The following is a 71,266-nucleotide window of genomic DNA, read 5'->3' as shown; positions in this document are numbered from 1 at the left end:
AACGGCACCCATTTGCCATGAAATATAACCTCAATCAACATTCGCTCATTACCCAGCCAAGCAGCGAGCAAGCGAGCGAGCAACGGGCGTCAGAGGAGTCCAGATGACATTTTATTTATGAATACCAAATTGTAAATTATTAACATGTTTCACGCAAGTTATGGCCGGGCCGAGTGCGAGCTCTGACAGCGAATGTCCATGTCCCACGTTCACGTCCAAGTCCAATTGCAACGAATACTGCAGTCAGACAGAGACAAAAACAGAGACAGGGATAGAGACAGGGACAGAGGGAAGATAGAGAGAAGCAACTGGCGATGGATCGGTCGCTGACTGGTCGGCGAGTCCATTGGACAATCTCCATCTGGTCGACGGAGCTGCCTGCATTTGCTCAATGCAAAAATTTTCGCGTGCCAAATGAAAAGTTAATGGCCCGCTTGGACATACAAATGAGGTTATTAGCGCTTGATTATGGCGGCCATTTAGAAATGCCATACCATTGGGCATGTACATACTAGTCCCAGGAAACGACATCAATCGAGTCGAGCTACCAAAATGAAAAATGCAAACGACACCACCGAAAGGGGCAAAATTAAATGTTAGCTTGTTAGTGCCAGAAACTGATAGTTATAGCTATCAAACGGGACTATTCAACTAATAATTAATTATAAGTAAAATTGCGGAACCGCAAAGTGTATTACTGAATTACTGATGGCCATGTCAAAGTTGGCCGCAAAGACATTTATTTCTAAACAATTTGGATATTTAATATGTCTTTATTCAAAAGTGAACTTGCCGTGTTCCAAATCCAAATCCATGACGCAGTTGAAGTGCCCAAATCCACTTAAATACATACATACATTGATATAATTTATACTTGTTTTCTCTGAAACTGATTAACTGTACAATATTTTTACATAATTACAATGCCACTTTCTTTTCCTTTTTCTTTTAAATCACAAAACTTGTTCTTTTTTGTCTCTTTCGTCTATATACGTAAGTTTTGTATATGCTAATAAATTAACACTAAACTAAGATTCAAAAGATCAAAATCTTCAACACTTGAATACGTATGCGAATACGTACGAGAATCGTATGTGTAAGTAGACAAACATATATATCATTGCTTGAAACACACAAATCAAAGCGCTGTGAAATCTCGGACACTTCCTGATGCAACAGATCCAACAGAGCGAGAGGCTCTGTGGCACATGGCTCGTGGCTCATGGTTCGTGTGTCCGGGCTTTTGGCGACTGGGCAGCATCGCTGCGTCGTTAGGGACGTTTCAATAATTTACCTGAAAAATTACATGCAGCCAGGTGACGAATGAAAGCAGCCACCGCTGCGGACAGCAGTAAAAGTTGCCAAGTGAAAATTTGCAACTGATTGCGATTTGGTCAAATGGACAAACGGATAACTGGACGGATTGGACGGACTGGACGGGTCAGACAGGCTGCGAGGAGGCGACTTGACTGTGACCATCGTCAATTTATCTTTCTCATATTTGTGCAGATAAACACGAAAAATAGACGGACTGCAAACAAATCATGCGACCGACTGCATAAATCACACAACACATTTGACACTTTTGGGATGCCACTGCGGCCACCAGCACCACCACAACTTGCCCCCTACGTCTACCCTTGCCTTGTGTCAACGCCATTCACATTGCCATCTCAAATCGAGACGAGCAACGCTGGACGAACATTATATTTTTCAGTTAAGCAAATGCAGTTCTCGTCGTGGACAAGTATTGAAATGAACGACAGACTCCGTCTAAAGTTGTGTTTGTGTCTTGTGTGTTGTTTGTTGACCGAGGTCAACGCTGATTGTCTGTGAAATTGTCGCCAGTTCCTTTGTTAAAATGCTTTGACCTTAGAATGGTTTGGCAGCAATTGTTATTTAGCAGATTTATGTATTTCGATATACAACATTTGATAAGCCCATAAGTATTTACAAAAATATTACTCTCATGTTCATTTTTTTCACGAGAATTCAAAAGTCTCTTTGTGATTTGTTTGATAATAATGTTTTATATTTGGCTTTTATTTAACTTTCTGGACTATCATTAACATCGGATAAGAAATACCCAAGTAATAGTCGAGCTTATTTATATAAATCTATCTTCTTGTTATTGTTAAATTTATACAATTAATGATTCATTATAATTTCACCATACTGTAATAATCCGATGTCTTGCTAATCTAGTGCAGAGAATGTCAGTTAAGACATGCCAGCGATAACTTTTTTGTGGATTCTGTTGTGTTTTCAATTTTTTGTAGCTTAATGAGGCTAAGGAGTTAGGGATTGTCCCGTGGCGCAGCAGAGAATTGGGGAGAGACGGGCAAAACGCTTCCACATGCCACCCATAAAGTCGAGTCTTGGTCGCAGTGCCCAGTTCCCACTGGCTGGCTGCTACCAGCCTGTGGCCTGGCTGCCTGTGCTGCCCCAGCAACTCTACCGCTCGACACGAAGTTGATTACACTGATGGCGTTGCCGTGTAGCTGTCAGCATCGTTGCCTGTTGATGACGATGATGAGCTCGAGGACGCGGACGCGGACGCTGCTTCCTCTGCTTCGGTGCAGTTGCTCAGCGCCTCAGTTGCTGGCGGTGGTGGCGACGGCGTCGGCTGCTCACTGTAGTTGCCGTATCTGTTTGTTGTCAAAGCCCCAGCATCTGCCCCTGCGTCCTACCCCGTGGCTTGGAGGTCCAGAGGTTGGTTGCCCGCTAGAGAGCCGTCGCCCGTCTCAACCGACTCTCGCTGGCTGTGTAATAAATCTGTCAGTAGGTGATTTTTATGGCCCCGCTCGACACTCACCGCTGCTCGCTGTTTGCTGCTGCTGCTGCTGCTCGCTGCTGCTGTTTATAATCAAATAATAAATGCCCTCCAAGCTCTACCAACTCGTCCAGCCATCCAGATCCCCGTCTAAAACCAGGTCTGACCCGGTCTGCGTTGGCGTTAGCGTTGGCCAGCACTGCCATGTCAGCTCATGGATTTATTGTCGTTATCCGAGTCGGGGCGAATTGTTTATCATAATGTAGACACATATTTTAGTGAGTATTTAAGTAAACAATAAACATTCACTTGATTGAGCAAAGCAGCAAGAACTGTGCTGTGCAAATGATTACGATGTAGGCCCAGTGTCGAAAAGACTTAGCATAAATGCTTTTTTGTGTTTACATATTTACATCCCAAAGCCATAAGCGGCTTAACTCTCGAACTAATGTTTAAATTATTTACTACTTATTCGTCTGCTTATTACTTAAACAAATCAAACACAATACTCAAACTATAGAAGGATTAAGGGAAAGAGTCAGTCATCCTTTCTGCCTCGTCCGAAACTGCCACGGAACTCCATATTGGCACTGCCTGCTCCCACATTGCCTGTCTTATCGAGCTCCCTGCCGGTTGGTGGGTTAGAGCGACGGTAGGTGGAGCGATCATCGCGCTCCTTGCCATCACGTGGACCATCCCGGAAGCGAGGATCGTCGGAGGTGCGCGGCATGCGAACTGGCACAGTGCGTCGCTGCAGAGTGATGGGCATCGCCTCTGCCGGCTGGTGGAGGTACGCCCGGAGAAACTCGATGCCCTCGTTGTTCAAACACCAGTAATGGTGGCGCCAGGCCGTCTGCTCCGTGACGTAACCACTCGACTTGAGTGATTTCATCGTCTTGGTTACCTGCAAGTTGGTCAGGTGCTTCAGCTCCTTGTCCGTGTGCATCATCTGAGGTGAGCGCTCTGCAAACATTACTCCCGAATGGAAGAGCACTTGGTAAATTGCAATGCGATCAGCTTTCTTCATAAACATGATGAAAATTCGAAATTTGTATTAAATTTCATAGAGCTTTGTTGGAATTTGGCTCAAGTTAGAGCTTTCTCAACTCGATGAATAAAGTTCTCGTTTGACTTTTGTCTAGTGATGCAATTGCCTCGTGGAGAAGTGTTGGAAACGTTTTAACTTGAAGAAACGATTAATTTAAATAGGCGATACCTGCTTGTATCGATAACAAATGTTTCTTAAGCCACAACTACAAAATATATCAAAATTGCATAGCTAAGTAACTATTTGTTGATTAATTTTAAATAAAGACTGACATGTGGCACAATGTAGAGACATATACATTGGCAAGAAAATATGAATGAATATGTAAGTGTGTCTCGAAAATCCACATGTGTGTTCCCCGCATAAGAAACTCTGCAATCGTCCGTGTCCAAATTGGCCAAAAACATGTCAAAGCAACAACTTTGTTAAGTGCAAGTGCCGAATGAGCCCCCCATAAGCAGGTGCATACATACACACACATATATATACATACACATATACATGCGTATCTTTGCCATCATCCGATGTTGTCACTTGCAACGCGCTGCTGCAAATTGTCACCGTGTCTGTCACAACAAGCCCAGCCAAAGAGCACCGACGGACAGCATCGAAGGAATGTCTCATATCTTTCGGCAGAGTGCCGCCGGCTACTACAAACTGCCAGTGTTGTCATTGTTATTGTTGCCGCTGCTGTTGTTGTTGCTATCGCTTTAGTCTCGTCGCTGCTTTGATTGAGTGACGGACGGTGCGATGTTTGCCAAGTCGACAGCCAACATATCAGACATTAGATCACCTATGCACACGATGAGCCCGTAACGCTCCACATGCCAATTGGGCTCTCGCCGAGTGCAGGCAGGTTCAGGCATTAAATAGCTTCCTCATTCCGAATTGCGAACAACACAAGAAAGTGACAAGTGTGAATTAAAGTGCAACTATGTATAAAATTAATGCATTGCTGCAAACATTATTATATTTTTGTAACTATATCTTCAGTATATATATATACAAAACAGAAGTACTGCCAACATTTTGTAACATAAAAAAAACGCCAATTTTCACATAATGCTTTTGACATAGTTAGAAGATAAAGATATCTAATCAGGCTCTGATTAATGTTCCCAATACTTTAATTATATTATATCATTTTTTATTTACGAAACGAACGTAAGAGATTTCGATACGATGTATAGTTGTTTTCTTATTTTCAAATGAATAATTTTGAAAAATTTGGTTATAATGTGAAAATCACATAGGACGTAAATACAATATCAGAAGATGCAAATACAGATGTATATATTTTACATATGCAATGCGTCATCGTCCAAAGCCTAAAATAAAACATAATTTCATAAATGCGCTCAACATTTAGCGCACTGAGGGCCAAAACAATATTTATGGCCGACACAAACACAACAGCCACAAACTAACTGACTAAGTGACCGAATGACTGACTGACGAACTGGCTTTTGATTTCAGGCAAAACAACAACGAAATAAATTATCAGCTGAAGCGTTTCGTCTACCTCGTCAGTCTGGCGTGTGAATGAATGTCATATTCTTGGATGGAAATGACGAACTGCTGACAGGTGGCAACGTCTAATTGGGCTTCTTAATTTTTTGACACGCGGATTGCCAGCGTATAAAGTGATTTACAGGCGCCGCGACACACTCCTGCCCCGTCTCGCCCTGTCTCGCCCATCCTCGCATTTGGTGAATGCTGACCAAAAAGACACAGACAATTGCCTGGCTGCAGAAGAAATTCCGCAGAATTGCCACATTTCTTCAACTTGGTCTTCATCGTCGTCGTCGTCGTCGTTGCTGCCTTGCTGTCATGTTGACAATCCGCGATTGCCGCTGGCAGCGGGACAGCCGGTTGCAATGTATGGTGTCAGGGGAGGGAGGTGGACAGGGCATCTTTGCAATTGGCAGAGGCGGCCAAGCAATCGGACAACCACACGTTCATCATCATAATCATCATAATTCCCTGCCAAAGCAAAAAGTAAAAATGAGAAAATTCTGTCACCATGAGGCATGCCACTTTTGCATAGACACAGTGGAATGCAATCAAATTTGCATGCTGATTGATCGGTCATTGAGATAGTACAAAACGACTGAGCAAGTCTGATTAGGTGCAATCACAGCATGTTTGATTTTCAATTTTAATGTATTTGGTATGCAGGATGTAAATGCATTGAGATTATGCAAAGAGCGCTTCAGTCGATAAGAATATCAGCTAATCCACATCAATAATTATAATAATACTAATATTAATAATAACAATATTCTGTAACACGAGGCAAAATTTTAATTTTTACTTATCTCTTTAAAAAAGCTAATCTGATTTTTAAGACGATATGAGGAATAAATCCTTTGCACTCTTTAAATGAAGTATATTTTTGATTAAAAGAAATAAATAAAAATGTATTTTAGTCAGCTCAATTGTAAAGATTTCCGTATTGGAAGCCAAACAGAGTATTGTTTGGTAATAATAATAAAAATGTCAACAAAAAACATGATAATCTTGATATGGATATGCATAACGAATAATATTTATTTTATCGACTGCAAACCAAATTGAGACATGAAAACACTTTTCATTGAGTACCACTGTGCACACTACGCCCAACGCTTTACTTTTGACAGCCGTGCGGCTGATTGAGAGAGGCAGAGACAGAGAAGAGAGAAAGAGAGAGAGAGAGAGAGAGAGGAGAACCCGCAGCATCATCTCATTCAAAACATAGCAAAAGACAGCGAAGACGACGTTGAGGCTGATGTTGATGTTGATGCTGATGCTGACGCCGACGCTGAAGCTTGTCACTTGTCAGTTGTTTGTCATCTGACATACATGTGAGTGATATATAAACACACACAGTCGGTTGGCTATGCGACTCGACTTGACTTGGCCATGTCGACGTCCACATTCATATCCACATTCACAGCAGCACTGGGGGTATTATCCATCCACATTCATGTTCACATGCAGGCACTTAGGCTAAATTCTCGCGTACTTAGCGGCATGTACTTTCTGCACCAAATACGAGATGATACACACACACAACCACACACACATACAATATGCATTTCGGCATGCTGCTTGTTTTTGTCAGCAAAATTTATTGCTTCATTTGTTTCGCAAAATCCACATTCACATCCAAAACTCGCACGAATCGCCGCCTCGGCCACAGCAGTCATACAACATGAGCGAAGGCCTTTTTTTTCTTCATTTCTTTTTTTTTTTTTTGCGGAACGAGAAACAGTTAAAAGGCCAAATTGTGTGGGGGGGAGGGAAGCGGCCACAGTGCTTACAGTTTAGTTTTTCAAATTTTTCAGATGTCAGTGATATATCATCGGGCAAATGGCTACAGCAGCGCGTACAGCAGCGCCACAGTGCTGCGTATGAAAATAAAATTGGATAACTAGCCATCAGCTCGGATCAAGAGGCATTTCCGCTCAACTTCCTTTCAAGTGCGACTAACATCTATCAATCAGCTTGTCATATGTGCTTAATTTATGCCTGAAACATTCTTTTTCTTTTTATTTCTCATCAATTTTATTACAGCTCAATATAATTGTGTGTCTTTTCATCATAACGTAGAATGAGATATCTTCTATTTGGCTAGCAAGAAAATAATATTATTATAGATAAATTGAAATAAAGTAATAGTTAAGATTTTGAGTGGAAGAATTCTCATTTCGTAAAATTCCTTATAGATTTCTACAACAACAAGAATTGTTAGCTTACAAATTTTGGCAAAAATATATGAATCTCAAGTATAAATTGGTATAAATTATAAATAGACCTTAGAGACAAGGTCTATCTACTGGATATACGCTCAGATCGATGCATTTTGGCTTTCGGCTAACACACATTGTTGGGACTAAATTATAAGCCCAAAGTTGGCTCGAAGCACGTGTCTGAGCCATCTGTTTCGTGGTTTACGCCGTATACACATATGTATTTCTATATGTATCTATGTATGTGTGTATTCATGTCAAAATGTATGTTTGACATCGCTTATTACGTCCATTGAGTGACGGTCGAATGCACAACGTCACGTAATTTTTGATTGACGAAACAAGCGCACAAAGCAAAGTCGAAACGCAAAGTTCGTTCTGACGAGACGCCTGAGCGACAAAACGTCTACGAAACGTGGCTAAAACAAAGCGTCGAAAACTTTTGCCAAATGCATTTGCACCGAACTGGAGCCTTTCGTTTGTACATGCGTGGCGGTTGTCCTCCATGTTGCGTTTGTAAATATGTTTGTTTGTGTGTGTGTGTGTGTGTATCTAATATATATAAAGCCATACAAGTTATTTAATCTCATCTGTCTATCAATCTGTCCGTCAATTTGCCAGTCAGTCACTCAGTCAGCCAGCCAACCACCCAGTCAATCAGCTAGTGCAGTTTCGTTTTGTTCGTGTGCTTCAGAAACACCTAAAGTTGTAACAGTGTATGTCCATCTACAACACACACACACACACACATACTTAACACAATGTGCTGAAGGAGTGTTCACTACTACTATACTGCGATGGCTGTCCATCATTTTGTCTGCTCTATAAATTTTCTATTTTAAATTGACAGCGCCTCGTCCAAAACTGAAACTAAACGGAACCGAGGCACTCAAGCTCAGGTCCTTGCTGCTTGCAAAATGGAACTTTGAATTGAATGGATTGAGTGACTGTCTAAGTGACTGACTGACGTACAGACGTTCAGACGGGCAGATGGACGGACGGACGGACGGACAAACTGGCATCCTGTCTGGGCAAATGAGCGAACGGGTCGAAGCAGTTGACAGATTGACGTCTACTCCCTCTCCCCCAGCAAACCCCAACCCCAAAATTCTATTTAGCGTTGAACTTGAGTTGCAAACGGATTTTCAATTGGCATGTTGCATTAAATTATACTCAAGGACGAGCTCAGCTTACATGGCGTATTGAATTTAGTTATGGCTTGATTGTTATACTTAGTTTTAGTTGAGCTCTTGGTTTAGAAGAAGGCAAAGGAATGAATATCCTGTGATTGATTTCTCTTAAACTGTCCTATATTATAAAGATATTTAGTTTTAGTAGCACACTGCTTATATATTTTATGAAATAAAATTAATGGCTTGATTGTTGTCCTCAATTTAAGTTTAGACTTTGTTTTATGAGAAGCCGATGGAGAAATATATAGGAAACTGTCTTAAATTATTATGGTATTTAGATTTAGTATCTTCCTTTTTATATGGTTTGTGGAATGAAATCGATCATTAAATTGAACCACCTTTGAGTTACGACAAGTAAAAATAATTAAACCGTTTTCACTGTGCAGCAACCAATGCTGAACTGGGGCCTTCAACTTACCTTCAAATTGGCGAACAACTTGTGACTGTGTTTGTTTGAAAACATGGTCAACTGACACTTGTCCTGCAATAAGTGTGCCCCGTACTTTTATAAGAGCTGTAATTATTTGGTCAACTTGATGCTGGTAACCCCTAAAGCACACACACACACACAGAACACAAGACAGTTTATTGCCCATCAGTTTTGCAAAGGCGAGTCCTACTCAAAATTTATGCAAGACAACAACAACAGCAAAGAAAGAGCTGAAATTGCCTATTTACTTTAAAAATTATTTTCACTTGACTGAAAAATCATTATCCACAAGGTAACACAGACCGTTTGTTCAACAACAACGCTCCGATGGTGGCCACAGGGAAGGCAGTAAAGTCCAGGCCCCCTCGTCCCACGTCCCTTGCCCGATGCACGATGTCCGATGTCCGATGTCCGTCAACTGATGGCATGACTGGACATGCGTTCGTTCAGCTTATCCTATCCTCTTGCCCCACTTTCCCACTCTTCCTCCTACTCCTCAACAACTTTCGCCCTGTGTTGATTGTATGGACGCTGGGCACTTTTGTAAGGATGGGTGGGCTGGGCACATTATGTGTGTATGAAAGGATAGAAACCTGTCTCTGACAAGTCATCGTCAGCTGTCAACTTATTCTTTTGAAGTGTATTTAGTTGTGTTGTTGTCGTTGCTGTTGTTGTGGTTGTTGTTGTTGTTGTTGTTGCTGAACTGGGTGGTTGGGCGTCCATTCGTTTGGTCATTCATTTCAGACCCACCCAAATGACTGAAAGATTGAATGAAGCGTACGTCGCTAAGTTCGTCAGTTTGTCAACTTAGGTTCATTTTCTCTTCTTTGACTCTGTGCGTCAGTAGTTGGACTGATGCTGTTGACACTGGCATATATAATATAAAGTAACGGTACAGTTAGTGTCCAGCACTGGACAAAATGTCAACCGTGTCCAATAAGCGCAGACAAAGCCACACACACCCACATACGCAATCAGTATGTGTAGGATGACATCTCTCCATTGTTGAAATAAAAATATATATCAAAATATTTTAAAGTATTTCGAAATAGTTTAAGAAATCCCATTCAATAAAAATAAAGATTTGTGATGCGTTTTAAGCATACACATGGAGTACAGTTCGTTCCTTAAACATGTTTAAAGGCAAAAGAATTGGGCGGGTAAATCATTAACCTATATACATATAGGGTACATATAGGGTGAATATTGAAGAATGGAAGTTTTCAATTGATATTGGTGTACATGAGGTTAATGGCTTTTCAGGCGCTTTTGCAATTCGTTAGCCTCGCAACTAAAATCAACATTTCAATTAACAGGAATTTGATGCAATTTTTAGTGGAAAACTCAGCAGCAATATCAGCACCAAAAGCAAGTCAAATTTCTATTTAATTTGCGGCAGGCGAGGCCAACGAATAGGACGAAGTTCGTCAAACCAAAACTCAAAAGTGACGAACTCTGTCCGGGCAGCGGCGACCCCTCTCATCAGACAAGAACAACAAGAATTATTTGAAAACAGAGTGGAGAAGGGACACACAAGCCAAGAGGCCAAAAAGGAGGCGGCTGCCGGTTGGGGACGAACTAAAAGTAGAAGCAGAAGATGGACAAATGAAAAGCATAAGGAAAAAAGACAATATTGGACAAGTTTTCACACACATGCCACAGAAATTGAGAAAGAGGTAGAGCAAGAGATGGGACTGGAGAGCGAGCAGCGGGTTGAAGGAGGTGCAGGGCATAAGCCGTGGGCAACGGCCAGAGTAAAGAAACATCCTGACGAGATGTAAAGCGACAGCAGAGCAGCAAAGGCAACAGCCGTTTCGTTTGACTTGAGATTGAGTTGATGACGAAAAAGATGACAAGTTGAAAATTTTTCTAATGAAGGACCTTTTGTCGCACAAGGGACACCCACAGAAACGGACAGAAAAACACACACACACACAGACAGGGAGACATGCAAACCGATGGGCAGACATGCGCTTACACTTGTATAATAAATATATATATATATATATATAAGGCAGGAGCAATATGAAAGAACTCAACCTACTAACCGAAGCTGAACTACTCTTAGCATGGCCATCTAATAAGAAGTAAAGCCGAGTGGAAAACTTTAAATTGATTAATTTATGGAATCAGATGTTGAAGGTTATCAAGAAATTGATTCAGTCTTACGTACTTCCTTTCGAATTAATTAAACAATATCTTTACCCGTTTGCTGATTTGTTCAAGTCTAAAGATAATCTGACAGGGTCCTGGTTTTTCAGATTTTTTTTCATTCAAAGCTTGCATCAAAACTTATCTGAAGAGTAAAGGAAAAAATGAAGTGTTCTTGCTGTTGTTGGCGTCGGTGTCTCGACTTTGAAGCATGAGAAATTACAAAGTTACTCGCCTCCAGTTGTCAATCCGTTGAAGGATCTTTGTTATCTGCTCCAATGCACATGCGGGTGGCTGTCGAACGGGGGGAGCGGACTGGGGTATTATGACCAAGACGTTTGCCCCGGCGAAGATGTTGTGGAAGATGATGTCCCTGAGTGGATAGATAAAGGATTTGTGATAAATGAAAAGCAAGTGGCGTATAAAAGCAAAAACGTAGAGAAAAGAAAAATATGTGTGTCGCTCGTCCGAATGACGAGACTGACAGACTAATGGACTGACTGACAGACCAACAGGTCGTTCTGCCATATTGGCGGCCCAACATTGTTATCCTGTCGTCATCTCGGCTGACATCTTCGTCAACGGCAGATGTACACGTAGTTCCTGCTCCTCCTGCTACCATTTTTGTAGTTCACTTCTAGGCGAGTGCATCAGCATCAGCACAGCTGGGGGTTAGTTTGACCAGCGATTATGTTGAATATGATATATATTTTACACATAGGTAGGTAAGTTGAGCAAAGCATATCTCTTAGATATAACCTATTCGGAAAGAATAACCAAATTGTATTTTTTTTCGTAGACTTACAGTCGATTCTTTGCTATTTCTACAGAATGTGGGAGATGAGTTCAAATAAATTGCAAAAATAAATTGAAAATATGAAATATCGAAGGTTGGCATCGTATTGCCTTTGCCCATAAAATGTTAACGAATGATTTATCCTTCCGCTTGTATATCTGTGTGTCTGTGTGTGTGTGATTGGCGATTTGTACGTTGCTTGTCAGCGTTGTCCATTGTCAATTCGTTTGTTGTCACATGCGTGTCCTGCGGGGTTGTTTCATCATCTTCTTCGTCTCCAGTAGCAGCATCAGCATCAGCATCAGATACAGCACTGCCATCAACATCTGAGCAAAGAAAAATGAGCTGCACAGCTTTCTGGTTTGATTGAAGGTTGTGATATTTGACAGATTCGATTGAAAATCCTTTGGGCAAGCAAGCAAGCAGGCAGGCAAGCACAAGGCGAACTCGTTACTCGACTCGATTCGATTGAGTGACAGACTGACCGGCCAACTGACAGCCAATCCGACCGTACACCAAACTCGGACAGCCCCAGACTGGACCGTTGCGGACCCATCAACTCGATGGGTGTTGCAGATTGTGACAGCGGCAAAAGGGTAAATATAGCTGAAGTGGGTGGGCAGATACTCTCTGGAAATAAATTGAAAGTGCTGTGAACGAAAATTGACGAGCTGCCATTGTAGGCGATGGCGAGGAGTGAAGAGTTGAGTGAAGAGTTGAAGGTTTATATACTATTGAGGGATCCTTCCGTTACAGTTTGTCTGATTGACTGAAAGGTGATTGAACTTATTTGCATAAAATAGCCAAACGTAGACCGGTACCCCTCTAGTTTTTCATTGTCAGTTTGGACTTTAATTTTTGGCAATGCAATCGAAAATCGACAAGAGATGGAGTTGAGTCTATGTTATTGGAATGAGTCTGGGATCTGGTGAGTGCCAGACAATTGCGTCTTGCGGTTTGACAAAAATACAGAAAAAGACATTTCGCAAAAGACAAATGCAATGTTCGATTGGTGGAGGGGTGGAGAGGTGGAGCGGTGTAGGGGTGGGGCATAACACATCTGTTTCGTACAAATTCATTCATTCAATTGTTCCCAGCCAGACAGGAAGACATGAAAGAGGCGCCGCTGGTTTGGGAGCGACACTCAATTCCGTCAACAGAAAAGTTCAATCAGAAATTAAGAAAACAGCCGCAGCGAAAAATTGTCGATAGGCAAGACGCGAAAAACTTTGCACCCTGCAATGCCAATGGCAAATGGTAAATGAAAAGAAAATGGCATTAGACAATGAAAGAACTCAAGGAAAAGCAAACTCCTGAGCTGGATGGCTGGGGGGGGGGCCCGGAACATTTCATCGCGTGTCGAAGACGCATTTGAAGGCTCGACGACACTTCAGACACTTCCGCAGCCTACGACAACGTCGCATGATTGCCTGAAGTTGGGGTAAATCAGTATTGGCGAAGACATGAAAATACAGTTTTCAATGATGCAGATTAAAATCTTTAAATTGTTCAAATAATGAATTAGCTTAGCTTTCGCGTGTAATTTTCATATTGCGAGGTAAAAAGTATGTGTATAAGATAGAACTTTAATCGCTTTGTACTCCACTTAAATAAAGATCTTTGTGTGAATTTCTAGCTCATTTGTATAACTCGCTTTTTGCACTAATTATTTTGTAACTGTTCTCAAAGTTTTCAAGTCCGGTTTGAAGGCTTAGTCTTTTTTGGATCCTATGAAATATTATGCAATTCATTCTGCAGCTGAACAGACTCGTGTGTTGATTGAAAAAATAAACGATGTGCGCATAAATTTTGCGACTGGCAAATGCCACAAATTCAATTTACGATTAACAATCCATTTTGTATCGAACGATCGCAGGTTGACTCTTGGCCCCATTCGTTAGGCTCTGGGACTGTGGGGCCCAGCCCAGTTCAGCCCCAGTGGAACCCACTAAGCAACACACAACACCCGCCACACACACACACACACACACACACACACACTTTGCAATAGCATTTGAGCGGATTCACTTACATATTTCATTTAGTTTATTTGCATTCCGCCACATGACTTTGTCAGGTTTCAACTTTAACTCTAGCGTTACTACAGAGTTTTGATTCCCAAACTTCCTTGGTTTTCGCTGGGGAAATTGTAGTGAAGGCGGATCGATCGCAGGCACTGATCAAAGTCAACGGCTCACAAAACTTACTCAGCCTACAGATAAAAGATACAGATACTTTGCTTTGAGCTAGTTGCGTATCTTTTGCTCACTCTCGCTCTCCATCTCTTGTGGCATGCCGCTGCCATTGCCAGAGGCATATTGTGGCCGCAGTGCAATTTTTATTGTTGGCATTATTATCGTCAGATGTCGCTCACTAATTGATTTTTCTTGTCGCCTGCCTCGTCGCAAGTTCGCTTGTTGGTTCGTTGCCTCTTTCTTTGGCTCTTTCGACTCGATCGACTCTCGGATCGTTGCCCGATCTGAATGATTGGCTGTGTGGCTGTTGTTGTTGCTGTTGTTGTTGTTAATTTGGTTGCGGTTGTCGCAGTTGCTTGCAAATTTTGTGCGCACATGACACTTGCCGGGGACAGCCAACATCAGCGCTGCCAGTGCTGCCAAATGTGTCAAGTTGTCGCTTACATTAATAAATTTTGCGTGCATCACACTCGCACTCTTTATCTCCCACTCTTCTCTCTCTCTCCCCCCTAACTCTATTTTTCTCTCTCTCTCTCCTTCTCTCTCGCTGAGCTTCAACTTACTTCTTGAGCTTGTGATATTTGATCTTACATTATGCATTTTTATCTAAACATGTCAATGACAAAAGGAATTAACTTAAATTTTACTACTTTTTCAATAAAACTACTGAAATATTCTTGAATATTTATAATACGAATAAGAAATAATTTGAATATTAGTGGACTTATATTATAATAATTTAACTTTTGAATTGTACAAAATTCTCTACAAAGAGTATCTAGGAAACTGGGATTCTTTGATTTGGGTGCCCTGTTTGGCAACTAAACCAGGGAGAATCGATGATCGAGGCTGCGATTTGGTTGTTTTGCTGTTTGGTGTTGTGTGTGTGTTGTTGTGTTTGCCTGCTTGTTTGCATTGACATTTTGTCACTTAATTTGTTGTTGCCGTTTGCTGCAGGTTGCTTGGTTAGTTGGTTAGCCTGGTCAGCTAACTGGTTTGGCTTTTGCTATGGCTATGGCTTTTGGCTGTGGCAGCTGGTCGGCTGCTGGTCGGCAATTGCCTCAGCTGCAATGGGTCTGCAATTTGTTGGCCGATCGTAGATAGGGCAATTTTAATTGGACTTAACGGAAACTAGCAAAGAAATGCATGCAAAGCATCCAAAAAGGAGAAAGGAAAAACAGAGCAGGGATGGTGGTCGAGAGGGATGCAGCATGTCAAAGTCTTGGTAAAGAGCTGGTAAATGTGCTGGGTCTGGCTGTGAATTGAGCTATCTAAGAGTGATCATAGCAGCAGTGATTGCACGTTGATTGTGGCAGTGGGATTTCAGCGAGTGAGATCAGCCATTGACAGGAGCACACAGATCGTGAGAAATTCTTTTTCTATGTCAATTCCCAACTGATTTTCACAGCAAGTTAAAATTCCAGTCAAGTGAATAATATCAAAACCTCGTCTCAATTTATTCACGCGTTCCTAGAGCAACATAGACACTTTGTACTTACCCTTCAACAACTCTAATCAAAGATCTAAAGTCTTCTGATATCTAAATGAAGCAAAAGATAGTAAATGTCAGATGTTATTGGTAAAACTAAAAATGTTTGTTTTTAAATATTAAAAAAAACGAATACATTTTCTAAAATTGTTTAGACAGTACAAGCGAATTTGCGATTTTTACATATAAGCCAGCTGTTTCCAGAACTTTCAATGCTTGCCTGCTATGATTGATTTGACTGAGCAACGTAATCTAAACTCTTTCTTCATCAGCGTCATGGAGGGGAAGTACTGGGAATGGCTCTAACTGGCACTGGGTGCCGACGTCTTGTGGAACACCTGCGCCATTATTTTACGTTATTGTCGCACATAGCGGCGCCAATATATCATTGATAGCCGATGACGACGACGATGCCACTGTTGCTGCTGCTGTTGCTGCTTCTGGTTCTGCTGTTGCTGCTGCTGTTGCTGGCGACGACGAAAACGACTCATATGCCACACTGCAGGCGTATGTATATATATGTATATGTGTGTGTGTGTGAGTGAGTGTTCCACGTCGTGGATGTTGCACATTTCTCAGACGTCACAAAGACTCCTGGCCCCGCTCGATGACCGAAAGGGGGAATTGGGCTGTGAATGGGCCAGGCTGGGCTGTGGTCGGGTCTGTTCTCTTCGGTTCGGTTCTGTTCTGTTCTGGTTGGGTTGGGTTGGTTAGATGACTTATGTTAGGTGCCGCTGCAGCCGGCACATCCATCATCTATCAAAGACGAATTCATCTCCGTCAAGTCGCTGGGCGTGCGCTTTGAATGTGGGCTACAAACATTTATGAATAAATTGCACGTACGACGACAACGACGACACCTCATCTCATGGCAACAAATACAACGAGTGCAGCAGCAGCAGCATCGTCATCGTCATCGTCATCCTCATTCACATCGTCATCGTCATTTTCGTCTTCGTCGTCATGTCAACCCACTTGGTCGGCCTAGCCGCGTTGCAGTGCCAAATGAGGGCAGCAATCGCTGCCAGCGTTGCCATTGGACCCGTGTAGACCAAAACTGGCTAAGGGGGATGAGAGGGTGCGGAGTATGAGTGGGGAGCCAAAAGTGGGGTTAGGGGAAGTTTACGTCGTGGACACACGGATACGAAGAAGAAGACGATCATCATTTGCTGCCGCCAGAGGAAATTTCAAATTTATTATCGCATTTGCCATTATTTATGATTTGTGCAAAATCTTGTCGTATATCAAAGTCAATGGTGTGACATAAACTATCGATGGCTATCGATAATTTACGTCAACTCTTTCCAACTAATAACAACAACTGTAGCAGCAGCAACAACAAAAAATAATGATGATGATGCGAATGACGCTGCTGACAGTCTGCTGTTTTGGAATTCACTGTTAGTAGGAAATACATTTGCCGACTCGCATCCGGTTCAGCGGCACCTCCTCTCAATGCGGACGTGCTTAGCTCGCTTCAAATGGATGATCCACTTGGATGCATTAATCATTAAAATACTATGTTTGTGAGTTCATAATGGTTGATCATGCCACAAGCTTCCCACGCTCAAAGTCAACAAACAATTTTGCTTGGCTTTTACACGGGACTACAAAAAGATTTGTGTGGGAATATTGAAAATTATACGTGAAAATGAAATACTTATTATTAATACTTTCCGTTTGTTTTTTGTAAATATTAGTTTCAGGTTTTACACACTTTATAATTCAGTGTGTAATGCATTAATATATTTTTTTCGTAAAGCATTATTATTTGGAATATCGCAGCTTGGTTGGTTATTAAGGTGATGTAACTTTGAAACTCATGCAGTAACTAATTCCATTAGGGCCTAAACTTTGGCAAATAACTTCATTCAAATCGCCAATTATTGGGAAGTCACCGAAGTCAGAACAAACATCAAAGTGACTTCAATTGCTGTGCTGAAACGACTTGAGCGCTAAGAATTTACAGTTGCATTATACGGAGGACTTACAATCGCACACACTTATATATAAACACATACTCGGGCACTCGGGCACCCAGAGAGGGCTGGCAAGTTGTGCCGGAAAAATCTCTCACATAATCATAAAATGACTTGGAAAAAGGAAATTCTAGCGACAGATTTATGCACTCGAGAAAGCTTTTGCGCCGTTGCATTTCAGTACGACTTCTCTCATGGATTGGAATCCCAGGAAAAAGACCAGAGGCCATGGAGGACTGCACTCAGCAACAACAGCAGCAGCAGCCATTCCTCCGCTAAAATGTGATGGCGGCGCAATTGCTTGAATTTAGTTGCAATTATTTTTAATGTTGTTTACTTACACTTCAATTGATGATGCCAATAACTGTTTCAAAACTTTTCCCTCAAATCGATATACAAACTTAGTACAAAGTATATATGTATTTTTCCACAAAATATTGTAAAGAAGGAACTACTCCTTAATGGGTTAGCTATAGGACTCCAAAGAAACAGAAATATATTTGATATTCCATACAGATGTGAACGATTCTGGGGCAGAATTCAGAGTAAACTTAAAGAGGTTGCCTTGGCTGGCTGTATAGGATTCGTCAGACTTAATGCCATATTTGATAGACTGAAAACGCATTCTTTACAGTAGAGTGGGTAATGTAAGCGATCTGAAAAGTATTTCATAAATAATCCCATGAAATTACCGCACGCAGTAATCATTTGAGCAGCTTCTGCTTTCATGCGTATTTGAGGCATTGTCAATTACCATTTCAGATGACGACACGCTGTCCTTGTGGACAAGGACACGCCAATAGACACGAGTCGATCTAGAAAAACTAATCAAATGCCGCTGCCGAAAAACAAAAGAAAAAAAAGCAGATGAGTCCTCACTCGGCACGTGAACAGCTCGGGAGTATGAAACATTCATTTGACGCATGCGACATGACACATCTAAAGAAGACGGAGTCGGAGTTGGAGTTGGAGCTGGAGCTCGAGCACAGGCTGGAAGTGATGCGCGAATTTGATATTATTGTATATGGGTGTGCGTGACGTTGCATCACGGATGAAATGGATGGGAATCGTGATGGAAGCGCGTCGAGCATAACAAGAGCTACCAACTGACGCCTGATGCTGCATTGCCATCGGGAGTCGGTGCCGGTGTCGGAATCAGAATCACATCGCATCAATGAAAGTGGTGCCAAGAAGCAGCAGCAGCAGCAGCAGCGGCAGCAACCCCGAGGCAACATTTGGATAGCGCCATTCACACGTACCGCTCATACATATCGCAGACAGAGGGAATCAAGTTTAACCTTATACAAGCAGCAAAGGACGAAGGACGCGTTGTGGGAGACAACACTTAAGGACACACTCACATTAGGCTAACAACTGTTAGAGGCGCTTAAAACAATGTTTGAATTGGCAACATTGCCAAGATGCTGAAACATATTAACTGATCCTGCTGCCATACAACAGAGCTAGTAAGCAATTCTGTGTACACATTTTTTATGTAATTTAAGAAATATTTAACAAAAATGCTTGTCGGCGGCTAGACTTCAAGAGTCTGATTTTGTTTTTTCAGCAGAGATGATTATAACATTTTTTTTTAAATATTATTAATTGCTTTTGTTTTTCGCAGTTTTTATATTTGTTGCATATAATAAATTCTACCTTCAAATGCATAATGAGATGCATTTATAGGTACCCCAATATTGTCTATATACTATACTGAAACGACGGGGAAGTTGTTCAATTAAGGAAAGAGCTGACAATGAATCACAAGGAGAAATCAGGGAGTTCTAAGTAACTAACGACGCAAAAGTCATATGGAAGGCATTCGACATATATTGCCCAGACTATAATATTTAGTTCTATTACCGTCAACTTCGAAAAACACATAAATTGATATGATATGATATATATGTAGGTAGGTTGTGGGAAGGTATTGGATCTGGTAAATACCCAGAGCTGTACATTTGTGTCCTTTGTTAACCGCTGGTAACAGCTAATGTTATTTCGCAATTTTCAGAAGCCATGTCACAACCCTCTAAGCGAGCACATTCCAAGAGACCGCAGTTTTGCGGCAAAGCTAAACCAAAATTATGGTTCAACGCTGCATCCCAGGCACTTCAAAAACTGAGAGTGGTGGCAGTGTGGGGTGTGTTTGTTGCATGACTGTAGTCTCATCGGTCGCATCACATCCCACAGACATAAACAAGGCAAAGTTATGGACGCAGCTTATGTCCTGCCAAGCTGCTCCACATCTCAGCAATGCCGCAGCAGCGAGACAAACTTTCCTGCAATTCGGAAATGATTTGTGCAGTTCGTGCTGCCTGGCCTGCTCTGGCTTTGGAATGCGACCGAGCAGTAGTGTCGGGAGTGCTGATAAACGTCGTCCTGGCACTTGTACTTGTTTCGCACCTGTCTCCGTTTGAGAGAGAGGGAGACAGAGAGAGAAAGTGAGAAAGAGGAAGAACGGAGCAATCATCCCGCCCTGCCATAAATAGAAAGCGAATCCTGCAGACCCTGCGGCATCATTGCCACTGCAAAATATGGCAACGCGTTGTCGGTAATTTGCGAAAATTATGTGCCGCCGCCGCAGCCAACGCAGCCGACTCTGCAGAGTTGCCATCGGTCCAATCTTTGGAATGTGTGCACGTGCTAATGGCCGCTGGAGTCATCCCCAAATGAAAATCGCCCAACATCAGCACAGCGCGCCTTTCCCAAATGCAAACAGCTCCAGCTGAAATCTCGGCCTGCCAGTTGGCGGTTGCGGACCATTAGCACTGGGTTGGAATTTACGCTCTACACACGTGTCAGGCACCACTGGATATTGACACGATTCCGTCATCATCAACTGGCAGCTGTGTGTGAGTCGAGAGTCGATTGCCTCGCTTTTTATCAGCAGCTTATTTGCCAAATGTTGCGCCCGAAATCAAATTGTAATTTTGTAAATCGCTTGCTAACCCCAGCCACCCCTGCGCCTCAAGGTTTTGCTTGTTTCGCTTGTGAATTGTGAGATGCAAAGAAAAGTTGGCAAGCAGAGGATTAACTGTTAACATATGCTGATATTTGCTTAAAATCTCAAAATATGTATTGAGAGCAAAAGAATATTAGCTGCGTCTTTTACCTTAGAGTTGATTCATTGATACACCTGAATACTGCTCTTCCCAGACCAGATATATTAAGCATAGCTGTTAGTCTAACCCCACAAGGATAATTCAAGTGGAACCCGACAAACAACTAAATCAACTCAGTCCGAAAAGCGTTGGATAGTTGTTGGATTGGAAGGGGATTGAATCGGGGAATGGTTAAGTAAGGGGGAGACTAAGTTTATGACCACATGGGGCGCTATTTATGACACGCTTCCGTCAAAATATTCGCGATTTGTGAGCGACGCCGTTATGCAATCCAAAAAAAAACCCGAGCTCGCACCCAGGGCGACATTGACTCTCCGTCTTTCCACCTCCCTTAAGTGCAATCACTTGTGAAAATCAACACACACACACGAACACATGTAAAGATAGCTAGACAATTGTGTCGGTTGCACCCTGGACCCTTAACTGAGTTAAACAGCCTGCGATTGTTGCTGTATGTATATTCCTGTGGCATGAGCCGCAAGTCGTATACGTTGAGCACTTGAAACTTCAAAGGAAATGCCTATCGTTGTCAAGGACATAAATTGCGCTGACAGCGAAAAATGTAATGCCACATTTGTGCATTTCAGTGCTGACGTGAAGAGTACTGAAGCGACGGCTGTTGGGGAGAGGGGTAAGCTGGTAGAGGTCTGCGTTTCGATGCGGCGCTATAATGTATGCAGCAAAATATTTTTTAGCAATTGCATAAAGCAAAGACATCAATAAAATAAATAACAATAATTCTGCAAAATGCCCATAAATCCAACAGGCGACGTCATAACTTTCGTTTTTATGACTCCCCAACTAGACAGACTGACGCGGCCAGCGTACTCTGACCAGAAGCAGGACGAGGAGGAGGAGGAGGAGGAGGAGGACGGAGGACGAATTGGGGTTCCACCTGCATGCAGCCGTGGCGAGCCAAACAGTGCCGCGGGCCACGTCAGTCAGCAATAAATAAATGCAAGCTGGCAGTCAGTTGGTCGTCACACGGACTCGCAGGACGAACCGAAATTGGGAAAGTGAGGTGGCGAGGTGGCGAGGGGGGGGAGAACACATGGAAAATTGCAGTTGAAATTATTGCATTTAAACAGGACATTATCACACACACGCGCAGACGAATCAGACAGAAGTTGGGCAGGGGCAGGGACAGGGGCAGTGAGGGGGTTGGTGAGTGTCGTGGACATGGTGCAAAAATTGCAGCAGTTGCTTTTTCCAATTGTTTGTCCCCTGTCTGTGTTGGAGCTGTCCTCTGTCATTGTTGCTGCGACTCATAAATTAAGTCCTCATAACGGCAAAGTTATTGAAGTAATAAAATTTTACACTGACATTTGACAATCGATGCCAGGACATCGACATCGACATCGACATCGCCAGGACATGGCGTCCATCCGCATCGCCAGCATTGACAAAAAAAAAATCCATAATTATCAAATGAAAGTTACAATTGGAGCAGGGAATCGCTGGTGTTAATTTGATTTATTAAAACGTAATTTAGTGAACCATAAAGCTAATCAAATGTTTTGAAAATGTACTGACTAAATTTGAAAGAGCTATGCGAAGTTTTATTTCATCGCACCTGACTTAAATTTTCTTTGCATTATTTAGGCTTATAATGATAATTCTTTATTATCAGCAGACTGATCTAATCTAAACTCTTCAGCCAAAAATGTGTTGCAATGCCTGACAGTCAATTTACATTTTTCATATACATTTCTTTTGTGTGGCACTTTACTTAACTTTCGAAATGGATAAAAAAGAAATGAAAGGACAGACGTGCCCCCATTATGGGTCGCATATTGCCAGACATCTATTTACCGTAATTTACCCACACTGATGTCTAATTAAATTTACCGGCGATTAACCAACTTGCTGGCTAAACTCAAAACAGAAGCACATACTCAGATACACACCCATGCACACCCACACACACACACACACACACACACTAACACACACGAGACCAACGAACCGGGGAGACGACAGTAATTCGTTTATAATGCGTAGGACATGTTGACAATGCCACAGGACATTCGTAATGAGGAGGCAAATGTGACAAGGACGCAGAGGCAGGGGCTGCGGGGCAGGCAGTTTGTGTGTTCGGGGTTCGTGCATCAAAAGCGAAGAAACTTCCCCGGTTTAGCAACTTGAAAGCAGCCCACAGACTTTGACAGACGGCAGCAAACAGCAGCAATGAAGATGAGCTGCAGCTGTAGGTGGATGTGGATGTTTGAAGGGGGGTGGCAAGGGGTGACTGGTCAGACGGGGGTTGGCCTCGCTGACAGATTTGGTGCGCTGGCATCCCGGACGCTTCAAAGGTTCACCGTTCTTGACGCATGTAAATGTGGTTGAAGTAATGACGAAATGGGCACTAGACAGACAACAACAACATCGGCATATACTCACAGGACCTTTTACTACTCCCCCCCCGAACGAATCCTTTGACTTTGAGTCGTGGTGGTCGCCGTCGCCAGCGTCGCTGTCTGTTGTTGATGTTTGCCCTCATTATTGTTGTTGCTGTTGTTAAGCTCTGGCAAAGGGCATTAGAATATTGTCAGGCAGTTTGTAACGCATTTAAGTAGGCATCTTTGATTCCAAAAAAGGTATATAGATTCTCAATCCGCATCACAAGCCGAGTGGAGATAGCCACTCTGTCTGACTGTCTTTTTCTATACGAAATTATCACTCAGTTTTAAAGTTATCTTACACAAACCTGGAACATATTTTGTGTATATAAAATCCCTCCCGATTGACTAATAATATCACTGCTATTTGAGCGATTAGTCGAAATATTAACTCTTGTAAAACAACCATTTTTGTTTCCCATGAGATCCAGGACAATCTAGATTGATTTATGTTATTCTAGGAAAAGCAACTCACTTGGAAATTGAGCCGTATTCGTTTTCTTGACACTGAGTGGAGATCGTCTGTAAGGGTATTTATTTCGTCGGTTATTTCTTGTTGTTATTGCGGTTGACATCGTTTTGTTTGCCTAAAGGACAAGCGCATAATGCTTGCGCTGTGCGTGGGCTGCCAGGAGCAGGGTAGTGGTTCGGCAGGTGCTTTGTAACTTTTCGGTGGCGAGCATTTGTGTGAGCCGCGCATAAACCCTTCAAATGCGGCTGCACCCAAAAAAAAAAGAAAAAACACCCAACGCCTTGTCCTTGCCTGCTAATCCCTGATGTGTCTGTGACATTTGCTCTGACAGTGACAACACTTTGATGGGTTGCAGCTCCGCATCAGCCACCGAACCAGTGCCGGTCGTGACAATGACGCGACATTTCCATGTGACTTGCACCCTGCTCTGCGATCCCTTTCTGCTTTGTTCTCCACATTCACTCCCAGTTGCCAATCCGTCTGTCTGTCTGTCTATCCGTCCTAGTACTTACAGATTGCTGTGTTTATTACATGTAAACCTTTCAAGTGGCATTGCTGCTGCTCAATCATTTTGGGGTTAATTCGATGCTGGTGTGAACTCAATTAAAAAATTTTTTTTTTTTGTTGATCCAGTACTTTTCTTTTATGTAGCTTACACGACTCTCCCAAACGGTAGTGGTCAATGGTATCCCACGATTGTTGCTGTTGGCCTAAAGAGCAAGTGAAGTCAGCAAGGTGGAAAGCAAGACATTCAGCACTTGGTAAATGTCCGCTAATCGCATTGAGGGATCTTCAAAACTGACTCGCAGAAGGTTTTGCCAGCTGCTGTGTAACGACTGCTTGCCACAGCCTGTTGCAAGAGACTAGTGCCGCATTTTGTACAACAACAACAGCTAAACAGATACTTTTGTCACCCGCATTATTCGCCGAGTGGGAAGCAAGCCAACAAATTGCGAGATCTGCACCGCTCGACACAGGATGTAGGCGTTACAACAACAACAACAACAATGACAGCACATTGCCACCGACTCGACAGAGGACCCAAAAACAAAAACAAAAAAAATGAGCTGCAACTTGCAGTTGGCCGTAACAGATGCAACACTCAACAGACAGAGTCAAAGACAGCAGCAAATTCGTCGCTTGTTTTGAGAAATTGTTAACAAATTTGGGAAGCTGTCGTTGTTGTTGGTAAGAGAACAGAATAGTACAAAACCGAACAGTTAACACTGCGAAACGGATATCTCTATTAGAAAAGACATTTGGATGATTTTAAAATGCTGTTGTCAAAACTAATTCGATTTTAACAGGAAATAGATATTCTTATTCTTATTCTTATTCTTCTTAGAAAACTAAATAATTATACAGCTGTATTTATATTTATTTATTGTTATCTTCGACTAATTTAACTGTCTCGGCCATCTTAACATAATGAGAACTGATTAAAAGAGATCTAATATTACAGAAAACTACTTATTGGGAAATAATTGGCTGGCTGGACTAAGTCGAAAAGAAACAAATTTTTTGGCTCTCCGTTTTGCCAAGCTTAAAAAGACTTGTTTTTGCCTTGATAAGAAATTGTCTGTTTTTTAATACCTTCTTTTTTTCATTTTGAGCGCTTGCTATGTCATTTTGTGTTTGCGAAATGGAGCATTGACAGGCGAGCCAATAAAATTCAAATGTGTGGCGATTGTCGCAACGCGGACTGTCGCTTCATCTTACGAATGTCAAGCAAAAACCCAGCGAAATGAGAAAGAAAAAACAAAGAACTAGAAACGCCAAACAATAGCATTCTGCTGGAGGAGGAGTGGGAGCGGCAGGAAGAGGGGAGGGGGCCAAGGACAGCGGTCGCGCTGTCAAAACCAGGACATCAGAAGCGAGGATGAAATGAGACCAAACACGACAACATGCAAAATATCGTTTGGACAGCTGGGCAAAGGGTTTGAGAGTAAAACGTTGTAGGGGTGATGGTTGAGGGAGGGGGCGGGGGAGAAGGGAGTGTGGAGAGTTAGGGGGGTAGCCACATATCGCAGTGACTTGTTCGCCTTCTTCGACTTTTGTCGCTGCTGCCACTTGACATCTTGGCCACATATTTTGCTTGTCGAGCGACGGCGAATGAGGACACAATACTGTCAGCCCAAGGAATGCCCGCACATTCATTTCAACAGACAACAGACAGCCCCCTCGATCCCCTCAGTTCCCCATGGCACAGCATACATGCATCACATCAGTATCATTGCTCGATTGACCGAAATAGAGAAATTCTATGGCTGACTTCGCGCCACGCAGCCAACCCAACATCATTTATCAGTCGCTAGTTATTGCCAGCTCGTCCAGATTTCTGCATACCAGCACAGACCGCGTAGCAAAACATCGAAATCTGTCAATGCTTGTTTCACAATCGAGTCGAATTTGCTTCTTCTTGGCAACATCCTGACTGGTTTCTGATTTTTTTTTTTATCCAGCTCCAATTTGTTAGCCGTCAATTCGCTCTTTTTCTATGGTACTTTCTAAAAATCATGGAGTGAGCGAGCGAAATCTTTGCTTGTCTATTAAAATGTTGATATTTTTGTCAACTTCCATTCCTGGCAACATCTTTGATATCTGCTCTTTAGCTTAGTTTTCAAAAATAGATCTGACGTAATATGCATTTGCACATATAGTTTTATTTAGCCTTGAATGCATTTAGTTGATCTCATCATCATTATGATAATAAACCCTGTCGTAACCTTGACTTATTTAGAGGCAAGTGCAGTGTAAAGAATTTATTCCTTCCAACCGTTCGCAATAATTTGCACAATTGTTGCATTACAAAGGCGAAATTTATGATATGGCGAATTTTGAAACTCGGATAAGCAACTCAGCAGCACATATGGAATAATATTTGAGTCATAATTTGATCAACTTGTTGAAAGGAATACAGAGAGAGAGAGAATGAGAAAGAGGGAGAGAATCGCAAAACTGTTCATGCATATTATTTTGGCAATCATTTTGTAGGCTGTTGCAGTCACAAACCGAGCACGTAATCAGTCGAAATAAACACTTGGGCCACTAAAATAGATAAAAATATCTACACTTCAATAAACATGAAAATCATCGACGGCGGTCCGACACACAGACGGATGGTTGTGAGTGGGCTAGGGAGAGGCAGAGGCAGAGGCAGAGGGGGGTGGCAAAACTGTTGGAAAACGAGCACAAAATGTGTGGAAAATTGCGCAGCAATGTGATCATAAAGCATTCGCCATTAATGACACTACCCGACAGATACATCCCATTGTCAATAACTTTTACGCGCCACAGATTGCCGAGCACCCCCCTCTCTCCTCCTCCCCCTCGCCATAACAAAAAAAACGACTCTCTTCTTAGCCCATTCCAAAATCAAATTCAAATTTCCCAAACGAGCCGAATGCATGCAGTTGCAGATATAGATACCAATGACGTTACCACTCAGCAAAAGGGGGGATGGATGGAGGGTGGGTGGGGTTATTGCGCGAGTGATGGCATCCGCAAAAGCGCCAGAGCAGAGCTGTAGCGACTCGCACAAGACACTCGCACATCCGTAAATTTATCGACAAACATTTGGACAGCGCCGGGACAGGCGACTGGCGGCGACTAGACAAACTGTGCGAAACGCGGGAGGCAAGCGCGAGGCAAACGAGAATCGAGAAGCGAGCAGCGCGAGAAGAGCAAACAGAGAAGTGGCAACGCGACGGCGGCCTGGAAGCAGCGATGCGAACTGGCGGATCGTTGCTTCCTTTTCAATTATTAAGTGTTGCCAACTATGCGCGAATGGGCGATAAACGAGCCGCATGTGTTGGTGTATACCATATACATACATATATATAAATATATGTATATATATATATATATGTGTGTGTGTGTGTGAGACACTCATAATTCGCGACACGTTACCGCACCTCTGCTCTGTTGCAGTGTGTCTTCAATCTTGTGCAATGGATCTGTAACTGCATTCATGTAGCCATTTATTTTGTATTGCCTGGCAGATAACTGCCAATGAGTTTTCCCCCTCTCCCTGCAGCTATCTCTCTCTCTCTCTCTCTCTCTCTTTCTCCGATTGTGACTGTTTCTTATGGCCAACAACTATTGGCTCTGAGAAAGTTAGCACCTCGGGCATTTGTATTGCCATTTGTTAGTCATTTTACGAGCTTCATAAGTTAAAAGTCGGATTTTGAAATCATTGGTAAAGTGACATTAACATTCAACTGTTAACTTAATGGTATAGAAGTGTGCACATTAAAATGCATTAATCAAAAACTTCAAAGATTTTATAGTACCCAATGCCATCTGGAAGGGTATACAAAAATAATATCTAAATATCCAATTAAACATATCTAACACTAGGTATAACATAGGAAAACGATTGAAACTACTTTAACAATTTAATTAATGTATATATAATAATTTATTTGACGCTTTTAAAACTAATTATTGATTAGTGGCACTGCGAAAGTAAATATAAATAAATACATTAAAATAACTGAGTCAAATTTTAATCAACACCAGTTTAATATCTTTGCTGCTCAGTAAGCCAACAGATTTGTATACTTGTTAAAAATAATAATGTAAATCATAAAGTTGCAGTTGAAATATTCATTTTACTTCCAGTTCATAGTCAAATAAATAAATAATGACCATTAAAAATTGTTTCATCATCTAATGAAAATGATTGGGTAATATTTACTAATGTAATGGATGCAATATCTGAGCTATGTACATTTCATCGCACAAGAGCTCAAGAATTTCAACAGCAAAACCCACTCACAAAAGTGCACAAAGACGGCACACAAATATTGAAATAAAATGGTGAATTTGCGGACCCAAAAGGGAAGCAACACCAAAGGATTAACCTAAATAAACACAAAACAGATGTAAAAGCTGTGAGAGCGTCAAAAAAATAAAAATTAAATAAAAAATGAACTAAAAGTCAAAAGGAAAAGCCGCAGAGTAAATGTCATTTTGAATGAGCTGCTGTCCGAGAGTTTGAGTAAAAGTCTGGGTTAGCTTCAGCTGTTTGCTGCCCAAGCTAGGACTCTGACTCTTCCTTACGCTGGACAAACGGACCAGGGCGTGGGAAGGGTAGCAATGCTGCTCGGCCGACCGCAATGATCTATCGCCTCTGAGCGAAAAAAAAGAAATAAATATATATATATGCAGGGGTGCTGGACGCCAAGAGAAATAATAAAAGTCGACAAAGAGCGTTGAGCAAAAAGAAGTACGAAAATGATGAGAAAAACAAATGCGCGTAAAGGGATATTGTGGCTAAATGCAGGCGAGTGTCGAGAAGGCCGAGCTGATGGCGGATGTCGGATGGCGGCCACTTCATTATGTCGGCAATGCATGAAGTGTTGAAAAATGATTCCCTCAGCATCATCAGCACAGGCAACGAGGAGAGAGAGAGAGGGGAGGGCCTGTTGCAAGTGGGAGTTGCAAGTGCATTTGACTTTTATTCTTGCCGAGCGCCCACGGGGACTGTTGGCAGGGCGTTGAAACGAATCCGCTTTTGCACAAAGCGCCGCAGGATTTTCAAATAGTTTTGAATGCAACAGACAAAAGCAAGCATGGCAAGTGTGTTTGTGTGTGTGTGTGTGTGTGTGTGCTTGCCTCCAAAGTCGGGGCGTTAAGTGCAGCGGACATTGTAACGCACAGCTGTGTCTCCCCCTTCCCGCATCACAATTCCATCCACTTTCAGCACTACCCCTTTTGCATCATCAGCGCCCAGTCGACGTCATCATCAGCGTTGTCGTAAATTGTTTACTTGATGCCAGCAAAAGTTACTTCAAACAAAGTCATGTGGACACTGAGCAGCAACCAGAAGCAGCAGTAGCAACAGCAGCATCAGGCCAGGCTGTATCCTGTCCAGGATCGAGAGCACAGAGAGCTGCTGCCAGCAGCCATCAGGCATCATGCAACATGGCAACGAGGCGGCCATCAAGTGCAAAATGTTTTGGTATCGGGCACATAATGTGAGTTCTTTAAAAGTTTTATATGCACATGGCCTTAGACATAGACTCCTTCCCCTCCCCTTCTGCAATCCACACCCTTGCTGCCACACAGCTCCATATTGCATATTAAAGTAATAATGAGATGAGCCAAAGTGCCAGCTGAAAGCACAATTCTTGCCACATCTGGACAATGCTAGTTGAGGTAGTTGCAAAATTGATGCAATCATCAACTTGGGATCGGCAAACTCTACTGGCCGTGAAATATGAAATATGAATGAGCTAAAGTGTGTGGCACTAGCTGAAGTATGCCATCCGTCTTTAATTTATGACTACTTTAAAAAGTCATCATTTTTTTTATCACTGTTGCAAAATCAATTATTACTTTATGATCAATAGATCAAAGCTCTTGAATTTGAGATAGTAAATGTTTTTCAATATCTTAAGGAAATATCTTAATCTCTGTGATTTTGTATTAAGTTTTCAATGAAATATATCCAACTTTATCAAATAATTTTTAGAATTTTAGTCATTTTCCGTTTCAGTTTAGTTCACATTATTAAGCCACAACTAAAACTGTATTAATTCCCAAAAAAATAAACTTATTAGATGGCGAATTACATAATGTCAAGAGAAAAAAAACCATTATGGGTAAAGGGTATACAAAATAAAAGAGAAAAGTGAGTTGTCTACGAGAATGAGGCAACTCTGACAGTGACATCGGACGTCACTTACAAACTGGAAGTCCACTTCCCACTGCCCCTCAGAAACCATTCAACCGGCGGCTGCATTACGCTCGCAAAGTGTTCCATAGAAACAACGCCTCCCCTCTCCCCCTCCTCAAACAGTATTTACGTGTGTGTGTGTGTGCGTGTATGCTGGACACTCTATTTGTATTTCCTCTGAAAATTTATTGTAAAACTTAAAAGTTTTGATGGAAAAATGAAATAAATAGTGACATCACTAAAAGTAAAGAAATTATAAAGTGTCACCGGGGATGATAAGTGGGCTACAGCAGCAGCAACAACAACAACGTTGTCTGCAACAGCATCAACAGCAGGAGTGACATTGCCAGCAACAACAACGACAATAGCAGCAGCAGCAGCAGCAACAGCAGCAACAACAGCAACGACGAGCATAAGTTGAGGCAGGGCCATCAGGACTTTAATAAGGACATTGGACAAGCAACAACAGCAGCAGCAGCAACGCTGCCATCAGGACAACTGGACAGATGCAGGACGCAGCACAATGTGGAGGCACGTGCAGAGGCCAAGGAGCGGGTTGATTTAAAGCAAAACACGCAGCTCGCATAGAATCGCCATCAGAGGTGGACATGTGATGTGAGCGGCAAGCATCGTGAGTTGCGTGAGCCTGCAGTTCAAATGGATTGCATAACATATGACTAAAAAGATATAAATAGAAGTATTATATTTTCACAATTCTGTACTTAATCCATACCTCGTTCCACATTGAAAAGTGCTCAAAACTTTCCGAAGGTTTCAACCTGAACATCTATGACTTATTTTACTACTCACACCACATTTTAGTGAAGAGATAGAAATAGAAAAATGAAGGCAACTTAAAAAGTACTCAAGTCTGTCATAGGACTAAAAGTTAAATATCCAAAATATATTTTACAATACTTAAAATATTTTAATTATAATTTGTTTCCCATCTTTTGGGAACTATACTCTTATATTCTATTTTAGCCTAGGCATTTTCTGTTTACTGTCAACTTTATGTTGGTCAGTGTGACCAGCTTTCCATCAGCTAAGAAGCATTTGTATTTAATCAAATGGGGCCACTAGGAAGGATAGCAAATTGACAAGTTCAACGAACAGAACGTCCAAAAACTTAAGAACTATTAAAGTTCTCTTTATGTTTTGATGGCTGAATTATTGTTTTTTTCTTATTTATTTTTTTATTTGCTGCAAGTTTAATTCTGGAAACATTTCAACTTTCACATATTCTCCGAGGACAACAAAGAAATAAAAGCTGGACATTCAGTTAAAGTTTTGCTGTCAGTTTGCCGCTTGCCCTCACTTCATTCATACAGCGCTTAAGTTTCCATCATTATTTAGCACAGAGACGAGGCCACGCTGGCCACAAGAGGACAACAGCAACTGACCACGGCCAGAGAAGCGCCCAAGGCCCCGAACGACTGAGTGAAACGCCTGAACTCAGACAGCGCCGCTTCTAGAATATTTTAAGACTTAACACTTTGATGCTGCTGATGATCATTTGTATGGAAAATCATATAAGGATGAGCAACGTGATGAATGATTTGAGGAAAACTGAAGTAGTTGTAGGGCACTTTCTTTTCTTTTTTTTGGCAGAAAGGGTCAAGTATTCAACTTTGTTTTTTAATTTAATATACATCAGATGTTGAGCATAATGTGTGGTAAATATATTCAAGTGTCGATTGTTTAATATGCGGTAATTCACTTTAGGCACTTCGCAAAAAACTTCTTAATTTCTTGACAGATTTCATCTTATGTTGATTTCGTAAATGAATAGAAAACGCTTGTGTCTATTTCTATCTCTCTATATCTGCCTCACTCTCCCCATCCATCAATTTACTTTTAGAGAAGTACGCTTGCATAACAAACTATATGTCTTTATATGGCCAACAGCAATTTCAGGATTGTTCGCCTTCTTGGCTCTCGTTGGAGCCTGGACACAAGTTGGGGGTGGACAGCTTTCAGGCAGGTTGACATATCAAAAGTATAAAATATTTTAAAAGAAATGTTTTCGGTGGAAAAAGTTTTCAATTACAACATTATAAAGATCGACAAGCTGTCTGCGGCAATATTGCTGGACAGGGTCCGAAAATCGAACACACAAACACACACACACACACAAGTGCCACACACACACACACACACACAAGCGCCACACACTTGCTTACATCGTATGTGCCAGAAATTATTATTTATATGCGCTGCGAACAAAATTCATGTTCGACACACGTCTCTAAGGATTAACAGGAGTGACCACAAAATCATCATCAGCACAAAAAGGCCAAAAGTGTTACGGCCAACGGACAAAGCGCAGACGATGATGGCCAGAACAGCGCCCAGGCAGGCAGGCAGTCGAGCTAGGTGCAACCAAGTTTGACGTGTGTGTCTGGACGGAAGTGAAGTTTTCTCTAAACTACAAAAATTTTGTATTAAAATGACCGTTGACTCAATTGACAAGCTGAAAGGAGGGTGGAGAATGTGCTAATAAAAAAAAAAACGACTGAAATATGTAGAAAAATGCTCCCAAGACAGGAAACGGCCACTGGGTCCAGCTAACAGTCGCTGGATCTGTGGAAAATGCTCCAAAACAGCAAAAAGTGTCCATCAAGTGATGGAAAGAGATGAAGAAACGCAAAGTGAGAAAGAGAGAGAGAGAGACTAGAGAACTTTTTATACATAGCGAAAAGCGAAGTGTGTCCAAGCTGTCAAAAGCCACTATAAACTTGTGACGTGTCAAGCGTCACAACATTCCCCAAATGCCCTCAACCCAACACCCTCCCAAAAAAAGAGACATCTCGAGTGCATGTGAAACTTTTCAATTTTGCTTTTCTTCCGCTTTTTTTTTATTTTTATTTTTTTATTTTCTTTCTTAGCTTCTGTCATAAGTATGTAATTTTTTAATAACGATAAACGGCATGCCATGACTGACAGTTGAGCGAGTTCCGTGCCGTGACCCTAGCAAGTTGAGGAACTGCGGGGTTGTGGTGTGGGCTGTGGGATGTGTGCTGTTTGCTGTTCCGTGCATTGAACATAACTGTCAGCTTAAGTGAAAAATGTCATACGAGCGTCTGTTAAAAAGTGGAGTCCTGTCTGGCCCCAAGTGCTCAAGAACCGAGCAGCAGCAGCAGCAGCAGCAACAACAGAAACGCCCCTTGCCGGCCACTGAGCGCCAAACCTTGCACATCAAAATCACACGACACGTCAACGTCACTTGCCAGCTGACCAACGACGACGACCTGGAATGCGTTGCTTGCCTCTCTCCCCGCCTCTCTTCCCGACCAGCGTTTCGTTTCGGTGGTTTTCCAACTGTCGTCTTGCGGCTGCGGGGGTCGCAAGTGCTTCATAAGGTCCTTTGTCAAATGAGTTGAACGTAATTACGATATTCGGGTTTCATTTAAATTATAACGTTAAACACATTGCATTTCCTTTGCAATTTTTATATAGATGTCAAATTTCACAGCTAACTCCGGTTTAAGAATAATTATCGCTAACCAGCATGTTTTGGAGTTTTTAGCAAAAATCAGAAAATTTAATAGAACTTCCCACTCTATTTCTATTTTCTTTAAATGTATTACTTGATAAGCATTTATTTCGAAATATTTGTATGTTTGTTGGAGAAGGGCACAAACATTGTACAATCGGGCTTGTGACTGAGCCTGAGAGACACTTACACAAATGAACATTTGCGGAAAGAGTTCGACTGAGTGACAGTCGGCAAGACAGCCGACAATGTTCAGTTTTCAAAAGCTCAAATACTAAGATAGCAATACTCCATCTATCCGCATACTCACATTCACAAACACACAAATAGACACACTCAGTGCTAACTAAACAAACACGTACATATTTGTATGTCAAAAGTATTTTAAGATTTTTAGCTACAAAACTGCCAATAACAAAACTCCAAGCAACGAATCCTTCATGTGTAAAAGGTACCACCCCCACCCCCACCACACCCCTCCCTAACTTCTACAACATACGTTGGCGGATGCAGTTTGGACAAATGACAGCAGACACACACTCATCTCGCCCCATACTCGTCCTTCGTTGGTACGCACCACCCACAACGGCGACAGGGAAAGACAAGCAAATGATGAACCGGCATATGAAAGACTTTAGATTTTCATTTCAAAGAGTTCGTAGGGGCAAGTTCTTTTGGCAGCAAGCGGGGGGAAAAGATGTTCATCAATGAGCAAAAAGGCTGACTGCCTGGCTGGCTGGCTGCCTGGCTGGCTGGATGCCTGGCTGGCGGTTGACAACTAGCAAAGTTTTTTTTTTTTTATTTGTTATGTACATAAAATATTTTATTTCATTTGTAATTCTCAAGTGAACAGATCTGAGTACATGAGTACTCAGTCGCTCCAATATTTGTAAAATCGTTTACTTGAAAAATAGTTGACATTTTAAGTATTATTTTAGATTTTTAGTGCGTCTCTGTGTTTTCAGTGCCACTGATGACATTGACAGGCATGCAAATGCATTTAATTGGATAGGCTTATGGGCAATGCCTTTGGCATCGCTCAGCTTTTTGCCCTGTCCTCGATGTTAAAATAATTGTTCGGTATATGTTTTGCATTTATCTATATTGCTTTTCTTGTATGCTATCTAGCTGTCAATTAAATAAAAATAATGGCACTCGCATACGAGAGGGTCAGATAGAGAGAACAATAGGATAAGTTACAAATTAAAATTGCTGCACTAAGTACAACCGATTCCACAAATTCAAAGTCAATCAGTACAGATTTTTAGTTCAAAATTTTTAATTAATACTTTTTGTGTGTTGTTTGTACTGACGTCTGACGCTGTCCATCAAACTGCAACTAACGAATGTCTCAGCCAAATCAAAGTGTTTTCCTACGTTGCAATTACTTGTCTACCTATAAACCCATCCAGCCATTCATCCATCCATCTATCTATCTTTCCATCTATCCATCTAGCACAAGCGCTGAGCTGTCCAAACTGTCCATTCAACTGGCCATCTAATTGCAGCAGTCACTTCACCCGTCTGACCATCGTGTTCAGATCCATCCCCATCTCCATCCCGCATATTCATTTTGATCACCATCCCCGCAGTTTGCACCGCAAAGAATCTAACGTTACCCAACAGAAAATGTCCTTTGCTGTATCATTCGTTGAGTGTCGGCTTTCCTGTTGCTGGTGCACTGTGGCATCGTCCTATGTCTTTAGTTGTAAATTTTAGTGTTTAGTCCTTTATTATTTTCACATTTTGCAGTCATTTACACTGCTCAGCGGGATAATACAGATGCACTTATGTGTCCTGCTCAACTGACCGTCCATCTCAATGTTCATCCATCAGAAGTCCGGTTTATGTTGTCCTTCTTCTGCTCTTGCTTGCAGCAATTAAATGTATTTCGAATATCCTTTACTTTAAGTTAAGGTCTGTTCATTTCGAGTGGATGCAGCAATAGAGAAGCGAACACCACATACAAGCATTGAGCGAGTAAAAATATTCAACCACTTAATATTTAAAGCGATAGAATGTAACGAGTAAGCTTGTATCACAGGTGGGTGATTGAAACGAGTCTTTGTAACGAGAAATGGTCATCGACTAGGTTAACTGACGAGTAGTCTCGGGGAGGAGTACGCGTCGATTAAAATATGATTTGGATGATGCAATTATACTATTATACTTAAAGTTGGTACAAGCAACTTAGTTAGCATACAACAGTTGATGACAAAAAATTTATTTTATGAATTAATTTATTGCTTTATATATTTTAAAACCTGGATCTTTGTGTCTATATCTATATCTATATCTATATTTATATCTATATCTATATCTATATCTATATCTATATCTATATCTATATCTATATCTATATCTATATCTATATCTATATCTATATCTATATCTATATCTATACCTATCTATATATATATAGTCTATAGTCTATATCTGTATAGTCTCACAACAAAGTACATATGAAATTCGTGTTCAAAAGATCCAAACATATATAAGATATATAGCTAAGTCCGCTCGTAAGCCACTGAACCGACATCAATGTGTGTTCGCAAGTGAAATGGCAGCTTTTCACTTTAGTGGCCATTTGTTCAATGACTAAAGTCCATTTTGTTATTAGTCTGTGGATTCGGGCACATTAAATGAGGGACAGCGACAAGTTGGACGGCATCATTACACTGGCATTAATATATCACATGGCCGAAAGTCAGTTGAGCCCTGGACGGGGATTGATATTGGGATACCGTAATTGCGGTATGTGTCTGTGTCTGTGTGTATTTGTGTGTGTGTGTGTGTTTCTGTGTGTGTGCATGTGTGGATCGAGCTTGTTTATTTATTTACTTTTTTTATTTCGCGATGCCCAGCATTATTGGCAAAAATTAATTAAATATTTTCCAAATGAATGATTCAACGTAACAATCGTGCCACGAATGGTAGAGCCAAGGATGATGGGGCAGAGGGGGAGTGTTCATGGCATGGGGGTGGGCATGCCCATCAAACTGAGGGCGGCACTTATGCACTCCTGCATTTGAATTATGTCAAATCCATTTTGTTTTAATGAAACGTTGATTGTTTCGCAATTAATTTTCTATTGTTTGACAGTAATTATTATTATATTATAATTTATATGTGCATTGTTTTGAAGCACCCACACACTCACACAAAAGTACCGCAAATTTATACTTTCGATATATGCAGAAACACATCCTGTCGCTGCTGCCTATATCTACAATTGACAATGCAATTGATTTTCACCAAAATTGACATATCGATAACAAGCTTATGTGAAATAATGGGTATTTTAAAAAAAAAACTGCACTTTACAACCCAGTATAGATAAAAAGAACCATTGTACAAATAACATATGTCTGATATGTCATATTTTTTATAATGTATATAAATGTTAAATGTGTTTAAATGGTATTATAAAGAAATGCGATTTACCTGTTCAATCAATGAGCATATTCTACTTTTCAGGAAAATTGAGTGGTAATGCGCCACTTTCTGGCCTAGTTAAGTTGGATTTAATAGCCAACATTCGCTTAAACTAACATAACCTACTAATCCTAAAATAGCTCAGTCTTTTGCATTAACAAGTAAAACTATTTCTACGACAACAATTTAACTCAATTTAACTTGTCTGGCTTGACAAATATTTATATATATGTATATATAAATATATAAAAATATATATTACTGGATATTGGTAATGTAAACAGTTGAGGCTGGACATGGAGAGAGACGCCATCTTGAGCATGGGCCATAAGTCGTTTAGGTTGGTTCGTCTTCGTCAGTTAATTTAAAACATGTCAGACAACTCGGACAACTTTAGACAATTGATTGACGTTTTAAAAGTTTAGCAGAGGAGGCGTTGCTTGCAACAGCAACAACAACATCAATAGCAGCTGCAACAACAACAACAACAATCACATGTGGAAAACAACGAGGCCACAAGAAAATCAACTGCAGCTGGACAACGACCAACTGTTGGCTTGGCTATCGGTCTGGCCCAGACTGGCTGGGCTGCTTGACCGGAATATGCAGTGACGTTTTGGAATTGCAAAAAGGCCGAAAGTAATTTATTTATTCTCCATTTGTCTTGACGATGAGCAAACGAGCCAAGTGATGGCCAGCCTCGCTTCAATGAATGGCGTTGGCGTTATCTCTTGGCCATTTCTATACATTTTAGGCCAGTTGGAGTGATGTTTTTGGTAGCCAAAGTGGTTGCGCTCGGTTGAGTTAGGAGACAGATTGGACTGCCTGCTTGTGACTTGTTGAACCTACTACAATGTTTTATGTCTTTAACTAAGCTACACATAAACGACATACATTTTAAGCTATTAAAATATAATAACAGGTAATATGTAAGATGTCTATAACCTTATCACGAAAACCACCGAAAAGGACTCTCACGACTACATACTAATAAATCTATACCAGCTAGCAGACTATTTGTTGAAAGTTGGAAAACTTTTTTGGTTTTCGACACAAATTGTCAACTGTTATTGCTTATTTCATTAAGGCAAAGACTCTTTCTCTCAGTAAAAGTCCAATAAGCAGCCTAAGCTCGTATGTCTATGGCAATTTTAAATTTAGCCAAAGGCACAACTAGAACCAAACATCTAACTATCTAACTATCTATCTATCTGTGAAAGCTGGCTGCTTGTGCTTTTCAACATTCCTCTTAACTAACCATCAAAAGAAATGGTCAGCATCTTTTTATAAAAGAACAAACAAGAAAACCCATCAGCTGTGCATTTGTCTGTCTCTGTGTTTGTGTGTGTCCATGTGTATCTGTATGTGTATGTGTGTGTGTGTGTGTTTGTGTGTATGTTCGGGCCAAGAGAGCATTTCCAATGCAAGCTGACAGCTCATTCGTCAAATCACACAAAGAAAAATTTGAACTCTTCATCAGCTTTTTGGGTCGTCGTCGACATCGTCTTCGTTGTTGTTATTGTTGTTGTTGTTGTTGTTCGATTCCTTGTCCTTGTACTCCTGCCTGTTTCGCACACCCACTCCCCCCGTCCCCCACCACACCACGTTGTCGCTTTTGTCTATGCATTGAGCGCCATTTTGCCGCTGGCGAGTTGATGTTGACGTTTCAATATTGATGCAATGTGCTTGAGCTTCTGCTTGCTTCTTTTGCTAGCATCATCATCTCTCTCTCTCTCTCTCTCTCTCTGTATATATATAAATATTTATATATATATATATATATATACGATATATATAACATATTTCATCGGCCATGTCCTGTTTTGCTCGCTGCTTGCCAATTCTTGACTGACATGAAAAATAACAAAACAACAAAAGCGGCCAGTGCCAAAAAGGATAACGCAAGTAAACAGCGCTCAGACAACGTCAGCCTGATGACGATGACGTTGTGCGCTCGGACTCAATCCACTATACCCAATCCCCTATACCCGATTTACCAATTCAAGCCCCTCGTTGTTCGGTCAGCGGAAGCAAACGTAATCCATCGTCGAACGCCTTGCTCCATGTCCTTGGACTCCGGCAACTTGGCAGCTAGCTGCTGTCGCTGCATATGCCGCGCATTGCGTTCGCATTCATCCCAATCGCCTTGCCTCCTCGCATCCTTTGCACCCGCACCCCGTTGGCTGGCCAATTTTGTGCAGCTGTCTCTCAGCAATGGATGGATGGATGGATAGATGGCTGGCCGAGCAGCTACGCTCCACAAATCTTACAACTACGATGAGCGGCCACATCAAAATTGATGGAGTAGGCAGCCATTAAAGAAAAAAACGAAGAAAAACTCTGCCAGAGTTCAAAGCAAATGCAAGAGGAGACATGGACTCTGTGATAGACACTAAAAGAGGGATAATTATGTAAATCATTATTTACTTTAGAAATATTTTACATTATCCGAACTGCAGTTTTGGACAACATCTATAATATACATTGTGTAGTATACTAATTTGAAACATTGATTTCTTTTTCTATCTGAGCACACTTTTTTTTACACATTCCCTTTTTATTTTTCTTTCACCTAGTTGCAAAGTTTTCTTTAGCAACTTTCTACTTACACAAAGTGTGAACGCGCAAAAAGTAAAAGTACTTTTTAAGTAAGTAACTTGTTAAAAAATAAGTATAAGTTGCACCCATGAGCTAAATGCCATCAACTACATCAATATATACTACATATATTTCAGTGGTCGATGTTTATTTAAATTGTGAATATATTTAATAATTAATAATAATTATTAATAAAATTAATATGTATATTTTCATATTTCTCCTATTATAACACTCTACTGATCCAACATTTAGATTCACTGCTTAGTTTTGTCGATGGCTGAACGTAAACTTATTTGGCTGCTTTACTGTCATGCTGCAAACCACAAACTGTCACTCAGGCTGTGACCCCTGACCCCACAAGTTTAACGCGGCAGCGTTCAAGACCCAAACTGTAAATGATGCAATAATTCTTGAAAGTTGAGACAACAGCACGGTTGGCCGCGAACTTGCAGCGGAATCAAGAAAAATTTGCCTTGGGGAGTTTTGGTCTGGGAAATCAGGGCAACCAAGAAGCTGAGGAAACCGTGCATCTTGGCGTAGGTTATGTGAAAAATGCACAGGACATTAGAGCAGCTGCTGAATCTGGCGAGAGTTGCAGCTTAATGTGCAGCAGTAGCTGCTCATCCATATTGTCCTGTTGTCCCTTTAGCCTGGTGTCCTTTCTGTGCTGCTGTGTTTCATCGTCAACAGCTTCTTTTCGTCATCTTTGCAGCGGTCAGACGCTGGCTGACTGACGGTCCGGGCACTGTTAATGGCTTCGGTCCATTATCTCGTCATGTTTGTTACGAAATTTAATTACTCTTATTTATTTTTCAGTGCCACTCGCTTCGTCTAGCCCCAAAGGCCTCCCTAGCTCATGCTGTTCTTCTGTTTTATGATTTTCAGCTTCATCAAAAAAAATGTGAACGCAAAAATTAAATGTGAAAAAATTAAATTAAAAACACTTTTTGCAGGATGCGTCCTCGCGTCTGTTGCTTCCAGTCCCATGCTCGCCTGTCCGCCTAATGTTTCGTCAAAAGGACAAATCAGCGACAACAAAATACTGCGCTCGACCCTCCACACCCACTTCGAGCTTTTTGAGAAAATGAGTGTCCTTAATTTGTTTTCCCATAGACAAAAAAAAAATAAAATTGGACATACAATTTGTGCTTGTGTTTTATTTTTTAATGTTTACACTTTAATTTTATTTCTCTTTTTCTACTTTAGATACAACAGATTTACAACACATTGTTGCTGATAATGTAAGTTAAAAGACGGTTGGATGTCAATTTCGTATTATAAATGATATCAGCCACAGTTAACTGCAGGCAGACTCCAGAAATATTATCTACAGGTTTTTGCATATTCAAGAGGCACTCACAGTATTCTGCTGCCCCTAATTGTCCTGCAGTTTATATTTAACTATAAAAAATGCTATATTGTTAAACGCAGCTTCATTGTGTTCCCGATGCATATAACTTTAAATACGTATCTTTAAAGTTAATCGACTCAAAGAAATTTTGAAGCTAAGATTCCGGGTTGTGTGCTCTGCATTTTATCCACTAAGAACTGACTACTGCCGTGCCCCACAATCGCCAGTTGGTCGTCACTCCTTGACGCTCTCAATATTCATCTAAGTGCTTAGTTGTCCTTCTACCCCAGGCCCCCAGCGCACCCTCTCTTTCTGTATGCATCCTGCTTGCTCTTTCTATAAATTGCTCGCTGGGTTTGTCATTGCTGTAGTATTACCAACAAAGCGTTCGTCATTTGCTTTTGTCTTTCGGTTTGTTTGCACACGCCGTTTCTTGCACAATCCTTTGCACTGGTACTATAAAACGCATCCGCATCATCCCGCACCACTGGCCCGGCCCAACTTCCAGCACGGGCCCTGCAGCTGTCAGTCAATGTGTCGTGTCACAGTGTCTCTCCATCTGTCTGTCAGTTGCATGTCTGTGTCTATCTACGTGACATCAGCTCCGGCGAATTTCGCTCCTTGCGCAACTGCAACTCGCAAGCAAGCAAAGTATGGCAAGCAATGCGAGCAAGCTCGAAGGATGCCTGCCATTCTGGCCAAGGCGAAGGATGCTGCCAGAAGATGCTGCCACTGCCACTGCCACTGCAGCCGATGGATGTATTTTTGAATTCGCAACTTGCACTTGGATTACAAGTCTGATTTTGATGCGTACATGCAGCAGCAGTACCCATTTTGTGGGTGTGTATGTTTGGGTGGATTGCACTTGCTCAGCGTGCTTACCCAAACCACTATATGGGTCAATACTTGCACGCACATGCACACACCCACTAACACACACACAACACACACACACACACACAGAGAGAGGGCTCAAGTTTTCTTATGCTTTTGTCTTTAGTCCTTTTATTATTTTATTCCTGGCCTTGTTTTAATTCACAGCGTCTGCTGACGCGTCATCCTCTCCGGCATTCTTGGTAGACTTTGTCGTCCTTTGGCAACGTCTCCAGCAACATTGTCTCAGTCGCATCCTTGGCTAGAATGTTTACACATAGCTATAGATATACACATGCTTCGTCATATATGTGTGTACGGATATGTCTGTGTGTGTGTGTGTGTATGTGTGTGGCTTGCCTGAGTTGTAAGTGACATTTGCAATTTTCAAACTATTGAATGAGTGACAAGTTCTGCAGACACCATTGAAACTGACGTCTACGTACAGCTTTGCACTCTCGTATTCCTTCATCTTTTACTTTTGCTGCTGCTGCTGCTGCTGCTGCTTCCAGCAAAGGGGCAGTCCTTGGTCCTTGCTGCACTGTAACTCTGCCAGCTTAGAGTACGCCTCCGTTTCTGCCACCCGCCTATATGTCTTGATAGTTTGGGGCAACAAGCTAACAGACTTTTAAATCCCCATATATCTCTCTGGCTAAATAAACATTTTGCAAACTTTAATAATTGCGTCCAGTATTTTTGGAGAAATTATTTCGATGACTTCTTAAAGTTTGCGTTGATAATATTAGAAAGTGTCTATTTCTAAATGAAGCATTGTAAATATCGGTTATGTGAATTGCAGTTCAATTATCAAAAGCAATGCATAATTTAATTTAATAATTGATTGACCTCTAGAATTGAACTGATATTATAATAGTGTTCATACTCTACTTAAAGTTGACTTAATGATTTTTACTCCAAATTCATGTACAAACGCTAATTAAAAATATCACATTTAGCTCGTATCAGGGTATTTTTTAAATCCAGCTTCCTCAGAAAAAAATTGCACTGAATTTTAGAAAATCGTCATAGTTACACCAAAAATGCTAGAGTATTCTTTTTTCTGTTTTGCTAGCCAAACTTTAATATCCTTGTCTGATTTTTACACACATATTGACTATAACTGTCTGAATATGTACATTAGAACATTAAGATAGCAATTGCATAAAACTGAATTGCAATGCAATTAAGTCAATTGCTTGTCTTTTGTGCGAACAAAATGTGTTAACAGACTGTGCGATAGAATAGATTACACTTACGTTTTATGGATGCATATTCTATGTGAAATTATGAAGAGATCATTGGCAAATGGTACAGGTAGTAATTGGCTCTGCAGCGCAGCAATTACTCAGGGCAATATGCAATTTGCATAATACCTATTACGAATATATAACAATAAAATAACATATTAAATAATGCTTAAAGGCACTGACTAGCCGCATGTCTGATTGAATGGATGACTGACTGAATGACTAACTGGCTGAGTGAATGAACGAACAACTGGGAATGACTCACTGGTCATTAACAATTTCATTTGTTTTGTCGCATAGAGGGGGTTTCTGTGGGTGGTATGTCAATGTCAGCATCAATGTCACTGCCACTGGGAGGCCTCAGCCAGACAGACAAATAATTCAAACCGCATTTCACAATGAATTCAACGTGTTCAACTTGCCCACAGTTAGAGTCCTCCAACTCGAAGCTGCACCTGCGCCAGACAAATATACATACAAACATGTATATAGGAAGATGGTAATTTGACTGGCTGGAGAGATTTATGCGGCATTAATTCAATACTGATAATCGCAATGATGAGCCTGGCTTATTTTTGGCTCTCCTAAGTGCTAAAGGAGGTGCGTCGACGACTCCGTCACTCAAGCATCATCATCCACAGTCCACAATCGTAAACTGATGGTTTTATTGGCCAGCTGAAGCCGTCGCACAATGTGTCCGGATTGGCGCTCTTAAATGTCGATCGTAAACTTGAAGTGAAGCTTCGCAAAATGTATCGCAACCAAAACTGCTGAAAACCAAGTGGGCTTGAACGTATCGGCAGTGAACGACTTTTATATGCGCTGCAATTATATTAAGCTTGCAAATTGATATTTGGCTTTCAGAAAGAACTCATTGATTTAAAGCTCAAGCATTAAAAACTCCCAAGTTATTGTATCAATAAAGCAAATATCACTGCTAACAGTATTAATCAACTGTTCCTTAAATAAAATAACTGCTTTTCATATGAGCTGTGATTTATAACAATTTGAATTAGATTGCCTAGTTTTACAATACCATATCGATACCAATACTACCAGTACTTCTCAGTCTTGTACACTGGGTCAAAGAGGGCAAAAGCGCTTGCTTAAACTGATCTCAAACTGAAACCTGAATTAGTCATGCGATTAACTTGTTTGTTAACTGCTCATATTTACATAAGATGGACCCATTAAGCGGCCCTAAACAAAAATGAAACAAGCAACAAAAGAAGATATTTATGCATATGTATTACTCGCATTACGACCGCTGACAGGTGCCATCATATTCGATATGCGATATCATCATCATCATCATCGTCATCAAAGTCAATTAGCATAAAATGCCTTATCATTAATACCAAAAATAACTGCCAGATATTGATTGAAATTTTATATTTTTGGGCGAAAGCAATTGAACGACTTTTGATTGCAAGCAAGATAAGTATAAGGAAGCATTATGATTCAAAAAATTGTGATTGACTCATTCGATTCACTCATTCGATTAGAAAAGGAATGGAGGAATTTGAAACTATTGGGGGTTCATCACTTTTCTGGCTAATATGAGCACCGATTGGAAATATAATGATCTTGTTTTTGCCGTTGATTGGTAGTCTCTCATAGTGGAATCCATCGAAAAAACACAATTTAATTTCGTCTGAGGATATAGGTGACAAGCTGACATTGTTGCAATTGAAGTAGAATATGGGACAATCGATGGCAACTGCTAGCTGATAGATGCCCTCCAGGGACTCATTCCATATGCAGGTGCTCGAGAACTGAAAGCTCTCCTTGCAACATATCTCGACGGCCTCAGCATTGGAGCGGAACGTGTGCAGACAGATGACACCCGTTGGACCCTCGCCCAGCATGCTGTGCTGGCAATTGCAAACCAGAATGGGTGAGACCAGTGGATCCGATATCAGCTTCTTGTCGGCGCTGATTGTTTTCACGCTCAGTTTACCGATCATCTCCAGAGTGGCCACATAGTTTGGATGAGTGGCAACACTCTCGGCAAGTGGTTGCATCTGCGACTGGATTCTCTGCACAAACTCCTTTTGAATGCACTCCTCCACGAGAACGGTGACCACCGATTTTGCTGAGAAGGGATCGTGGAGTGAATCGATTAGATAGTGCAGGGCACAATTTATGTCACCGTCCGCATAGACGATCATCAGCTGTGGACTGAAGAGTCCTTGACTAGCAGCAGTCGCAACCTGATTATAAAAGTCACCGGCCGGTGTTTCTGGTATATTCATACACTTCTCGACATCGTCCTCACATTCCAAATTGTACACCATACGCTTGGTTACTTGTATGTCGTCCTGCGATGTATGCGAACTTTCCGACTTCTTAGACAAAGATTCATAGGATGGTATCGAGACAGCATCATAACTATTACGACGATCCTCGCCCATCGTATTTCAGTTAAGTTTTTTTTTTTGGAAATTGTTCACTTGTAGGTACAGTATTTTGTGTGCGAAAATCTAAAAGTTTATATATAATTTGACAACTTAAAGCATTAGCAGGGCTCTCAGTTTGTATAGAGTGTAGTTTGACATGCCTCTCACATTTTAGGCGTCTCCCGATTGACTTCAAATGAATTGACTAAGTATATACTAATGTAAATGTTTATCAATATATATTTTATTTATTTATTTCAGTAATTTATATTTTTCATTTGATGCTTTAGAAGGCAATCAGAAAATTAATTAATATTCCGCAACTAAGCACCCTGCAGACTTACGAACTGTTTTCAGTAGAGCTTTTCGGTGCTCGCCTCGCACCAGCAAGTGGTTTAAGCCTGTTTAGTAGTTTAGAGCATAAAATTTGGTCACCCAAACCAAAAGGCTCAACGAATTATTTATTAATTAGCAAATTTATGATCAAATGTGACATTAAAATTAAAATATCAGCAGCAGATATAGTATAAAAGTATATATATGAAATGTGCTTAGGGACAGAGCCACAAATGCTTTTGGATTTGTTAAAATTAGCATTAAAACATTATAAATATAAATATGCGTTCTTGTGTATAAATGTAATAAATATTTGTGCAATTTATTATAATATGTATATACATTTATTTTTTCAATGGCCTCATTTTGGGGTGCTTACTACAAAGAGCATATAATGTCAATTTTTAGCATAAACAAAACCAACAATAACAACAGCAATTACTAAAACAGTTGAAAACGTTGAAAACCACAAAAATATTTTTGGTTGATAATAGAAATAAAATGCCAGCTCCAAAAAATGAGACAAATATTCCCTAACGAGATATTTGAGTATTAATAGCAGGGGAGCGAGAGGAAACAGAGTAGCGGGGCAGTTAAATTAAACAACATCAAGTGCAGTAGATGTAACATCAGCAACAACAATTATAACATTAACATAAACAACGACAACAATTACAAATAAAACAAACAACAATGCTGCAGCTAACGATGACTATTTACATTTATCAAGAGTAATTATAATAAAATGCCAAAAATAAAATTTAAATTAATATAGAAAGCCGATTATAGAATAGTGCAACCCAAAGCAATACCCAAACAACACCCACCAACTGTGCAGCTGCAGTTGCCACTGCAACACCAGCAACAACTACTGTCAAATATAACAAATCCCATAAATCAACAACGGAAATTTGTTCACACATTAAAAAAATCGAAATCGAAACTAATAAAAAAAAACATGCCGAATTGGGCTCGACTAAAACATATCCTGGAGCTCTGCCTGCTCAGCTCAAATTTGACTAAAAGAAATTCTCGAATGATGTTTGCTGATCAAGAATATATATGTTTTTTGTGTTTCTTATTCGATCCTGATGAAATTTGACCAGTTGATCAATAATATATCAATGTGTATTATATATTTATTGGAAGCCTCTACCTTTAAAAATCTTGTTTTTATTGCTATTGGAATGTGGAATTATCGATGAAATTAAATTATTATATTAAATAATAATTAAGTCTGACTGTTACATACTTTTGCACAAAACCATTATACCTTTTCAACCCACTTTTAATGGGTTTAGACTATAAAAAAGTACCACATTGAGTGATTTATGTTAATAGTAAAGTTTCGTTAAACACAACTGTTCTTATTGATTTTATTCAATTTGTATACATAAAGAAGTTGTAATATCAAATGTGCCTGGTAATTTACAACATTTCAAAAAATGTTGCCAGCTGTGAAATATTCTTTCACACTTATACTTGGAGTAAGTCACGATTACAGCCACAAATCTTAAGGAAATAAAAACGAACCCATTTCAGTTGATAACTGCGATAACAATGCGAATAACGTTGCCAACCATATTAGAATACGATAATCAGTTTGTGTTTGCAAAATTGAAGTATCTGGTGATAAGGGTTTATTTATCACTAACTGGGATTATAGTGCTTGAAATGTTACTCATATATCTAAGTGTTATTCTGATCTATATGACAACCGATTGGATTGCTGTGCTGGTAAGGAACTTAACTCTCTTAACACTATTATTAATGTTCACCTCTGATCTAGTATTTACCTCTGCTTATATATGCTATGCATCGTACATATGCCACTTGTGTTTTGTATCTAGCGAGGCTTATAAGTGACAAAGATGCTTATCTTTTTCTAACTGAACATTGGCGCAGATACTTTGAGCATGATGATCAATTTTGGATTGAGATACAGACAAAGGTGCAGAGTGGATAGCAAAAATATATCGATTTATCTAATACATATATTCCCTTATCAGTTGCAGTGTTGTGGTTTGGAAAGCCCACGAACTTATCTGATGTACTCGCGCCAGGTGCATCCGACCTGCTATAGTCATCATCATGGAGAAATCGAATTGATCACCAGAGGATGTGAGGATGTTGTCTACGATCATTTCTTTGCTGTGCAGATTCTCGCCAAGGGACTCAGCTGGTTAGCATTGGGTCTTCAGTTGTTAGCGACTGTGTTCTACTTGGGTTTTGTGCTTCACAAATATATGTACATTATTTATCCAAATATGAGGAGAGTCAGAATATACATTTACTAATTTGAGATTCATAAACGATTTCATTTATATAATACAAATAAATGAATATTTAAGTAAATGGTTATGAGTGAAATGGCTAATACGTGTGATTTATTTAGCGACAGATAAGAACCATACTTGAATTTATGTATTTATGTTTTTAGAAATGACCATTTTATCTATTCGCATTGTTTGGCGCTGCATTAAAATGGGGCAACTGACAAACCTGAGCGAAACAAATAAAATAAATTGAAATTAGCTTCCTTTGTTGCCGTTGACAATTTGAATAAAATTAATATAAATTTTCGACCATTTTTAATTAATAAATGTCAAATATTTCGCGAATGGCTATTTTATTTGCAAATTTATTTGTCTGATTTGTAATATTTGCTTTTTTTCTGGTAAAATCCACCTTTTTTTTGTGTATTTATTTTTTGTTTTTACAACTCGTTGTTACAAACAACGGCGATAACATATTTTACGACTCGGCTATGCGGGCAATTGTGGGCACTGGCGCCTAACAAAAAAGAGATATAACTAAAAAGAGTTTGCGGAAACATGCTTTATACTTGCAAGCGGAAACGGAAGTCAATATTAGTAGGCAGAAATGAAAATTTCGAAATTGATCAATAACAATGCACAGTAATTATTAATGGTTAAAGGCTGTCGCTATGCTTGTGGCTACCAAAATTTGTTTGGAAATTTAATTTATACACATTTAATATCAGGAAATCATTTTCAAAATTGATGACCCAAGGTCCTCGTAACCAATCGTGAGTATTTAGCAGCTTTTTGAGATATGTTTTGCAATTGAAGCCTGTTGACTAAAACTCATTGCTCGAAGCGAGCAACAGTGAAGAGGGGAGTTAAGTGGAGGCATATCTTAACCGGTAGAAGTATTTGAATCGTAATCGGAACCAACGTGTTTATCGATTAAAATTCCGATAGCCGAATTTGTATACTTAACGTATCAGAATCGGAATCGCAACCTAAATTCGTTTCGGGTTGACACCTTGCTTTGAAAATAAGTACAAATTTGCACAGCTTTATGAAACCCTATCATAAAATTAGTTACTTGAATAAATTTAGGACAGTTCGCGTTGATGACCACATTGATTGATAGCCATTGCAATCTGGGTAGATAGAGTCGTACTCTGTCAGAGCTATATTTAAAAAGAAACAGCGTATGCGATATGCGATAGATAATCAGGGCAGCGTCAATTTAAAATCATAAATCTCAAATGCACAGCAAATAAAAATATATAAAAAAAAAACGCTGTCGACTTCTCGTGTAGATTGTGGAATGTTGAAGGGTATGAGTGTGAGTGTGTGTGTGTCTGTGTGTGATGGAAGAGGGGGAGAGGGGGAGGGAGGTGAATGGGGCTGGTAAGTGTCAAACAACGGCCATCAGACAAGCAGCAAGCGGAGTGAGACTTATCATTTGCTCATAAAAACGTCAAAACTATCTCAATGACATTGACTGATGACGACGCAGTCGTTGGAGACGAGCTGACGAGCGCAATGTGCTTGACACTCGTACGAGGACAAGGATCTCATGTGTGGCATGTGTGGCATGCGGCAGGATGCCAATGCTAAATGCTTTTTGCCAGTGCTCTACTGCTCAAACGACAAGTGCCTACCAAAGCGAGGCATGAGAGATGCCGGCAACAACAATTCAACACGCATTCACTGTTTGAGTGATTTCATTTTTTCGAGCTGGCTGCAACCACAGCACCAAGAGCAGCTATTCATCCATCCAGGCATCCCAGCCAGTCATCTATCCATCAGTGTGTTGAGTGAGACAGTGTCGCTCTTGAGGCCATCATCAGCATAACCATCGTTGTGGTGCTGTCATGATTCATGGCTTCGATTGAATTTTGATTGACAATATCGCAAGCATTTAAAGTGTCTGTTTCCCGCATCCGTTATCAATGAATTTTTTGCCTTGGAGAAGCTCGACTTGTGGGCTCTGGCTCTGGGCTAAGTGTTAGAGCTTTGCAAAGTGATTTTAAAATCATTTGTCAGTTGACAGATGGCTCTTTGATTGACTTCGATGGCAATGAATATATCAGCATACTCAGTTTAGCTTTGCACTCGAGCACTCATAAATGCACCTGCTTATCTCAATCTGTACGCAATTTTCTATACGCAGCGATACGCTCGGCATAATGAATGGAGAAATTAGTTAAGTTAAATTTATGAGCCCCACTCCCCCAATATGTATGTCATCCACACCAAATGGTGTGGCAGATTGGAGCAGAAATGCTGATTGCAGACCACATCACATCTCGACGCCACACGCTTGACGTACGTACATCGATTAGCGATAAGATCGACACGGACTGCGATTTATGACCGCACTCTGATGTGAAATAACATTTTCTTTTGACATTGATTGAATTAATTTATGAGCTATTCACACACACACCCCCACACACACACACACACACACACACACACACCAGCCGTAAGCCATGATCAAAGTCCACTTCCCCCGGATAACTATTTATGGTGTTACCAATCCGTACGAAATCAGAACGAATTGAGTGATTACATGTTTGCCCAATTGGAGATTTATACTGCGACATCTAGTGACCCAAAACTAAACCATCGATAGCATTTGGTGAAAAACAAATCAAGGCAGATAGGCAGATGAACACAAATCGAAGAGACCTTCAAGTCTGGATAGGACTCGATACTAAATTGTTTATGAGGTTTTATTATATATTTGAGAAAAATCCTTGAAGAGCTATGAGTCTTTCCTATTTATTCGAACAAATTAATTTAGTGGAGTTTGTAGGTTACTTTTACACAAAAATTGTGTTTACAGATTTATTAACTACAAGTAAGAATGCTCTATGCTTTTGTAAATCATTTCAGCTTTAGCGAATTTAGATTTGTGCCTACAAATTATTTTTCAGGCATTAAATAGCCTTCTTTTATTACTTGGTAAGCACTTACTTTATTGAGTAAATGTTAAAAAGTGCTAATTATTTTCTTTACATATTCCATCCGTGATAATAATAAGCATAATACAAGCATTCGTTTTGCAGGGCATTTCAAATAATCTGCTAAAATGTCATGTGACAGCTTGAAAACAGCTGAAAGTGTTCATTACTTAATTTTATATACTTTTATCCCATTATTTAACGAATAAAAAAAAGAGAGGATTGAAAGCAGCTGTATACTTTGGCGATTGGAAATGGGATTCGAATTGCGGATCTCGTTGGGATCACGTTCCGGGCTCATTTCAATTTGTCCGCTGCTGCTGCTGCTGCTGCTGTCAACGGAGTCTGCTTGACAATCGCCAACAATCAGTGAAAAATTCGTTCTTTTTAGGACATTTTGCATTAATTGAAAGCGAGTTTTTCCAAGGACAATCCGAATCCGGTATTGACACTGGCATGCACAGCGGCCCAGTCAAATGGTTTTTAATTATTTTTTTAAATTTATAATTTTTGTTGCAACACTGACCCCCACACACACTTCTGTAAGTGTGTGTGTGTGTGTGTGCATTGCTCGTAAATAAATTGAAAATTATAACGAATGCATTTTTTTTTTTGTGTGCTGTGTATTTTAATTTTAATTCAATTGCACGTCTCTCATCGTTGCCAACTTGGGGACTGCCTCTTCAAATAAACTGACATTTTGACGCAAATTATCCGTTGCGGGCAGCGGCTACATTTGATTCATGTAAAGCGTTCTATGCGGTGCAATTTCATGAAACCAGGTTAATTACCCAAAATTATACCCATAGTAAAATGCTAGTGCAACGGAAGAGTAAATATAAATTGATTCCAATAACTTTAACTAAATAAACTTTGTATACCCTAAGCGCATTAGAAATGGGTTAAAAATGGTTTTGATTTGCTGTATGTAACAAGCAGAATATACATTTTTGATTAGAATCAAAAACCGAGTCTGTCTGCATGAACACGCAGATCTCAGACACTAGAAGAGGTGCCCCGAATTTATATATAATATACACATGCATATTGTTGATTAACTTTACAATTTTAATCAAGATCGAATAAAAAATATAATAGATATAGTCGAAAACCCATTGTCATATTGATATAATTACCATTCTTTTTTCGACAGAGATTTGGAATAAAACTAGAATATATTTAACAGCTGTGCTCTGGGTAAACGATAGTCGAGCTCACTAGAATACAGCGTTGCTACTTGTTTCTAAGCAATATTGTAAAATATTTTGGAATTATATCATTCAAATTTGTATTATCTTTTCATCACAATAATTCTTTATGCTCGCCAACTGATTGATATAATTTGGTAATAGTTATTCTAAAAGCCATTGTGTTCACTTCGAATAGCATATAATTTACATAAATTGCCTCAGACTGTGGTCTGAAAAAAACTTCAAAAACCACTTTTTAGTGCGTCAAATTCCTTGCCTTACAAAAATTGGAGCTGGCACAAAACAAATATTTATGGTTGACAATCGGAAATTATAACGTATATAAAAATCTCAGAGACGAATGAGGCAAACTCATAAATTGAAATCTATCCAAAAAGCTTTAACAAAAATACATTTGATGACAATAAATATATACAAAGCTCATAAAGCGAGGCAACAAACAACTAAAATCGACAACAATAACAGAAATCTACAACAACACAAATCACGTATTACGCTTGTGGCAAAATATAAATGTATCTAATATGACGTGCCGTGCGGCATAATACCCTACACAGGATTATTTTACAACTTAAACTAAAATCAAGGAATTCTGAAAGCTCATAAATAAGTTTGATCATCTAATCGGAAAATACAAGAAACTATTTGTAGGCCAACCATATAATAATACAAGCAGTTCTCTGTCTACTTCCATTCCACATTTTGTTAGCAGAGTTGGAAACTTATTACAAAATACCTGTCATAAGCAGACAGACTACTCAGCGTCAGCCTATGGTTTCGCATGTTACAAGTTGTACTACAAATCCAAAACACCCACCGCAAGTGTATACAAAACAAGAAAGAAAAAAATACCTCATCCAAGCCAAAGGCAAGCGACGAGTGTCATAAACCATTTGACATTTATCAGTTCGTCAAATTGAAATGACGTGAAACTCGGTTCGGTAAGGGACCGTCACTGGAAACGAAACCAGAACCGCAGCAGAAACTGGAAATGGGAATGGAAATGAAAATGAAAATTAAATTGGGTCTAGCCCGAGACTGGAGCAGGGGTCGACTGTCTGGCAGCGAGTCGAACGGTTGATAACTTGTAACGCTTTCGAAACTAACAAATGATCCATTGTAATTGCCGTTATCAGGAGTGTACTTTAATATCAACAACATTTTCCCATATATTCGTTGAAATACTACTTCTTTGAAATGTAAATAAATCAGCTTGTTAATCGAGCTAAGCCAAAGTGGGTATAGAAATCTTTATAAGCAATAGCAGTACATTTCGATGTGAGAATTGTGCACACAATATGATTGGTTGCCGTATCGATTAATACGGGTTATAGCTCCATTTAATGCCAGTGAATCCGACGTAAATCGCGTAGTTCCCTCAAATTGTCCTTCGCCCGGATACGTCTGCAATCGAACCATGATCTCAAACTTCTTTTCTTCACCGAGCCGATTAAGAATGAACGCTTCTTGGACCTCCCTTAACTGCAATCTCTGGCAGAGTGGATGCGTCCTTATCAGTAGGTTGATACTCTCCACGACGAAGTGAGCAGCCCGACGAGATCTACCATCAGTCGATGGTATCTTATGCAAGTTGCGACATAGACAAAAGTGAGCTGGAATGCTGGCTAAATCACAATCTCTCTCATCTGGTATGGGCAGAAAGAGGCTAATGCCTCGAGGCATCTTTGGTCCCAGTCCCTGAAGCACAGTCGTTCGATTTGCAATATTGTCATCACGGAGCAGTTTTAAGTTAGTCAAATCCTTGAGAGTAGCATGTAAGTCGTATGTTGTAACGAGACTATTGGCATTATGCCGCAAATTCGATATAGCAAGCGGGTAAGCCTTCTCCAGCCATTTGGGGTACAGAGCTATGAGAAAAGGCTGCGATTCCTCGAGCCTGCCCTGGGAACTGCCGCGATATGAACCGAACCGTAAACCATGATCGGCCTTGAACAGGACAAGAGTTGTATCCAAAATATGCTTGTGCTGCAGTTGATGGAATAGTTTTAGATAGCTTTCGTCCAACAGCTGAGCATAATTGAAGTAGTCGTGCACTCCTTGCGTTTCCCAGAAGAACGAAAAGTGAGGTCGTCCGCCCTCCAAATGAGGCAGCAACTTGTGAATGAATTCATGATGGATCTCAGCAAAATGACGACCAGCACTGCAATGAATCAAATTGCGTTTATCGAGGCTATAGCGGGTGTGGGTATTTATCTCCAGCATTGCGGGACGCAAATAGAAATCGGTGGGCGGATGCTGGAAACCTTGCTTCACATAAGTGAATGTGCCAATCGCGCTGTTGTCTTCGCCGAAGCTCGTATTGTAGCCCGCATCCTTGAAGTGATTCCACAGTAGCCTGCATCTGTCAAAATACAACTTATCGCGATAACATCCAGCTTCCAGCTCCGTTTCGCTCTGGCCACTCAACAGGGGAGCAATGTTGGGAAACGAGTTGAGGCCGACTCGATTATAGCCCCAAAACTCAACATGTGATTGCTCCCTTATGAAGGAAGCCGTCAAAGGCATCGAGCGTATAAAGTGCATGTGTGATATGGAATCGATGCCCAGTATCATAACAGATAAGCGATCTGGTCTTGAACTGCCTGGGATTTTAGTTCGCAGAGCCGGTGCTGGCAAAAAGATATGCACATCGTGGTAGACCAACTTGTTACGCACATAACAATAGATTCGCAGTATTCTGGGACCGTCAGCGACTTTAATAAGTCGCATTTGATCTCTCAAGCGAATCGTTCTGTTAATCGTATTTCGGTTGAAGTGGTCATTATATCGAATAACTTTCGTATATTTACAGCTAACTTCGGATAGGCTTTTCACCCCGTAGCTCCTCTCAATCTCCCTCTGCGACATCGATATTATCAGAAAGTTCTTTCCCGATACGGTTTCGCTACGAAATAGTTGCGTTCCGTTGCATTTTGTGGGTTCTACTCTCCGAAGGTACTTAAGTGATATTTTCGGAAATGCATTCATGGCCAGCATGCGACAGCCTGAGGTATTCACAAAGTAATCCTCCGTAATAAGTTCCTGATCGATTTCTTTGAAACAAACAAGTACAACCTGTATATATCGCACTACACAGATCAGTATAGCTCCCAAGCAAATCCAACCAAATTTTTTGCTCCTGAATGTGTTTCTCCACTTTTGTGCTAACATATTTGCTGTATTTACTCAGACAAAATAAACTTTTAACTCTGTCAATTCAAACAAATCAAAATGACAGAAAAATGATGGCATGCTAAAAAAATTTAGTTGACTATCGAAAGCAATTGATTTACTAATAGAGAATCTCCTTATGATAACCCTTTCATAACTATTACCAATATAATATTCAATACTCAAATGTATGCAGGTATTTATGGGATGTCAAATTAATTAATTAATAGTAATAGTTAAATTTAATCAAGTTTTTTAGTTCTTCTTTTTATAAGCAATAGCAATACATTTCGATGCGGTAATTTTCCACACAATAAGATTGATTAGCATACTTGTTGGTTCGAATAACTACTCCGTTCAGTGCCAGTGAATACCCTGTAAATCTCGTAGTTCCCTCGAATTGTCCCTCGCCCGGCGTCGTTCGGAGTCGAACCTTCACCTCAAACTCATACATATTGTTGTCCTGATTTAAAAGATAGGCCGCTTGCAACTCTTTCAATCTCAATCTCTGGCAAAGCTTCTCCTCGCTTGTGATTGAGTTAATTGATTGCACCACAAATTCAGCAGCCCGCTGCGCTCTCTGATCTGTGGTAAGTATCTGGCTCAAGGTATGGCACAGGCAGTAAGAAGATGGAATGCCTGCCAATCCACAATTTCGTATCTCTGGTATGGGCAGAAAGAGGCTAATGCCACGAGGTATCTTTGGTCCCAGTTTCTCAAGCACAGTCGTTCGATGTGCAATATTGCCATCACGGAGCAGTTGTAAGTTTGTCAAATCCTTGAGAGTTGCATGTAAATCGTATGTTGTAACGAGACGATGAGCATTTAGCCTTAGATTCGATATGGCGAAGGGATAAGCCTTCGCCAGCCAGTTGGGATACAGAGCTATCAGAAGTGGCTGCGATTCCTCGAGCATTCCCTGGTAACTATTGCGGAAGGAACCGTATCGCATTCCATGATCGGACATTAGGAGTACTAGAGTACTATTCAAGATACCCTCGGTTTCTAGGCGACGGAACAGATTCAAGTACTCCTCGTCCAGGAACTGGGCATAGTTAAAATAATCGTGAACCCCCTGGGACTGCCAGAAGAACGAGAAGTGAGGTCCCCGCTTCATGTGAGGCATCAGCTTGTAGATGAACTCGTACAGAATTTCTGCATACTTGCGACTTGCCGTGCAATGAATTTCGTCGCGTCGATCAATACTGTAGCGAGTGTGCTGATCTATTTCCAGCATGACGGGTCGCAGGTAAAAGTCCGTTGGTTGTCGATCGAAACCCGATTTGCCGTAGTTGAATGTGCCACCGACGCGGGTGTCTTCGCCGTAGCTCGTGTTATAGCCAACATCCTTGAAACGATTCCAGAGAAAATCGCATTCATCGTAGTTGCTTTGGCCATCACAGCAATCGGACTGCAGCTCGTCCTCATTTAGTCCACTGAAGAGTGGAACCAGATTGGGGTAAGTGTTGCGCCCCACGCGATTGTAGCCCCAAAACTCAACATGGGGCAAACTGCCCACGTAACCACTCAGCAATGGCATCGATCGTATAAAGTGCATGTGTGAAATGGAATCGATGCCCATTATCATCACGGATAGACTGTCTGCATCTGAAGCTGAAGAGGCAGCTTCATTAGGCAGAGGAGTTGGTGGCGGTAAAAAGAAGTGAACATCATGGTAAACCGTCTCATTGTTTGCTCCATGGCATTGGATTCTCAATATCTGGCCGCCTTCCCCGACTTTGATTTGTTGTGCTTGCTGGCTCAGAAAGAACATTTCTGTGGCATTTGGTATGTTCTGAAAGTCATTATATCGCTCGATCAGCACGTATTTACATTGGACGTGGTTAATGCTTTCCACCCTGAAGACACTAAGGATTTCGCCTTCTGACATAGTCAGCTTTAGATAGTTCTTGCCCCGTTCCGTTACAGCTCGAAATAGTTGGGGCTTAGTGCATTGCTTGGCCTCCAGTCGTCGCAAGTAGGTTCGAGATTCCGGTGGCAATGGACGCAGAGCCATCATGCGACAGCCCGAGGTGTTGACAAAGTAGCCCACTCTGATTTCATTCTCGACCAGGTCACCATACGGCACCAGGGTGCTCATAATGTAGTACAGCGATACACAGAACAGAATGGCTGTCAAGAAAATGCGACGATATTGTTTGTAGTCCAAACCAGATTTTTCAATTCGTTTCATTTTATGTGTCCAGAAAATGAAAAGCGGATAAACAAAATATGAGCAACTGGCCAAGTTATTTATTCAAGAAATCGTTTTCAATGTTTTTCTGTGACGCTGCAAAAGCCAATTGAAATTTCAAAGTGAACTTCGCTTCGAGGAAACTCAATTCAGTGTTACCAAGAAGTATTCGTCGAAATGACTACGATCCAGTCTGTGGTCCGTACCGAAAGCATGGATAAATTCGAACTCACTGGAGATGGAGAGGATGAGATACAGCACATACATAGTTATGCCCATCAGTCCACCGGATCGACGTAACATAAAATTGGTGGTAATGCCATATAAAATGAACATAATGAGCGATATAATGAGTATAATTGAGGTCGTCTCGCCAACAGTTCCCTCAGAAATCTAAATATATAAAGTAATACACAATCGCTTTGAAGACATCGATAACTTACACGAACATAACCCGTCTCTGAGGCAACAACACTATACAAAATCGGAATGCAAATGGACGTAAAGATGGCTGCAATTGAAAATGAACTACTTTGAATAGATACAATATTTGTTGGACTCACAGAGTATGATGACACCAAAGCAAGCGGAAAATGCCATGCGTGGAAATCCCTTCCGTGCCATGCCCACATTCGCAGTCAGCTCCGCCCAGCCATAGCCCCAAGTGAAGACGGTGCACCCGATGAATGTGTGACTGCAACGGAGTACAATGCCCACAGTTTCCATCAAGGCGATCAGCTCTGCGGTCGTCGCATAGAGGACAAAAGCACAGACTATGAATGTTATGATCGATATGTAAGGATACCACTTGGGCACCCCGTCGGTGCGGGAATGTCGAAATGCTAAAATTGAGATTGGTAAAAAACATACAGTTGACAATGCAACCGTCGGCACAGTCCAGATACACAAGTCCACATAGCCAGCAACTGCGGGTGAAGAGATTATAGATTGCATAATGGATGTAAAATCAGAATTAAAAATTTTATAATTAACTAGATAATTGAATTTGCTTCGTATATTTTTCGTAATTCTTAAAACAAGAAACATTTTCTAGTTTTTAGGGCGACTTCATCAAGACGATATTTTCTCAGAGTGTATGTAATATCTTAGAGATTGATCAGTTGTTGGGAGTTACTTACGAAACATAAAGATAATTAGGTTGGGCGTTGTGGTAATCTGGATACAGCACAGTAGCTTCGACCACGAGTATGAGACATCATGGAAGTTCATTTGTGGTATCATAAAGCGCAGACAGAACAGGAGCGGCACTTTAACCAGTGCCCAGAGTTTACGGATGGTCCACTTGCTGTTGAAGCTATTCCTGTCCAAAGTGTCGAAGACACTGAAGAATTGCCTAAATAGAAACTTGTTGGGCGACTGATCGGCATATCGAGAATCAATGGTCGTCTGCGTCTTGATCGAATCGAATGGCGAGTTCAGCGTATCAAACTGATTCATCTCCTCGGTGGATCTGGACTCCCTCCGCCATTCTACGAAGAAAAAACACTGATTGGACTGGGCAACTTGTGTGCTTAGAGTTAGACTCACGTTTATCCTTGCGATATTGCAGATACACATCGATAAGGATAACTATTATGTAAATGGGACATACGAGTGCCATGGACACGGCCCAGATATATGTAACGAATCCCTTGCACATCTTAATGGTAAAGTCCACATAGCTCACATAGAGTAGCACGAAGCCGACGTCGCGCAGAAAGAAGGTGCCATCGATGGCAAAGGGTGTTACCCACATCACTATGGATGATATAACTGTACTCACGAATAGATTCTTGGCCATCGTGTCCGAATAATTGTGACGCGATACCGAATTCAATGCGAGAATGCCACCAAAAATATCTGGTGCATTGTTGCCAAGTGTCATGACAGTCACCCCAGCAACGTATTCATTCAAATTCAGCAACTTGGACATTCCTGTTAGTGCTGGTATAAGGCTAAAAAGAAAAATGGAAATGATGAAGATTCGAGGAAGAATTTCTCTTTTAAATAGGCTCACAAATGATTCGTGACTTCGTAAATCATCCAAAATATCAGAGCACTCTCGACAAGCAGCATTATAATGCACATAGTTCGGGATAGAGCATTATCATCGCACACACAGTAAAAGTAACTGTTGTAGTTCAAGAGGAACACCCGATCCTGACACGACTCACTATTGCTGGCATAATCACAGCGTTCACTCGACTCCAGCAGCGAGATTCTTTCACATAGCTCCTGTAAGCGTTCCCAGCTTTATGCAATTGGTTAATATTTGTATTGGTTCACACTTACCTTCGCCAATGGTTTGGCAAAGTTCAGATGCCTTTCATAGTGAGGCGATGTTTGATTTGTCGTATTAAAGTTCTCGAATAGCTCAGAATTCATTCTAAGCACAAACTTTTTACAGAAAATAAGTAAATATTTGAAACATTGCTTACTATACTCCCAAACTGGGAAAGTGATAAGGATATATCTAGTGATAATTTCTACTGATATCCGTAACTAAAATTATAATGTGGTATTAAATAATTAAATACGAATGCGAACGCAAAGGTTTTGATATGAATTTGCCTATTTGCATTTGAGTATGGCATATACCAAATAAATCTATTTGTATATCGGATATGGGGTAAAAATTAATTAAAATTGACATATAAAAAGAATAGGAATTTGGAAAAATGAGCGAAAATAATAAATTAATTTTGCAAACAAACGAACAATTGTTGATCCCACATTTCGATATGACAAATAAAATGCATAATGCTAACAATTGTGAAAATAAATAAGGGAACAACTCGAAATACAATGCCAAATTATTAAATACTTTTTGCAATTGTTCTAAATAAATAATGAGCACAACTGTACGCCATTTTTATGGGTGTGTGTGTGTGTGTGTGTGTGTGTGTGTATCTGTGTGTGCTTCTATTCGAATTATAAAATCTAATCACCTTTGTTTAAAATTTAATGAACGCAATAATTTCAGAGGATTTGCAACTGCACATCAGCGTCCAAGGGGGGATACAGTTAAGGAGGGGCAAGGCTTCAGTAATTGGCGACAGACGTGTAATGTGGGGGCCTAGAAAACCAAATATGCTGGCCATAAAAATTAAACACAATTTTCACAAAAACAACAACTAAATACCAAAAAAAAAAAAAAAAAAATACAATTAAACGGATTTGTATCTGTTAACGCAAATCTATCCACAGAAAAACCAAAAAAAAAAAAAAAATGCTAAACTATGAAAAGACAACAAAAGAATTTTAATTTGATGTTATTTATCGAATGCAAATAACCAGTTTACAACTGCAACAGCAATTGCCAAAATGCTGACAAAAACAAATATTTAATGCTTTCATAAAAATCGCACAATTTATTTAACAAATTATCCATTTTACCGCCATTTGCTTTGTTTTCTCAAATGAGGTTAATTTGCGTTTCAAGCCAAACTGGCAGGCATCCACATACACATACACATATACATAAGTATGTATGTGTATTTCTATAGATATATATGTATATACATACTGACATATGTATTTCCGTTGAAGTGCCCAGTGTGGGTAAAATTAGTTAAAGTATCTAATGCAATTCTAATCAGTAAAAATCTCCGAAAAAATTAAATTAAAATTTAGCAAAATTGTGCTGAATCTGCCTAGAAAAACTTCGTGTTTCTAAAATAATTTCTATATATCCGAATTAATTACTTAAAATTAGAAAGAATTTTTTTTTATATTTTTCAAAAATATATTTCTTAATCATAGAATATATTTCTAAATAGTTGATAAGCTAATCGTTGTTTTTAAAGCAAATCCTTTCGGAAATTCTGAAAATAGTTCTGATATTTTTGCGAAATAATTGCGATTATCTATTATATCGATTTTCTAGCCATATCAGGACATATCACAAAGGATTCTTAGCATTCTTTGTCTCATCAGATTATAGGAAGAGGGTTCAACTTATTTGGATATGGGCCATAATGCATTTATTTTTTTTTTGGCCACATATTGATTGGTGTGTTGTCCATTTGGATGTGTGGCTTTGTTGAGTCAGTTGCAGGCAATGCTGCCAGTGTTATGCAATTCAAAATAATTGCGGCTCATTCGCAACCTGGCAACGCCAAACGCACTGCGGGATATGTTTAATGGGGTTGTGTTTGTGGGGTTGGCTGGGATCTGCGGGGTTATATTATGTTGATGTTGGTTTATATTGGGTTGCGTTGACGTTGTCATCAAAATAAAAATTAATTATGCATTCTATGCGCTGCATTTGAATTGCTTTTGTTGTTTGTTACTGTCATTTCTATTTTAGACTGTTGCCGTTGTTGTTGTTGCTGTTGGTTTTTGTTGTTGTTTTTGTTGTTGCTTGTTGTTTGTGTTGTTGTTGCTGATGCATTTTGTGCGGGATTAATGTAGGATTAAAGCAGCATGCATACTTTTTAGCATTTGGATCTGATAAGCGTTGGCGCAAATAAATTACAAATATAATAATTAAGCAGCATTATTTTTGACAAAACAAATGTCCGATTATTTCAACCACTCGCCACTCCCCGCCAGCCCCTTCAGGCCCCTCAGCTGCGGCATCGTAATCGCTTCGACAATCGCTAAAAGTTAGCACAGCACAATTGTTTGGTCGACGTCGACGCTAGATGGCGCCACCAGGGTGCGAGGGAGTTGGGCGAGAAGGGTGTGGTGTGAGGCACCCTAATGTGGCGCAGTAAAATGCATTTGTGCATAGGAATTAATTACGCATAATGACAATTTGATAAAATTGAAAAATTACATTTTATTTAAATTGATTTATTGTAATTAAAAATTCTATAATGTCGCTATCATGCAAATAGTATCTCGAACAATGCGAGTTCAATTTTATTGCCATCGACATTATAATGACCGAGGGAGGCTTCTAATTTAAATATATTGAAAGCAGTTTTCTATGCAAATGGTTCCAGAAGAACTTTCATTTATATCAAGTTGAAATACATTTTATTCTTAAGAGAGTCTGTAAAGTAAAATAAAGACTTTTCTCTATAAATAAAGTACTCAAAATGTGCACAATTCATTTCAATCCCTTTCTTGTGGACCGTTAAATCTCATCACTCTTTCAAATTTCAACTACGTAACAATAATAAAACAGAAAATAAATATTTTTAAGTTACAAGTAAAATACATATGATATTTTACGCTTCAGCCATTGGAAGAATGTCATCTTGGCAACTATTGGTCGGTTGTATTCCATTGTCCTTGCCACATCGATATCGATAATACTTCTCGGCATTTGGTGATCGATCAACTCCCCGACAATGTCAACGATCTGATCCCTTTGCTCAATAACTGTTTCGATTCTGGTCTCGAGAAAAGGATTCTCGGGCTTAACGCGTACGAGTATATCGCCGCCATATCCAATCCTCTGTTTATCGTAGCTGAGTGCCATCTTAAAGTCCCTCGGGCACAAATACTTGAGATACATTAAATTTGTGGCCGAATAACTTTTGACCACATGACCGATATCGTAAAAGAAATGATATACCAAATAGGCGCAATCCATTTGATAGCCACTGACGACAATCCACGTAGGAGTTCCCAAATCCATCCTCTATTTTTTATGTACTTTTTTGTTAGTTTCGCAAATTGTTTAATTCTTTTATTCCCGGATCTTTGCACGCCTCTCAATCCTCCCTTCGCAATCCTTTTCGTTATGCACGATTGATGACGATTTAATGTATTGTGTATATATATTGCAATACTTACTGTAAACGAATCTTGACATGTAATTCTTTCAACTGATTCGATTTTTGGGAAAAAGCAGAATTCCAAACATGATTGAAGACATATCGAAACACACACGTATCCCGCATCCCGAATGATCGGCAAGATCAAACGTTGTCTTCCGTTCTTTGGGGCTTCTTTATTTACGCATAATTTTAGTCAATTTACGATCCGATTTTGACTGTACATAAATTGCATCAAATGGTACAAGTTCAAAGCATTCTTCCCACCCATTGTCGAGTGAGGGGTGGGTCAATAAAATATTAAAAATTGCACTTATAAATATGTACACGAAAAGAAAAAACTTTTACATTTTTTTTTATTTATTTAATGTGGATTAAAAACAGTTGACAAGTGTTAAAAAGTGAAAGCATAAAATTAAATTATATAAATTTTAAATTAAAATTAAAACAAATAAAGATTAAAGTGAAATTCGAAATATTGAGATGAACATACACTGAAACATAAATAATGATAAATTAAATTGAATATTACACACATTAATTGAAAATATGTTTTTATTATTACTATTTTAATTACAGTTAAATACGCAATTGTGTCATCTAAACTTTTTCTCCGTGTGTAAAAATATTTAGACGTACTTATAAATATGCATATATGTATCTATGGGTGAGAGCAGTGGGCGCCACGAAGTGGTTGCCACCCACACAGTGGCACAAAGCTGCCGACACGGAAGTATCTTTCACTCGGGGCCCATTTTGGGGCCCATTTCGTAGGCCAAAGATTAAAGGCGGCCAGCGAACAATCGCATCCGTGGATCGACTTCAAACGGGTGAAGTTCTTATTATTGTTGTTGTTGTTGTTGTTGTTGACGAACCTGTTGATGCCTCTCAATTATAATATTAACTATTGATTTATGTATTTATTTATTTGTGTGTGTGTGTGTGTGTGTGTGTGTGTGTGTGTATTTATATATAGACTCCCACTAATTTGTTTATTTGTTTGTGCTTGCTTTTAGCGGCGCTCTTTGAACACGCCAACTCTATTGAACTCAGGTGCGACCTGATGGATCAGATATTGCGATATAGTCGCCGCACAAAGCTGAACAAGTTTTAATCATCAGCGAATCATAATTTTGAACTCAACCGAGCTGTTAGTATCTCAGATCAAAGTCCATTTCGTTTCGCTAGCTGATAAAATCAGATGAGCTATTCGAAACAGGGTCTGAGATCTATCGATTATTTATAGTTTTTGATTCTCTGAATACGTCAATAATTGGGTAAGCTATTTGAACATACTTTATCGCTTCAAATTTGTATACAAAGCGTTCAAAAGTTGCTCCAACATATAATTGACCCCAAAAAACATATTTTGAAGATTCCAGCGAAAAGCGAAAATCAGCTGTGGGCAAACTAAGACGGAATAGCTGTCAGAAGAAAATCAAAAGAATTTCCTCAAGCCAAATTTATGAAGTAAAATCATTTAATGTGGATATTAATATGGGTTCAATGATATTTTCTAACTTCTGATAGCCTTCAAGGAGAACTAATGAGGCAATTATGAAAGATGACAGATGCCATAAAAAAATAAATAATCTTTACATATTATTATTAAAGCAAATTTAATTAAATTTTATGCAGATTTAACAATTTTTTTTTGTTTCTTTTGCAAATGTGAAATCCCAAATCACATTATTTTCACAATTAAATCATAAACGCGTAAATTAATTGTTGTCAAATTGCATTCATTTAATATTAAAGAAATAAAATAAATATGTTTTTTGCTTTATCGATAGAAAAGAGATGCGGGGAAATGGAATTTTAATAGAGAATGAGCCCAAGTGGAATGGCAGATGTCCAATCAGAACACATAGAAGACTAATACGACACACACTCAGTATAAGTGGAAGTTCTAATCAGACTCGATATGAGAGTTATAAGTCCAATAAGTGCCACCCATGAAACCAATTAAAAGAGTCTCAGAAGCGAAAATCTTTCTGATTCACATTTTAAGACACTTTTTAAATAGTGTTTATAATTTGCAGCAAAAACTTAAAATATAATTATAATTAAATAAGTCGGATAATTATTTTTTAAATAATTAAATAGCATTGCTTATTACGATTTTAATTTTAGCTGAAGCGATTTGGGATTCGTTTTGGTAATTTAAATATTGAGGTTGGAGGCCAACGTCGCAGTCGTCAGCGCTGCTGCCGCTGGCGTCGCTGCTGGCGTTTGCCGGCAAAAGTTTGCACATGCAGCGCCAACATGTGTGTGTGTGTGAGTGTGTGTGTGTGTGTTTGTGTGCTCATTTGCTTGTGTTGGAGCAGCGGACAGTGAGAGACGCTCAGCAGAGCGGCAATAAAAACAATTCTCTCTCTCTCTCTCTTATTGGTGAGCGTTGTGCAGCAGCTGGTGCTGTCATTCTGATGAGAACGAGAGCGTATGCCAATTGGCATTTGCTCTCTTTCCCCTCTTGCAGACGCTGCGCTGTTCCATTGCCAGCACGTTCCGCACTTCCCCAGCGCATTACCCCTGCTAGCAGAATAGGTGCTCTCCCTTATGCTCTCTCGCGCTCACTCATCGCTGTTGTCGCTTTTGCCTCTTTTATTTTTTATTTTTGTCTTGTTTTGCTTTCCCCTTTGGTCTGTCAGTGCGCCGCTCACTCTTGCCTGAGCAGCGCCTCGTGCTATCTCGCTTATGTACCCAATGAGCTGTGCTAGTTGTTATGTTTTTTCTTCTTTTCTTTTTGTGTTTTTTTTTCTGCTCTTTTTTTTGTTGCTTTGCTTTGTCTTGTTGTGTGCGTTAATTGTTGTTGTTGTTGTTGTTGTAGCTACTGCAAACCAAGTTGACATGTTTTATTTTTGCATTCTTCTTTTCGCTTGACGTTTATTTTTCAGTTGTCTTCACAGTTTTCTTTTTGAGTCTTTTGACAATTTTCAACCGTTAACTCGATAATATTTGATTTGCATACAAAAAATGGGGTTTCAACTTCAAATTGCTTGTATTCAATTTTTTAAACTAAAATAGTACAAAATATTTTAGCAAATATATATTATTAAAATCTAGATAAGACTTGGAAGGCAATTTTCCACTCATTTTTAATACTTCGTTAAAAAATTTCTATTTCCATACTGAAACTGATAATTTTTTATATGTCAAATGCCAGAAAAGCTCAAGGAAAAAGATCAAGAAGCCAATAAAATATATATTATTATTAAATTTCTGAAAAGTTTCAATAAATTGCAAGCTTAAATGATTTTTAAATACAATAAAAAATAATTAAATATTGATAGAATATTTGGTTTAAAGTTGTACAATTGACAGAATGTGATTTCGATAATAGAAATGTCAGGCAAATATTTCGAGACTTGGTTTCTCGCAGCAGAATTGTGAAATGAATTGGAAGTTGAACAGCGCAATCTCTGCCAAACTGGGCAGATGCATCCAGCAGCTGGGCAGCCGCTGCGGACGCATTTGCCCCACGAGGCAGAAGAATGGCGCCAACAGGTGCCTGAATAATGCCACCAGGAAGATCGACTGGCAGCGCCGATATGGCCTCGATACGGCGAATAAATTCAGATGTGATTGCACCGAGAGTTCCCTCAAGCTACGTTGGCACCGAACGAACAGAAATATTATAATGGCCCTGGCCAGAGTTCTGGACATCCAGGCGGATATCGTCTCCGATTTCCTGTACACGCTGAGTCTGCAGAACTTTGGCCAGGTGCTGAGGCCACAAGGACGACAACAACTGTCGAGCAGGTGTCGAGTGCCGCTGTCCGACTTGGATATTTGCGACACTTATTGCAGCATCTTCGATGGCAGTGGCAACTTGCGTAATCCTTATCATCCGGAATCGTTGCTCCAGCTATTGACCATTCTGCAATCGGTGCTGAAGGCAGGCAAGGAACTCAAGGAGTCGGCTAATGCGGCACACGGCAAACTCTTTGGCCAGCAGAACACACAATCCAGAGGAGAGAGGCTGGCGCATCGGGCGGGCATCGGCGAGGATTCGCTGGCCCGGCAAAATGGACGCAGACGTCGTTACAGGCTATACGCGAATTATCGTCTCGACGGCTTCGATACATTGTTCGATGTGAAAAAGAATTTTGCGGCACCATTTGCTCCCAACTCCGAAGATCTTGGCTACAGTCGAAATCCCTTCATAGCCAACAAAAGGAGCAATGCACTGGCCCAAGATCTGGGTGCTGCTGATGCCAATCTCTGGCTTTCTAAATACCCCAAAGAACTGAGTCACGTCGATAAGTTCAATAATCGATTCTACGGCAATTATGCCGCATACAGCAAGTCATTGGGTGACGTGGGCCAAGGACGACGGAGTGGCATTCATCTGAGGCACTTGATCAGAAACGTTAATACCAAAGTTGGCATTGGACGCGACCCCAGCGACTTGGCCAATGCGATGCGGGAAACTTGATCTAAATGAGGTACAAGTAAACGAAGCGAATGCAAAGGCCATGCCAGATGCGGATCGAGGTATGTCGCCGGGTGTAAGGAGCCACATGCAGCCACCCGGCAAAAAGTGGAAGATGAACTCGCATCTGTATCATGGGGCACGGACAATATCGCATCAGTATCATGAAACGGCAACGGGACGCAGAGTGTCGCCGGGTATGAAGAATCACCTCGACTTGTCCGCCAACAAGTCGCACCTGTACTATGGGGCACAGGTGCCGATTCTCGCCCACGAACCCTTCAATCGCTCCAAGCCCTGGACGTGGATTCGTCGCCATCCGCGACCCTTGCGAATGACCCAGAGCGGCGATGTGGTCAGTCACACTCCGATTCATCGATATAGACGAGCTTCGGTGGAGCAACAATTGGATGCTGCTCGAAAACGCAGCTCCGTTCGCACCATTTACAGTGACAGAGATGGCAGCGCTGTCTCCAGCAATAAGCCAAATTTAATTACAAATCCCCACCAGCCAGTCCAGGCCAAGTACAAAATTGATGAAGCACATACAAGATTCCGCTGGCCAAATTGAGCTGTCTCCGTCTGAAGTTAATCCCTTCGCAATTGTGTTGGAGAAACCAATCGAAATTGATCCTAAACCCATAGAATATGTCACAAAAGTGAGCCGAAATAAATATAAGTTTATATTAGATTAAAGAGCATATTTAATTACATGCTTAGTTATAGAAAAATTCATGTTTTTGGAATCATTTTTATTTATTTTATGTAAAGCTTACTTTTTATTGTCAAAACATTAATCCAACTTATTTTAAAGAAGAGTAGCAGCTAAGACTTTTTAATTTAAAAGTTTAAATATTTACATTATTAAAGCATTTAAAATTACTCTTTTTTGATTTAATTTATAAATAGCCAGCAGCCTTAAATCAACTTATGTTAACGATAAATTATATTCCAAATTTGAAGTCTCAGATTCAAATGTGCATTCGAAATATTTTTGTTCTGTTTTCTCATAGAATTTAGTTGTTAGAATTTTGTATTTTATAATTATACATTTAGTTTACATTTTTAAGAATTGTAACCACTTGAAAATGGTTCGCTGACAAGTCAGAATTGATTCATTCATTTGATTATATGCACTTTTATTGCCCCCATTTCCCCCACTTTAGCCCAGTTTTAGTTATTAAAACCAACCGCAACATTTATGTCCCGATCTACTCGGGACGCATAAATTGGCATGATGCATCCAGGTAAAGCCGCCAACACAGCTGCTCCCCTAAATCATGCGGCGGCACTCATGAGTATACTCATCCAGCGCCAGCTCCAGCGCCAGAGTATTCATTGCTCCGATTCACGTTTTATTTTTAGCAAAAGCAGTGGCCGTGTTCTCTGCATATTTTTTGTGATTTGCTTTTATGACGTGTAGTAATTTGTTGGCTCGTTAAGTTGCTTTAATAGACCAGGTCCCCAACTCCTGCTCAACGACTCCCCTCCCTTTCGCTGGCAGCCCTTTCACGGACACAATCCGTTGGTTGCATTTGTTGTCGCCGTATGCAGCTCCAAATTTTGGTCTGCTATGGTCAATGAAAAAATCAACAAAAATAACTTAGAATTTGGTACTCCCTGTAGACCGACTATAAAATACCCTACATATATAATAAATGAATAAAACATTATTAACAAAAAATACTTTAAATATTCGCTTGTTAAAAAATATTTGCATAGTTTTCAGAATATTTTTAATTAAATGAAAATCAACTTTAAACTGTGTCTCTCAATTTCTTTCGCTTTGTCCCTCTCTCATCTGATTGTTACATCAGGTAAATCCATTTAATTATACCCCTTTTCAATCACTCTACGAGGTATATAAATATTTTACGAGCAGCCTAAAGAGAAATGCAACTCAAATGTTTTTTATGGCATCAGCAACACTCAATAAAAGCAAATTATTAGTTTTGAACTGTTATTGTTATTTTTGCCTGATATTTTCTACATGTTATATTTTTTAGTAACATGTATTTTGTCGTGGTCACTAACCGCTTTCCCCCTTTACAACCTTTTTTTTAATGGATAATTCCCGCATCTTTTTGGGTTATTTTTGTTTTTTTTTTCTGAAGTTTTTATTTATGTAAAAGTGCAAATGCATTTTTTATTACAAATTCAAAAACCAAAGCGTTTATTGGTCAATGTATTGTTGCTTATACTCTTAAACGTGTATTGTAATATTCTTCCGAGTCTCTTGGGATATTTATTGGCTGACATTCGAACAATCGGACAAAAGTATTTGTTGTCATCCCAATTTACCCACACTTATTATTCAAATATTAACACCACTGGAAGTGTGTTTAATATTCGGCAGATTAGATATTTTCTAACTAACTGTTCCTTCTTAATTTTTTATTTTTAACTTTTTGTAGCATTGCATTTATAGTTTAGTCTAGTTTCTCTGCTATTGTGATAATATGATTTGTTGTTGACATAAATATACTTTTATGGCTTTTCCGTATTGTGAATTTTTGCACTCAAATTTTGAGTTATTGGCAGTTATTTGAAATGCTATTTGGCTAACTTAGATATATATATATGGGTAAAAATTGTGTAAGTGTATGAAATATTTATAAATTTATAAATATGGTAATCATAATTATACGCTGGACTGAATGTTGTTTATAATTTTGTTTAAGGTATATTTTTGTTATCAACTCTTGACACTTGACAGATTAATTATTACTATTATTATTACTGCGATTTACTTGATTTATTGTGCCCCCTTCTGAGCCTATATCTGCTCCATCAACCCCAGCTTGAATCTTTGCTGGGGCGCCTATAAATAATAAGTGTGTATATTAAATAAAGTAATAATTAATTAGTATTACTCGTATACACAAGGTTGAAAACTATTGAAAAATTGAGTACTTAAACTAGACACAGATCTAAACAAATATATGCAAAACTATTCAGGCATATATCAAGAACTATTCCATGCATTCGTCCAGAACCGCGGGCAATGCGAGAACTATCCATCAAAGTGGCAAAGAGAGACCCAAAAAGAGATGTGAGCCATGAATGAGTATGTCGCCTGTCATTGTCTGACATCATAA

The 71,266-nt window shown here is 40.1% G+C and overlaps 9 protein-coding genes across 11 annotated transcripts; 2 read left to right on the top strand and 7 right to left on the bottom strand.

Moving 5' to 3' along the window:
- Positions 1 to 3,228: 3,228 nt before the first annotated feature.
- On the bottom strand, positions 3,229 to 3,836 carry LOC6562749 (40S ribosomal protein S10). The gene has a single exon (XM_001988630.3). The coding sequence runs from the start codon at positions 3,804 to 3,806 to the stop codon at positions 3,312 to 3,314; it is 495 nt and encodes a 164-aa protein (XP_001988666.1). The 5' UTR covers positions 3,807 to 3,836; the 3' UTR covers positions 3,229 to 3,311.
- A 10,322-nt stretch (positions 3,837 to 14,158) lies between these two features.
- LOC122322442 lies at positions 14,159 to 14,898 on the bottom strand. The gene is made up of 2 exons (XM_043214597.1): positions 14,395 to 14,898; positions 14,159 to 14,337 (listed from the first exon to the last, which is right to left on the bottom strand). Exons 1-2 carry the CDS (start codon positions 14,783 to 14,785, stop codon positions 14,333 to 14,335), a joined length of 396 nt encoding a protein of 131 aa, XP_043070532.1. The 5' UTR covers positions 14,786 to 14,898; the 3' UTR covers positions 14,159 to 14,332.
- A 29,948-nt stretch (positions 14,899 to 44,846) lies between these two features.
- LOC6562750 lies at positions 44,847 to 45,903 on the bottom strand. Its single transcript, XM_001988631.3, has one exon. It carries the CDS (start codon positions 45,881 to 45,883, stop codon positions 44,963 to 44,965), a length of 921 nt encoding a protein of 306 aa, XP_001988667.2. The 5' UTR covers positions 45,884 to 45,903; the 3' UTR covers positions 44,847 to 44,962.
- A 1,751-nt stretch (positions 45,904 to 47,654) lies between these two features.
- On the top strand, positions 47,655 to 48,509 carry LOC116805312. 3 transcript variants are annotated; one of them, XM_032736481.1, is made up of 4 exons: positions 47,655 to 47,691; positions 47,747 to 47,941; positions 47,994 to 48,155; positions 48,214 to 48,509. In XM_032736481.1, the coding sequence occupies exons 2-4, from the start codon at positions 47,765 to 47,767 to the stop codon at positions 48,499 to 48,501; spliced, it is 627 nt and encodes a 208-aa protein (XP_032592372.1). In that variant the 5' UTR covers positions 47,655 to 47,691; positions 47,747 to 47,764; the 3' UTR covers positions 48,502 to 48,509. The 3 variants fall into 3 exon arrangements, with proteins under 3 accessions (XP_032592372.1, XP_032592371.1, XP_043070513.1); XM_032736480.2 differs by having other exon boundaries at positions 47,689 to 47,941; XM_043214578.1 differs by lacking the exon at positions 47,994 to 48,155 and having other exon boundaries at positions 47,691 to 47,941.
- A 5,356-nt stretch (positions 48,510 to 53,865) lies between these two features.
- On the bottom strand, positions 53,866 to 55,790 carry LOC6570462. The gene has a single exon (XM_001996655.3). It carries the CDS (start codon positions 55,634 to 55,636, stop codon positions 53,891 to 53,893), a length of 1,746 nt encoding a protein of 581 aa, XP_001996691.2. The 5' UTR covers positions 55,637 to 55,790; the 3' UTR covers positions 53,866 to 53,890.
- A 229-nt stretch (positions 55,791 to 56,019) lies between these two features.
- On the bottom strand, positions 56,020 to 57,991 carry LOC116805341. Its single transcript, XM_032736647.2, has one exon. The coding sequence runs from the start codon at positions 57,909 to 57,911 to the stop codon at positions 56,079 to 56,081; it is 1,833 nt and encodes a 610-aa protein (XP_032592538.2). The 5' UTR covers positions 57,912 to 57,991; the 3' UTR covers positions 56,020 to 56,078.
- Positions 57,992 to 58,035: 44 nt separating this feature from the next.
- Positions 58,036 to 60,458, bottom strand: LOC6570463 (mitochondrial sodium/calcium exchanger protein). Its single transcript, XM_032742136.2, has 7 exons — positions 60,297 to 60,458; positions 60,022 to 60,239; positions 59,553 to 59,959; positions 59,144 to 59,494; positions 58,568 to 58,930; positions 58,448 to 58,515; positions 58,036 to 58,397 (listed from the first exon to the last, which is right to left on the bottom strand). Exons 1-7 carry the CDS (start codon positions 60,387 to 60,389, stop codon positions 58,149 to 58,151), a joined length of 1,749 nt encoding a protein of 582 aa, XP_032598027.2. The 5' UTR covers positions 60,390 to 60,458; the 3' UTR covers positions 58,036 to 58,148.
- A 2,601-nt stretch (positions 60,459 to 63,059) lies between these two features.
- LOC6570464 lies at positions 63,060 to 63,717 on the bottom strand. Its single transcript, XM_001996657.3, has one exon. The coding sequence runs from the start codon at positions 63,592 to 63,594 to the stop codon at positions 63,157 to 63,159; it is 438 nt and encodes a 145-aa protein (XP_001996693.2). The 5' UTR covers positions 63,595 to 63,717; the 3' UTR covers positions 63,060 to 63,156.
- Positions 63,718 to 67,106: 3,389 nt separating this feature from the next.
- LOC6562754 lies at positions 67,107 to 68,859 on the top strand. Its single transcript, XM_001988635.3, is given in 2 exon segments — positions 67,107 to 68,162; positions 68,164 to 68,859. Coding segments are annotated over 2 exon segments (1,611 nt in total). The 5' UTR covers positions 67,107 to 67,127; the 3' UTR covers positions 68,740 to 68,859.
- The last annotated feature ends 2,407 nt before the right edge of the window (positions 68,860 to 71,266 follow it).

The sequence above is a fragment of the Drosophila grimshawi genome, unplaced genomic scaffold (genome assembly GCF_018153295.1).
Source record: "Drosophila grimshawi isolate 15287-2541.00 unplaced genomic scaffold, ASM1815329v1 contig_1377, whole genome shotgun sequence".
Classification (NCBI taxonomy): Eukaryota; Metazoa; Arthropoda; class Insecta; order Diptera; family Drosophilidae; genus Drosophila; species Drosophila grimshawi.
Note: the sequence above shows the minus strand (reverse complement) of the source record. Positions and strands in the feature narration are given on the sequence as shown.

Excerpts from the sequence above, each read along its gene's own strand:
- LOC6562749 (XM_001988630.3), bottom strand. The coding sequence starts at position 3,806 with ATGTTTATGAAGAAAGCTGATCGCATTGCAATTTACCAAGTGCTCTTC.
- LOC122322442 (XM_043214597.1), bottom strand. The coding sequence starts at position 14,785 with ATGCACGCAAAATTTATTAATGTAAGCGACAACTTGACACATTTGGCA.
- LOC6562750 (XM_001988631.3), bottom strand. The coding sequence starts at position 45,883 with ATGGGCGAGGATCGTCGTAATAGTTATGATGCTGTCTCGATACCATCC.
- LOC116805312 (XM_032736481.1), top strand. The coding sequence starts at position 47,765 with ATGCGAATAACGTTGCCAACCATATTAGAATACGATAATCAGTTTGTG. Across the intron at positions 47,942-47,993 it reads CCGATTGGATTGCTGTGCTG|TATTTACCTCTGCTTATATA; the intron begins GTAAGGAACTTA and ends CCTCTGATCTAG. Across the intron at positions 48,156-48,213 it reads GGATTGAGATACAGACAAAG|TTGCAGTGTTGTGGTTTGGA; the intron begins GTGCAGAGTGGA and ends TTCCCTTATCAG.
- LOC6570462 (XM_001996655.3), bottom strand. The coding sequence starts at position 55,636 with ATGCTGGCCATGAATGCATTTCCGAAAATATCACTTAAGTACCTTCGG.
- LOC116805341 (XM_032736647.2), bottom strand. The coding sequence starts at position 57,911 with ATGAGCACCCTGGTGCCGTATGGTGACCTGGTCGAGAATGAAATCAGA.
- LOC6570463 (XM_032742136.2), bottom strand. The coding sequence starts at position 60,389 with ATGAATTCTGAGCTATTCGAGAACTTTAATACGACAAATCAAACATCG. Across the intron at positions 59,960-60,021 it reads TACGAAGTCACGAATCATTT|CCTTATACCAGCACTAACAG; the intron begins GTGAGCCTATTT and ends TTTTCTTTTTAG. Across the intron at positions 59,495-59,552 it reads GCAATATCGCAAGGATAAAC|AATGGCGGAGGGAGTCCAGA; the intron begins GTGAGTCTAACT and ends TTTTCTTCGTAG.
- LOC6570464 (XM_001996657.3), bottom strand. The coding sequence starts at position 63,594 with ATGGATTTGGGAACTCCTACGTGGATTGTCGTCAGTGGCTATCAAATG.